This window comes from Chiloscyllium plagiosum, unplaced genomic scaffold, assembly GCF_037043375.1.
Source record: "Chiloscyllium plagiosum isolate Xiang-an unplaced genomic scaffold, Cpla_swu_hap1 HiC_scaffold_42, whole genome shotgun sequence".
NCBI classification, from domain to species: domain Eukaryota; kingdom Metazoa; phylum Chordata; class Chondrichthyes; order Orectolobiformes; family Hemiscylliidae; genus Chiloscyllium; species Chiloscyllium plagiosum.
This window is the reverse complement of record NW_028270180.1, coordinates 92,681,640-92,753,728: the sequence shown is the minus strand read 5'-3', so window position 1 is coordinate 92,753,728 and position 72,089 is coordinate 92,681,640. Positions and strand designations below refer to the sequence as shown.

General features: G+C 43.0%; 3 non-coding genes across 3 annotated transcripts; all 3 read right to left on the bottom strand.

Annotated features, from left to right (window-relative positions):
• Window positions 1-49,084: 49,084 nt before the first annotated feature.
• Window positions 49,085-49,166, bottom strand: trnas-aga (transfer RNA serine (anticodon AGA)). The gene has a single exon. It is a non-coding gene; the product is annotated as a tRNA-Ser (tRNA).
• Window positions 49,167-50,602: 1,436 nt separating this feature from the next.
• trnar-ucg (transfer RNA arginine (anticodon UCG)) lies at window positions 50,603-50,675 on the bottom strand. Its single transcript has one exon. It is a non-coding gene; the product is annotated as a tRNA-Arg (tRNA).
• A 2,129-nt stretch (window positions 50,676-52,804) lies between these two features.
• On the bottom strand, window positions 52,805-52,887 carry trnaq-uug (transfer RNA glutamine (anticodon UUG)). The gene has a single exon. It is a non-coding gene; the product is annotated as a tRNA-Gln (tRNA).
• Window positions 52,888-72,089: the final 19,202 nt, after the last annotated feature.

The window sequence follows — 72,089 nt, the reverse complement described above, 5'->3', positions numbered from 1 at the left end:
AGATTTGAGGTTGGAATCGTTGGGTCTGAAGTGTGGTTCATTGCCCCAGGTCAAAGTTGCGATCTAAATGTGTATCTTTCTTTTGTCTTTATATCTGAGTAAACAATCAGATGGACAGGTCAGTCAGTGTCTGAGTGTTTTTCCAAATCCCTGATCCCAAATCTGCCTCCCCCCACAATCTCAAGTGCCTCACCACTCACTGGGTCACGGAGAAACTCTGCCGTTACAATGAGAGCTTTCTTTGCTGTCACCGCTCCTAGTGCTTCCCCTAATCCCCACTTCCCTTCATTAAATCCCAGCTGCCTCTAGTCCAGCCTCATGGGCATGTTGAAGAGCATGACAGAAGATTGGATTGAAACCGAGAGTTCAATAGCCAGAATGAAAGAGGAAGAAGGAAATAAACGGGGTTTGTGGATCCCAGGGAATACAGACTCCAGGCTGAGTCCTTTGTGGGCATTCCCGCAGTAATACGAGACAGCATTCCATGATGAGAGTTAAACCCGGGTGGCAAGACAGGGAGCCACTGAACATTAGCAGGTTTAGTTCAAACATAGGAGGTTTGTTCAGTCAGTAACAGTGTGTTAGACGTGGATGTGAAGTGCTGAAAATGTGTTGCTGGAAAAGTGCAGCAGGTCAGGCAGCATCCAAGGAACAGGAGAATCGACGCTTTGGGCATGAGTCCTTCTTCAGGAATGAGGAGAGTGTGCCCAGCAGGCTAAGATAAAAGGTAGGGAGGAGGGACTTGGGGGAGGGGCGTTGGAAATGCGATAGGTGGAAGGAGGTTAAAGTGAGGGTGATAAGGTGAGGGTGATAGGCTGGAGTGGGGGTGGGGGCGGAGAGATCAGGAAGAAGATTGCAGGTTAGGAAGGTGGTGCTGATTTCGAGGGTTGGGACTGAGACAATGTGGGGGGAAGGGAAATGAGGAAGCTGGAGAAATCTGAGTTCATCCCTTGTGGTTGGAGGGTTCCTAGGCGGAAGATGAGGCGCTCTTCCTCCAACTGTTGTGTTGTTATGGTCTGGCGATGGAGAAGTCCAAGGACCTGCATGTCCTTGGTGGAGTGGGAGGGGGAGTTGAAGTGTTGAGCCACGGGGTGGTTGGGTGGGATGGTCCGGGCGTCCCAGAGGTGTTCTCTGAAACGTCACCTCTCCTAGTGCTTCTGTGTAATCCCCACTTCCTTTCATTAAATCCCAGCTGCCTCTATTCCACGTACATGGGCATGTTGAAGAGCATGACAGGAGAATGGATTGAAACAGAGAGTTCAATAGCCAGAATGAGAGAGGAAGGAGGAAATAAACGGTGTTTGTGGATCCCAGGGGATACAGACTCCAGGCTGAGTCCTTTGTGGGCATTTCCGCAGTAGTGCAAGACAACATTCCATGATGAGTGTAAAACCCGGGTGGCAGGTGAGGGAGCCACTGAATATTAGCAGGTTTGGTGTAAACACCGGAGGTTTGTTCAGTCAGTAACAGTGTGTTAGACATGGAGGTGAAGTGAAAGTGAGGGGAAAAGTTGCCAGAAGCTGCAGATAGACAGCTTTCATTGGAACAGGAGGAGACCATTCAGCCCCTCAACCCTGCTCTGCCATTCAATGGATCATGGCTGATTTGTGGCTTAACTTGCAATTTTCAAAACCTGCTAAATTAATCAATAAACTCCTCTGCAACAGACAAGATGAATATTGAAAAACTAACCATCTGCAAATGCTGGGAAATCAGAAACAAAAACAGACATTGCTGGAAAAATTCAACAGATCTGGCAGCATCTGTGGAGAGTGAACCTTGCGGAACCAGTGACCGGTCAGGTGACCAGCTGCAGCTGAACATTCTGCCTTTTCTGTAACACTCTCTGGAACAGGATCTGATGCGAGGGGGATGAGACTGTCAATAACAACTGAGAAAACAGGAGGACGTGCTCAATCAGAATAAAACCCATTTTGGTCTTGCACTTTTAATTCAACTACAAACATTATTCATTATTATTTCTGAAATATGATAATAGACCAGAAATCAACTCTTCATGTTATTGGGCCTGTGAAACTGTTAATTCTGACCTTGACCAGCCGACATGTGAATCCAGACCCTGAATAACGTGGTTGACTCTGAACGATCTCTTGGGCAGTCAGAATAGATGATAAATGCTGACCCAGCAAGTGATGCCGTGATCCCATGAACAAACAAAACAAATCCAATCGCTGTGGTTACTTGTAAACTCGCTGGTGTTTCATCAAGCTGGATATCTGAGTGAATTTCTTCCCACACTCAGAGCAGGTGAATGGCCTCTTCCCAGTGTGTATTTGCTGGATGGTGTACTGAACCCAGTCCTACAGTGAGAGCACCTAAATGGTCTCGCACTGGTCTCCTGTGACAGGAAGAGGTGATATTTACCATCCTGGGGTGGTGAGTGGCACGGTGGCACAGTGGTTAGCGCTGCTGTCTCACAGTGCCAGAGACCCTGGTTCAATTCCCGTCTGAGGCGACTGACTGCGTGAAGTTTGCACATTCTCCCTGTGTCTGCGTGGGTTTCCTCCGGCTGCTCCTGTTTCCTCCACAGTCCAGGTTAGGTGAATTGGCCACGCTATATTGCCCGTAGTTGTAGATGTAGGGGCATGGGTGAGTGCGCTTCGGCGTGTCGCTGTTGACTTGTTGGGCCGAAGGGCCTGTTTCTACACTGGAAGTAATCTAATCTAATCATACTGTGTAAAGATACCTCCAAGAGGGATCCAGTGCGAGTTGATTGGGACAAACTGTTCGCATGCATGAAAGAATCAATAATGAGGAGGCACCGATGTCAAGGGATTGACAAAAGAAGCGCATGTGACATGAGACAAAACATTTGCATGCAGAGAAAGTTTTATGGTCAGAAATGCACTGCCAAAGAGTGTGGTGGAACCAGGTACAATGAAGAGAATCGAAGTGAACAGTTATTGGAAGAGGACGAATGGGAAGGTTTATGGGGTTAAGGTAAAGAATGGCATTCAGTGAGGTGATGAGCCAATCAGCCTCCTTTTGTCCTTCTGTGAACATTTAATTCTGAGCCCTCGAAGGAAATATCAGAGCAGGGATTGTGAAGGGGTCAGATTGAATGACGGTCTCTGTGAACAAAAGTGAGACACAGACACAGAGGGGTTTTGGGATGGATTGAATCAAATGTTATCAATTTGAATGGACCCCAACACTACAGCAGTTACAAACGGGAGTGATCAAGACAGTGGAATTAGAGCAGCAAATACATCTTAAACATTTATACAGCTAAAGGGGATGCTGGGTAAAGATACCATAGTTACTGCTGATTTCATTCCAGATACACCAGCCAGGGAGCACATCTTCCTGTATCTGTCCTATCGAGCTCTTGAAGAATTTTGTTCATTTCAAGTGTTTCATTTTGGATACTCCAGAGAAGACAGTTTCATGCTCTTCAATCTCTCCAGCCAGGGCAATGCTGTCGTCAGAATTCAAGTCACTGGTGCATGTAACTGGCTGCTTCATGGACTGGAACTGGCAATTGAGACTGTAAGGTTACTATATAAAATATCTTCAACTGTATTGCCAGATTGCCAGACACATGAGGGGCTTTAAGTAAAAAACACAACTTACGGGCATTGAGTGTTAGAGCACTTCCTGTTGTGGGACATCCTGTTCAGGTACAATTTATTGATAACTGTTAGAATTAACCTGCACTGGCTCCGTAGAAGTGGTCAGAGCATTATAACTGTCATTGGAGTAGGTAATAAATTTCTCATGGGTTAAAACATTTAAATGATAGAATAGGTGTGGGTTCTTCGGGTAAAGTGTGCAAAGTTTTTCAAAATGTTCCTAATTTACTTTCAGAAGCAAGTGAGAGAAAGGCACATTACTGACGTCATTGAATTAGTCCAAATTTAGAAGTTCAGGACAACTGATGGGAAAGCTGGTTTTGGGAGTTGTAATAATGACAGGGAAAAATTGTTTTACAGAGAGAGAGAGTTGACAGATGGGAAACTCAGCTTTAACATCACATCAACTGCAGAGTCATCCAATTCTGCAGGTCCTGATCCTTATCGTTAATAAGGAAGGGGAAAGCGGCATTCTCAGCCCAGAGAAATCATTCCCATGTTTCGCATGTGGTCGAATATTTAACCGGTCATGTGAACTGGGAAGACACCATTATGATGAGAGAATACCTGAGCATAGACTGAACTGCTTTTCAAAACAACATGAAATATACTTTAATCTGCTGTGCATTTCAGTCATCACCATATCTATTACTTATTTTCTTCAGGTCACTAATAAAACGATGCATCTAATTCTGCTGGTTCGACATTCCTTGAAAAAGTAATTGAGAATGTTGCAATCTTAAAGTTAGAAGAGTCGAAGAAATGATACTCACTGATTTCTTTTTCTGTTTGAAAGAACCTAGTTCAGACATTTCAAGCACATAAATCCTTATTCTCCAGTATTATAAAGATGAAAAAAAAAGCAGTCGAAATTCCTCTTCAGCAAAATAACCAAATGCAACTTCATATTATTCATTGGTCAGTTAATCACCTACAATTGTAACTAAATATTGCAATTCATCTAAATATTGTGATGTGCTTTGAACAAATTAAATTTCTTATTACTATTCATTCTTGAATTGTCAGGAATTTGTTTTTATTTTACATCCACCTATTCATAATTCATAAGATTGATATACTTTCAAAATATCGACGTGTTCATTTGAACATTTAATTTGTCTCTCTCTCTCACTTATCTCACTTCATGCATGATAGCTTCAATACATTTTGCTAATTAACTCTACGAAACTTAAAAATGTTGTTGACTTTACTTCTTTTGTATGCAAGAAAACAATGTAGGTACACCCATTTGTTCTTTAGCTCAAATAACATTAAATTTTAAATTATTGAAAAGACTACGCTGGGGGAAAAAGAACGATTCTTCATCTCAAATATCACATTAAATGACACTTTTTCAAATCATGTGACCTCTAAAATGATTTGTATTTTAATTTCATTATAAGAAAAAAAACCTGCTTTGGAAATGTTAGAATCTGTTCCTTTTACTTCCAGCATTAGTTGTCAACAAACAATAATCACGTAACTATCAGTCATTTTGTGCAAAAACGTTTTCTGTACCAAATGTCATTTAGTCGACCTTTTGTTCACAATAGTCCTCACTTTCCCGGTCTAATTATTTTCTTCCTTATTCTGACATAGATGTCTAAACATTTATCACGATAAAAATTTAAAAAATCATGACTCAACAAAAAAAACCAATTTTGAACTGTGTCAATTGTTGCTGAGTATTTTTTTAGAATTATTAAAGCGACTTTTTATATATTAATTTTCTGTTTATCAATCTTAATTATTACACAATCGACATCAGAGCAAAGTGCTTTCAAAATATTACGTTAATTTATCTATCAATATTCTAGAAACAATTAACAATTACAATAATTAAACAGCACTTTGTGCTTGTTATGAAGTCTAAGTTAATGTGTTTTAATATTTTCCATATTTCCTATTGTGAATGCTACAATATAAAAACCTGTTTGGTCGGGCCAATACAGCCAGAAAAGACCAATAACTGCCCTTGCGACATCCTTTGTAAATATCTGACTTTTGTTCATTTGAAAGATCACAGTCATCTCAGCCATTGATATTCAGAGAAGACCAGTTACTTTACACTACAATATTTCTCTTCATTTCTGCACATTACTCAGTGGATTAGTAAGATGAGACACCTCATTATTCTTAAATTCATTAATAGTAGTTTTAAAATCAATTTGTTGCTAATATTGAATAATTGTTCAATTTGGCAAAGGATGTAAATGTGGAATTATGGTTCCATATAATAACTATTGCAAGGACTTAGCAATGTACAATCTCTCAATCATTGTGAATATTGCTTTTCATTTTAAACTTGGAAACACTTTTGAAATTATTTGATTGTAATTCACTTCAATATTAACATTTATTGTGCTTCTAATCACAATAATAGTTGAATATTTTTCTTGTGCAAAATTATTTAAATTCCGATGAAAATTTTTGATTTACACAAAAAAAAGGATTGACATCTTTCTTGTTTCATTAAACAATCACAAGAAATGGTGGCTTCTTAAAATCAGACATTTTCAGAAAGAATGAAAGTTGTCTTCAGCTGAATAGTCACATTGACTGACCAATTCATCATTTTGGTCCAATTTACGTGTAGAACAAAAAAAAAATTACATTACATTTCATAAAATGAGAAAATATTATGAACATATAGAATGATTGTATTCATTTTTATTTATCAATTTACAGTAATCACACAAATCTGTCAAGTTGTCATTCCACAAATTATCATAAAAATCATATTTAATTAAGACATCTGTTAACTCCCATCATTATTGTAAATTACTATTTAATTTTCAGTAGGTTACACACAGGATCCATCCATTTAATTCCAATCCAATTATCACAATAAACATCTGATTAATTTTCACTTGAGTAACCGCAGTGAGCATGTGATTGTAGACCTGCCCAGCCTGGTTGGGAACAGTATGAAGGAATGTTGTGCAGCTCTGGTAGTATCTCTGTTACCAGACCAGGAGGTACAGCTTCAATTCCCACCTTGCACAGAGTTGTTCCAGAGCAACTCTGAATGTTGATTAGAAAATATCTAAGCATCAATTGAATTGCCTTTCAATTCAACATTAGATATGCTTCCACCTGTTGTCCATTCCAATAATCACAGTATTTGCTATTTATTTTCTTTAGGTCACTAAGAAAAGAATGTATGTAATCAATATTCGTTAGAAAATATTTGAGAATGTTGCAGTCATACAGATGAAATATACAAAGTAATGATATTAATTGATTTTCTTTTGTTCTGAAGAGCTGAGTTCAAACAGCACATAGAACTTGATGCTCCAGTGCTATAAAAACGAGGAGAAAAAATAAATTTATTGTTCAGTCAAATAAACAAATGCCAATTCCTTTTATTTATCAATTTTTAATTATTGATCTGTTTATGAATTTTGTGAAATTTGTTTTTCGTTTTCCACTCACCTATTTGTATTGAATGTGAGATTAAACTGCTGTAGAACATAGAACATAGAACAATACAGCACAGAACAGTCAACGATGTTGTGCCGAACATTTGTCCTAGCTTAAGCACCCATCCATGTACCTATCAAATTGCCGCTTAAAGTTCGCCAATGATTCTGACTCTGTCACTCGCACGGGCAGCGCATTCCATGCCCCCACCACTCTCTGGATAAAGAACCCACCCCTGACATCTCCCTTATACCTTCCACCCTTCACCTTAAATTTATGTCCCCTTGTAACACTCTGTTGTACCCGGGGAAAAATCTCTGACTGTCTACTCTATCTATTCCTCTGATCATCTTATAAACCTCTATCAAGTCACCCCTAATCCTTCGCCGTTCCAATGAGAAGAGGCCTAGCACTCTCAACCTATCCTCGTACGACCTATTCTCCATTCCAGGCAACATCCTGGTAAATCTTCTCTGCACCCTCTCCAAAGCTTCCACATCTTTCCTCAAGTGAGGCGACCAGAACTGCACACAGTACTCCAAATGTGGCCCAGCCAAAGTCCTGTACATCTGTAACATCACTTCACGACTCTTGAATTCAATCTCTCTGCTAATGAACGCTAATACACCATAGGCCTTCTTACAAGCTCTATCCACCTGAATGGCAACTTTCAAAGATCTATAAACATAGACCCCAAGATCCCTCTGCTCCTCCACCTTACTAAGAACCCTACCGTAACCCTGTATTCTGCATTCTTATTTGTCCTTCCAAAATGGACAACCTTACACTTGGCAGGATTGAACTCCATCTGCCACTCCTCAGCCCAGCTCTGCATCATATCTAAGTGCCTTTGCAGCCGATAACAGCCCTCCTCACTATCCACAAATCCATCAATCTTCGTATCATCTGCAAATTTACTGATCCACCCTTCGACTCCCTCTTCCAAATTATTAATAACAATTACAAACAACAGAGGACCCAGAACTGATCCCTGCGGAATTCCACTTGTAACTGGGCTCCAGGCTGAATATTTACCATCTACCACCACTCTCTGACTTCGACCGGTTAGCCAGTTTTCTGTCCAACTGGCCAAATTTGCCTCTATCCCATGCCTCCTGACTTTCCGCATCAGCCTACCATGGGGAACCTTATCAAATGCCTTACGGAAATCCATGCATACTACATCCACTGCTCTACCCTCATCCACATGCTTGGTCACCTCCTCAAATAATTCAATAAGACTTGTAAGGCAAGACCTACCCTTCACAAATCCGTGCTGGCTGTCCCTAATCAAGCAGTGTCTTTCCAGATACTCATAAATCCTATCCCTCAGTACCCTTTCGATTACAGAAGTAAGACTAACTGGCCTGTAATTCCCGGGGTTATCCCTATTCCCTTTTTTGAACCGGGGCACAACATTCGCCACTCTCCAGTCCCCTGGTACCACCCCTGTTGACAGTGAAGACGAAAAGATCATTGCCAACGTCTATGCAATTGACTCTCTTGCTTCTCACATAATCCTAGGATATATCCCATCAGGCCCGGGGGACTTGTCTATCCTCAAGTTATTCAAAATGTCCAACACATCTTCCTTCCTAACAAGTATCTCCTCTAGTAGACCAGTCCGTTTCACACTCTCCTCTTCAACAATACGGTCCCTCTCGTTCGTAAATACTGAAGAAAAGTACTCATTCAAGACCTCTCCTATCTCTTCCGACTCAATACACAGTCTCCCACTACTGTCCTTGATCGGACCTACCCTCGTTCTCGTCATTCTCATGTTTCTCACATACGCATAAAATGCCTTGGGGTTATCCAAAATCCTATCCGGCAAATATTTTTCATGCCCTCTCTTAGCTCTCCTAATCCCTTCTTCAGCTCCCTTTTGGCAATCCTGTATCCCTCCAATGCTCTGTCTGAACCTTGTTTCATCAACCTTATATAAGCCTCCTTCTTCCTCTTTACAAGACATTCAACCTCCCTCATCAACCAAGGTTCCCTCACATGACCATCTCTTTCCTGCCTGACAGATGCATTCATATCAAGGACACGTCGTATCTGTTCCTTGAAAAAGTTCCACATTTCCACGACATCCTTCCCTGACAGCCTATGCTCCCAACTTATGCTCCTCAGATCCTGTCTTATAGCATCGTATTTACCCTTCCCCCAATTGTAAAACCAACCCTGTTGCATGCACCTATCTCTCTCCATAACCAGTGTGAAAGTCACAGAATTGTGGTCACCATCACCAAAATGCTCACCCACGAACAAGCCCATCACTTGTCCCGGTTCGTTACCGAGTACCAAATCTAATATGGCCTCCCCTCTGGTCCGACAATGTACATACTGAGTTAGAAAAGCTTCCTGGACACACTGCACAAACACCGCCCCATCCAATCTACTTGATCTAAAGAGCTTCTAATCAATATTTGGGAAGTTGAAATCGTCCATGACTACTACCCTGTGGCTTCTGTACTTTTCTAAAATATGTTTCCCAATCTGTTTCTCCACATCTCTGCTGCTATTGGCGGGCCTATAGAAAACACCCAACAAGGTCACTGTTCCTTTCCTATTTCTGACTTCAGCCCATACTACCTCCAAAGTCAGATCCCCCTCGAACTGCCTTTCTGCAGCCATTATACCATTTCTAATTAGCAATGCCACACCCCCTCCTTTTTTATCACCCTCCCTAATCTCAGTGTAATATTGGATACACTGAGCTGCCAATTTCTAGAGCGGCCTGCAGTAAATAATTTCAAATATTCAGTCGGCTCGAAGAGAAAGAAATTCCTCCATATCTTTCTTAAATAGGTTACTACATCCTCTGAGACTATGTTCTCTGGTCTTTGATTCTCAGACAAGGCGAATCATTCTCTCCTAAATTATCCTATCATGTCCCTCATAATCTAATGTATCTCAGTAAAGTCTTGTTACATTATTCTACACTCCAATGAGTACAGGGGCATTATTCTCAGTTTCATCTCCCGAGAATATCCTCCAATATCCAGGATGATTTGTGTTAAATCTCCCTGAACTGCTATTCCTAAAATAGGGGGACTAAATTTGTTCACATTAATCCAGGTCTGATCTGACTAATGCAATGTGTATTTTGAAAAAAAAACATATGTCCCCATTCCGTTTAAATAAAGTGAAACAAAATTATTTGACTTCCCGATTACCTGCTGAAACTGGATGCTAACTTTTCATATTTCATGTACAAGGAAGCGAAGTGCTCTGTATGCTGATGCTTTGTGCTATGTATTTCCCTACTTAATACTTATATCTGCCAAAACGCATAAACATCTTTTTTTGCATGTTATATGCTGCTACGTTTTTGTCCACTTGTTTATCCTGATTCTGTCGTCCACAATGTTGCTGTGCCGCCCTCATTACTTGCATCCATGTCTATTTTGTGTCATCTCCAAACTGAGCAACAGTACATTTATTTATGTTGTACAGGTGATTAGTACATGTTGTCAACAGCTGTGGCACCAATATTGTTGGCTCCGGGAATCTGCAAGTTACAGTTTACTATCATGAAAATGCCCTCATTACCTCGCCTCTCCATTCATTCCCCAATCCTAGACTAATACATACCCCCAACTGTGTTGGTTCATGCTTCTTTGCTTGTGAAGTGCTATCGTATAAAACACCGTTCTGATTAATTTTAGAAATTCAGATATATTCCATTTACTGCATTCCCCTTTATGTATTGTGCTTGTTACGATCTGAAAATACTTGTAAACGTGTTAGGTCTGATTTCGTCTGCACAAAGCCATGCGGAATCCATTTTATTCTGTAATGCATTGCTAATACACTGTTATTCCAAATTTAATAACAGACTAACATTTTCCCAGTGGCAGATATGCTGTCCACCTGAGCTGAATTTCTCAGGCTGGACACTCACAAGACGTGACCATTGTTGAAAAAAGGTGTTGAGGAACAAATCAAAACGAAAGTGTATCCTATATCAGACAGACAACAGGGTTCAAGTGAATTTCTTGTAGGGACTTCAATAAAGTGCAGACCAGGAAGGAAAGAGGGGATATGAAATAATTTAATCTGCCAGGGCTGAAGATAATCCAAAGAGGGTCTACAAGTACATATCTGTCAATGAGAACAACGCGAGAAATATTACTTGAAAGATCAAGAAGGTTGACATTGCTTTTGAGCTCATCAGATGGAAGAGGCAATAAACGAATTTTTCACGTCATTTTTTATTGTGGAGACAGTGAGACCAAATGTTCACTCTCCATATGTGAAGAGGACGATACCTTTTCCGAAACTATTTGACCAAGCATCAAGAATTTGAGAGTCGGTGATGTTTCTGGCGGCTGGATTACATTCGACTCTGTCTGGCCTCATGCAACAAAGAGTCTACATGTTCTCAGGACTGGATTTTTAATATAACGAGCAGAGACTGTGTCGGCTTTGCCTTGTCGTACTGCAGCATCGGAGGTCGAAGATGACTTTATAGAGATTCATAAAATCAAGAGTGCTCTCGATAAGGCGAACAGCAAAGTTCGTTTTCCCTTGGATATGGGAGTCCAGACCTCGTAAGATTTACACCGAATGACAAGACATCCTTTTCACAAAGTGGATGGCTTGCACATGGAATCAACTGCTAGAGCAACTGGTGCGTAGAGGTACTGTTATATTATTTTATAAGACATTTGGACGTTTAGACGAAGAGAAAGTGTGTAGAGGGATTCAAGCAAGGTGGGACAGCTCAGTTTGGGAAGTCTGTTCGCCAAGGATATGTTAGACTTAAGGAGACTACAGAAATCATGGAAATACATACTGACAAACATTTCATATTACAGGAAAATAATTGCTGGATATCTCAGAAAATGTAAAAGGCGTATAAAACTCCAGACACTGAACTAGTGTACGTGGTGTGAAAAAAAAGAGTTGAAAAGCTTGCAAGGACACAGAACAATCTGTTCTGACCAAGGGGACAATGTGACATTTGTTCGAAACAGCCAGCAGAGCTGGATTGCCATCAGCTCAAATTATGAATCAAGATCCGAAATCAAAATTAGGTGTGAACTTCACGTTTTGATAGTATGAAAGCCAATGAAATAATCCGATGTTTTGGGGTATTAATCAGGACATTTGCAACAGCTCGGACTGCGTCAGGGACGTCCAGCTCAAGAGATACTACAAATGTACCTTCCTGGAAATGTGTTTGCATGGCAGAACATCGAGGAAAACCTGGAGAGAATCTTCCCAGAAAAATCCACAAAATGACACTTGAAAAAGCTGAGTGGTTTTGAACCATGATTACTTTTTAAGTCATTATTGAATCGGAATATAGTTGCGGAGTGGAAGATAAAAGATGGGTTTAAGAGAAACTAGTCGTAAATAGTTGTTAGTTTTCATACTCTGTTAGACATAAAGAAAAAAGTTGATATCTTCCCTTTAAATCGTGACCTTTGTAAACGTTTTGACTATCGAATTTTCACAGATTAGAGCACGTGGTAATTTTTTTTTTCTGTGTTGCTGGTGTCAATTAGCATCGGTGTTTACCCTGTGTTTGTACTGAATCCCAGAGCATTATGGGAGATAAGCGCGGAAATTGCAAGACTCCTTGCTGAAATAATTGTGTCATCTCTAAATATGGGTGTGATTTAAAAAGACTGGACATTGACGAACCTTGTTGAAGAATGGATACAGGGAAAAGACTGGAATCTCCAGGCTTGTGAGTTTGAAATTGGTGGTTCGCAAGTTTTTTGAAGTGGTTTTGGAAGATAGCATTTTCAGAGTCCAGGAAATATAGGGGATCATTAGCATGGTTTAGTGAGGTGGAAACTGGGTCTCACAAAATTGTGAGGTTTTGATCAAGTAGACAAGAGGATTGATGAGGCAAGAACAAATATCTTTGCTTACTTAGGCTTTAGGAAAGCGTTTAACTAGATTCAACATGGAAGACGAACAAGTAAAGTTAGATCAGATGTGGTTCACAGTGAGTTTGCAAATTGGATACAAAATTCAATTAACAACAAGAGAAAGGGTGAGGTTTTGGTGTGTTATTTATCAGACTGGAGGCTAGTGACCGGCAGTGTTCTACAGGGATCAGTGATGGCTCCTTTGTTTGTGACTGATGTAAATGTTTTAGATAACAATATGGAAGGCAGAGATCATCAGTTTGTGGTTGACACCAACATGAGCGACATGCATTTCATGAGGTGACAGCATAAGTCTTTGCGTGTACGCGAAGAACATTTAAAAAGGCTTTTGGACAAATACATGGATAGCAAAGGATTAGAATGATATGGTCCAAGTGCAGAGAAATGCGGTTAATGTGGACCGGCATTATGATCAGTATGTACCAGTTTGCACCAAACGACCTGTTTCTGTGCTGAGGGACGCTACAACTCTCCATGGTGATACAGTCCACAGAGAAGAAGGTTATCTGAGGTTATAGAAGATTAAAAGAGACATTGATCATTCGGGTATATGATTAAATGAATGGTAAAGAGAAATTATCTTGAATAAATGTAACGTACTGCAGTTTGAGTCATAAATGGATGTAGCCCTTGCACAATTACAAGTGCTGCTTTGAATAGTCCTGCGCAATAGACACGTGAATAGGTCACGGAATGGTCTTTGGAAGTCGTGTCACATATCGTCAGCTTCGTTAAAATGCTGTTAGAACGCTTTCATGCGTTGCTCAGTTTTTAGTGTTGAAGTTGGGACGTTATCCTGAGGTAGTACAGGATGTTGGCGAGGCATCTTCTGTAGTATTGTTTCTATGTTCTGGTTTCCAAGTCAGATAAAGACCAATATTAAGCTGGACAGAGTTAAGAAGAGATTTACCAATATGTTGCTAGGAATGAAGGGATTGAGCTGTAAGGGGAGTCTGGATAGGCTGGGACTTCTTTCAAACGAGCATAGGAGGTTGACATTTACCGTATAAATGTTTTTAAAATCCTGAGGGGTACAGCTTAGCTCAACTGCAACGGTGCTTTCCTTCTTTGGGGATTTCAGGACTAGTGGGCGTATTTTAAGGTGTGAGGACAAAGGTCATAAAAAGACATGAGGTTCACTTTGTTTTACTTCATACGGTATGTTTCCTGTGCAAGTTCTAGAGGAAGTAGGAATGTGGATAAAGTTACAACATTTAAAAGACACTTAGATAAGTGCATGAATAGGACATGTTAAGAGAGATATGGGCCCAGTACACGTAGTTGGTACTACGTTAGTTTCGGTAAATGGTAGCATGGACGGTTTGGAACAGCGGTCTGTTTCAATGATGTCTGAGTCAATGACTCAGTTTATTTGAAATTTACAGAGTGCTGAGAGGCCTGTGCAGAGCCAATGTGGCAAAGATGTTTCACCCACTATGACACACTAGAACCCGAGGGCACAGAGACAAAGTGAAGCGATAACAATTTGGAAATGAGACGTGGAGGAATATCTTCCGTTAGAGAGTGGTGATTCTTTGGAGATAGTTGCTGTAGAGGGCTGCGGGCGCCAATTCAGTGAGCAAATGTGTGGCACGTTAGCTCATTGGTTCACACGGCTGCCTCATAGCGCCCGGGTCCCAGGTCCGATTCCAGCCTCGGGCGACTGTCTGTGTGGAGATTACACGTTCTCCCTGTATGTGTTTCGTCCGTGTACTCCGGTACTCCTCACAATCTAAAAGATATGCACATCACGTGAATTGGCCATGCTAAATTGTCCATAATGTTAGGTGCATTAGGCAGGGGTAAACGTACAGTTGGGATGGGTTGATCTTCCGAGGGTTGTAGTGAACATGTTGGTCCGAAGGGCCTGTTTTCATCCTGCAGGGAATATAATCAAATCATTTCAATTCAGATTAAAATAGCTCAGGATCTTTTCCCACGACCCAATGCCCTCTGCGCCATGTCAACAGAAGTTTCACCGAGCGAGTTTGGAGCTCCCAGCCTCGGCGTTTCACGCACCTCTCTACCTTCACAGTAGGATTGCATGCTCATGGAGTTTGTCACTGGCAGGCAAAGTAGATATCCACTCGTTCATCCCACTCTCAATTTCCAATCGGATCTTCGCCACTGCGTACACAGTTTCACTGAGTCCAGGCCTGGGAACCGGTGCGATGTGAGTGTGCAATAATAGTTTCTTCCTTGTCTCATGGCACGGGTAAAGTTACGATGTGAAACTTCATGTTTATTGAAATCGATATTTCAACAATATTTGTGAACTCTCGACTGTACATTTCATCTTTTATTGAAATCTATCGAATTCAGTCTTCAACATTCTCAATTATGGAATCTCCACAGCCATTGGGGACATTGAAGGTGACGATTCAAGCCAATCTCAGTGGGCTTTCCTGTTGTGCCTGTGATGCGGTTCCTCGACTATCTCTGCCATTGCATTAAAGGCTTTTTGTATTGTGCTTTTTCATGTAATCGAATAATGGTTCGTCCTCTGCGTTGTGGTCAAGCAACCTCCATTCAAATCCGAGTATCTGTAATGAGCATTTGTTCCATGTTACTCCACATAACCTGTGCAAAACAAACGCAGAAAGGACACAATCAATTTTAAGATGAAAATACTCACTCAGGTGTTGATTTTAATGCTTCAAGCTGCCACTCTCAGCACCCAATCTCGGAGATTTTTCTCCCTTCAACAATCACTATTCCCCCTTTCCATTCCTCCTCCTATGTCACTGGGGCATTGGAAAAATTAACATTCACTTTCAAATTGACACCATTAAGTCTGTGTTGCAGCTGTCAATCTTGTTAGGTGAACGTGACCCAATATCACCATCAGGGCCATTAAGCCACTCAATGCTATCAGACAATGTGGTTGGGTTTTGAATCCTCACGTATAGTGTTTTATTTGCATAGATCAGAGATCATTGGAGCATTGGGTTCATGAAAAGGGCACAGAACATTATCGAGGGAATGACTTTATTGGAAAAGACCAATATCTCTGCTCTCCCCACATTTATTTCAAGTCATTATTTGTCTCTCGCTAGAGTATTGTGTATAATTTTGAAATTCACATTATAGCAGTGATATGACAACTGTGGAAACGATGCAGGAGTGATTTGCCAATATATTATCTGGATTGAAGAACTTCAACTATTAAAGTGTTTGGACAGACTGGCGTTATTTTTCTGAAAGCAGGGGAAATTGAGATGAAACAGTATTGAGATGTACGAACTGATGAGCGGTAAGGAATATGTACACTTAACGAAACATTTGTTGAAGGGATCAATCATCAAGGAGCCATAGATTTAAGATAAGAGTAAAAAGGTTTGGGTAGCTGCACATAAAAAAACGTTATCAGACAACGAGTGGTTGGAATCTGGAACTCACTATCTCTAAGTGTTGGAACGGCAGAAATTCTCAGAAAATTCAGTGATATTCAGATGTAAATTTGTAATGCAAAAAGCACACAACGTCAAACGATGAAAAATTGGATGAGGATAACCAAGCAGTGATTTTGACAAGAGCACGCACAAGTAGCTTGCAAGAGCAGTTCGCTCTGACGTCCACTGGAGTATGGCGTTTCGTATCCTCAGCTGTCATGTGGGATGCAAGGGTTCATTTTCCCGCTGGGGCGGCCCTGACTGTTTCAGGGTTTCAAGGTTTGTGTAAAGAGTTGTAGTTCAAGTGAAGTTTGCAGATGGTGTGTGGATGTTCGTTAGTGTTGGGAAGTTGGTTTGCAGCAGTTTCCTGCCCTTTCTCGGTGACATCCGCAAGCTCTGCTGTTCTGTAGCGTTTTGAATTGGTGTGATTTCCTTCCCACTGCTTTCAGTTGCTGCTTCTTGTCGTTTATTGCAGGTCCCGGTATGTTACGTCCAGGTCAACATGTTCTTTGATGGAGTCATTGGATGAGTCTCGTCATTCCAGAAAACCTCTGGCTGCCCACTATTGTCCAATTATTGTTGTGTTGTTCTGGTCGAATTTGTTGACCTCGTCATGTCTGTGCATTGCCACTCTGTACAACTGATTGTGGTGTTTTCTGGATCCTCCAGAAATGCTTTGCAACAATAGATATTCCCGAAAATTCCTTGCAGACAAACAACGTTAGGAGGGCATGCCAAGACCCAACACATCAAGCAAAAATGTCTCGGAACGGACAGCCTTTGACTACTCGGATCTATGAGAGAATATAAACCGAAAGCCACATTTAGACAACAACTCACCAGAACAATGGACCCAAACCACATCATGTACAATACAAATATGGTCAAACAATGTTGCACGTAGTGAGAGCAGGGAACATTATACAGGACAGACAATTCACGACACGCATTCATGAAGATCTACTTGACACTAAGCACCACTGCCGGTGTCTTCAATAGGTTGACTCATTACACTGAATGTTGCTAATTCTGCGGCTGGAAGCTTGGATTGTATGACAGTCTGCAGCAATGGAGACGGTGTTGCTGGAAAAGTACAGCAGGTTAGGCAGCATCCAAGAAGCAGGAGAATGGACGTTTCTGGCATGAGCAAGTCATCAGGAACATGCCCAAAACATCGATTCTCCTGCTCCTCAGATGCTGTCTGACCAGCTGTGTTTTCCAGCACCGCACTCTAGACTCTGATGTTCAGTATGTAAAGTCCTCATTTTCTCCTCCGTTTGCAACAGTTGTTGGTTCCTTGAGTGAGGGATCAGTTGATATAACCAATGTAAACTTCGATTGCTGATTGAGAACTATAACCAGGTCCGTAGCTCAAAAGAGTGTTTCTGTTGTTTCTCAGGTGCCGTTCCTGGCACGGCCGCTGGCACTGTAATTATTTTGGGTTTCCTGGCTGTACAATGTGTGCTTCTGTGATCACACAGTTGCCAGTACTCTGGGGAGCGGCTGCAGTTATCTGCGCTCGCAGCCTCGGTGCAATTGATGCGGTTTGGGTCGTTCTTGATATGTGCAGCAGGAGCACAGTGATGGATCAATTGATATTGCAAGAAGGCAGACAGGCGTGGAAAATGTCGAGGTTCTGGTGATATTTGCACAGTGTTTAGAGATTACCTAGATTCAGGAGAAAAGAATGTTAATTCTTACGAGTCGTGTTGAAGAACTGTCTGGAAAACAAGTCACCAGCGGTGTGGTTTACAAGCACACTCACAGTAACCACAATACGAAATAAAACAGACAATAAAATGAGGAAAACACACGAAGGATGACAGTAATCATGGGTGACCTGACTTTCACTCCCTAGCTCCCCCAATTCCCACTTCCAGCTTCATTATAAACAAATTTTAGAGAGCCATAAGCATCAAAGTTGTCCATTGGAACGACTCAATTCTTTCCTTTGTTTTCGATTAGGCTATTTGTTTCAGGGTCTTTTACTTTCCTTGGAAACCATCTCTTTCATTGTGAGCATTCGGAAAGGAAGCCATCCTTTTTGTTAGGGAAAGAATATGATACTGAACATGTTTGTGTCAGGCATGAGATTCCTCTGTCTCACACGTTTCTTCTACTTTCTCTCGGTTTTAATCGTGTTCTTTGTTTTGACTTCTCCGACCCAAGTGCATGACCTCATAATGCCGACATGAAACTGCATCTGACAAGTTATTCCCCATTCATTCAACCTATCTATATGTCTATGCGAAATGCCACGTTCTCAACGTAATGTGTGCTCCCACGAGTGTGAATTGTCAGCACATTTGTGTACATTTCACTCTGCCACTTGCTCTATGCCATTAATAGAGAGATAATTGAAGGCTTAAATATACTGAGTCTTGCCAGACTTCTGCTGTAAATACCTCTACATACTTGCTACCCTCTGAACGTGAGAACATTCAGCTCATCTGTGTCTTAGTGTGTAACACCTTCCCCTGAGATTAGAACCACCGGTCCTGCACTATTCTGGATATAGACCAGAGAGGAACAAACGCTTAAGGTAAAGCATAATCTCACTGGCCTTTCCAGGGCCAGTTCTCAGTGCTCTTTTTTGACCTCTGGTTGAACAAACTGCCCTGATTAGCACTTTAGTTTTGACAATGATACATCTGCTTCAAAGTTACTTCAGTACCTGTGACTGAAGTGGTGCTGAAAGGCGTTGTAAAAATACAAGAACATCTTTATTACTCGACCATTGCCGTATTGTTAATCTCTCTGCTCATGGAAATGGATACTTCCCATCCACTCTATCTCTCATCAATACAGAACATGTTCCCCTCACTGTTGATTTTAAATGATTTCCTGTTGGATGAGTTATCCCTGCAACTCCAGAAAACCCGTCTCAACAAGTCGATATTTTCTCAGGTCTGCTCAATTGTTGACACGCAGGAAACTTGTGTTCTGAACGAGAAACGGATCTGACTCAAAACGTTAGCTCTGTTCCTCTATTCACAGATAATAACAAACACATGGTGTATATGTAGGTTTAACTGAGTTTATTTGATACAAGTTGTGTTTTCAATTGCCCTGGTTCGGGGCAGCAATTCCTCCTGACCATCAACGCGCCCATCCACACCGCTTTCGCCTACATCATTGTAAACATTCCCAAGAAATCTCCCATTAAACTTCTTTGCTCCAAACAAAACATTCCCAGAGTCAGGAATCTCTCCACAAAGTGAGATTTATTTATCTCTGGACATAGTGCAAAGCAGAGGGTTGTGAAGAGATTCTTGGAAATATTTGCCAATTGGCAGGTGGGGAAACTGTCAAGAAGCAAAGCAGAAATCCCAGTCTCGAGTTTTTTGAATCTTTATATATTCCTTGGGAAGCGGATCCAGAGGCGAATGAACGATGAACTGTTCGACTGAGCAGAGACAGGTTAGAAATCTTTCCGTGCTTGTGGAGGCCAGTGCTTTGACTCTCATGCTCTCCGGACATGAACTTATCTGTGACATTGAAAAGATTCTCGTTCCAGCACGTCAGGACGTCAAATCTCATTTCAGCTCCGGGACAAGGAGAAAACACGGTCACAGACAAGACACTGAAAGGCTGGAAGAAACACTGTCCCGGTTGGAGGAGAACTGTCCTGGTGTCATGGTTGTGTCTTTAGAGGGTGGGAGCAGAGTATTCCCATGTCTTCAGAATGAATTTCCAAGAATTTATTTATTTTCGAAAGGTATATTCGACTGGGACAACACTACTATCATAGGGCAAGCCAGACAGAGAACAGCCAGGGAATTCCGAGAGGCATGGCATTCATCCACAAACTCCATCAACAAACAAATCTGCCTGGACCCAATATACCAACCACTACAGCGGACAGCTGAAACTGACAACCGGAAGCGGCAGGGACAGACCACTATAAACACCGGAGGAAACATCAAAGAAGCGCTTCGCAGGAGGCTCTCAAGCACTGATGATGTCGCCTAGCCAGGGGACGAAACGTTTGCAACAAAAACTTCCAGCTCGGCGAACAGAGCCACAACAACGAGCACCCGAGCTACAAATCTTCGCACAAACTTTGAATAGGTAGACTGCATCAGGACTGCATCAGGAGCAACGGATACATTCAATGACATGTGTGGAAGTGCAGGTAAAACTCTAATGGATGTGGAAAGCTCCTTTGGGGCCTGCGACAGAGTGGAGGTGTGGGTGGAGGTTTTGCAAATCCCGTGTTGGAATGAGAATGGGGCGGGAGGGGAGGGTGGTTTGGTGAGGGGGGTTCACTTGACAAGGGAGTCGCAGAGGGAATGATCTTTATAGAAAGCGGATAGGGGTGGGGGGGGGGGGAACACATCTTAGGTGGTGGAAATGTCGGAGAATGACATGATGTCTGCGGAGGTTGCTGGAATTTAAAGTGATGAATAAGGGAGCTCTGTCCTTGTCTGAGGGATGGGTTTTGAGAGTGGAGTTGGGGCAAATGGATGAGATGAGCTGGAAAGCATCATTGACCATGTGCGAGGAGAAAATGCCTCGCCACTGACTCAACCTTCTCCCTCGCAACTGTCTGAGTCTGAACGAGTCACGTCGTAACCATAGTGACATCCTTCACCGCGTTTTGTGCTTTCAACCACATATCGCCATCGTCACCATGTCAGCCTACTTGCACCTCATTAACATCATAAACTCTTCCACGTCTCCGCTCTTCTGCAGCTCAAACTCTCATCCATTCGTTTGGATTAAACGGTGGAAACACACTTCCATCCGTCCTCTCAAATTCCCCCTCTGCTCTGGCCTAACTCCCTCTGCCACTATTCAAGGGTGCACTTGCGTTCTGTTCAGTGTTCCATTGTTCCTGACCTGAATGATATTTTTCCCACTGCACATTTTCCCAAACGTGCACTGCGGCCTTCGCAGCTTTATCTTTCCACACGGGCTCCCACATGCTGGAAGGGCAGCGATTGCGGGTTATTCACCCAAAGATGTAGTCCTGAGATCTTTCAACAACTCTGCTGCACGTGGGAGTATTAACAAGGGTTGTTCACCCATTACCAGGCAGCTAAATTCAACCTTTTTTTAACATTTCTGCAAATCTCTTGACTGTCTTCGCTCTGTCTATCACTGTCATGTCCTCCAGCCCACGCAAGAGCAATTAGTGCTGTTCAATAAATGCCAACCCAGCCAGTGAACACGACACCCAAGATTTTGTTTTAAAACGCACTCTCAGATATCTGCATAGCCTGCAATTCAAATCTCCGGAGTATGTTCGATTTGAACTGTTCCACGTTTGGTGCCTAAACTTCATCTACCAAGGTCATAAATTGTGAAATCTCTTCACTACGTAAATTGCACAATGCTATAGGAAACGAATTAGTCAACAACGGAAGAAGAAAAGCTGTAATCTTTGTTGAAATTAAGGGCAATTAATTGATATCAATACTACATCGTGCTTTTCACATAATGTAAACTTCAAAGCTGTTCCTCTGGAGGGAGTTTAAACAAATTTTGATCCCAGTCACATTATGAGATATTGGGAAGCTGACAAAGTGTTATGTCAAACAAGTGATCAAAGAAATGGGTTTCAAGTCGTATTTTAAAACAGAAAACGAAGCTTGCATCACTAACCTCGGACGACGGAATTTGCTGTGCTAGAGTTCATCATTTTCTGTTAGTCGGAAAAAACGCTTTCTTTGCCGGTGGCTCCATAGCTCAGAGGCTAGTCCATTGGCCTTATCAACCTTTGGTCGTGTATTCGAATCTTACTTGCGTCTTGCTAAATGTGTTTACAACTGTTACAACAAACATTCACAGAAGCATTTTCCGTGTTGCTTGGAATTATTTCTGAGGGAACATCGTGAAGTGATTTTCCCCACGGACCTAGCCTCATCTGCTTGACTTTCGAAATCCCCATCTGTGTTTCTACTTCGAGGAACATAAGGACGACAAGCATCTGATGCCAAGAATGCCCTAGTTTAGCCGGAAGAACAACGTGATACAGTCGAAGCAGTAAAGTAAAGGTGAAATAGTGGGGGAGGAAAACGTACAGCGAAGCGGCTGAATGCTTCCATTCCTTATGTCGAGGCAGGAATCTGCTGGAATCCAAATGAAACAGGTAGGAGGCTGGAAGAGCACAGCTAGCCAGGCTACCTAAACAGGTGGAGAATTCAACGATTAGCATGTACCAATTATTCCCGACTGTGCCAGTCCTCGAAGGACAGTCGCCTGCCGGTTTACCCCTTTGCTTATGCAAACAGAATCGGGTTTTAAAGCCCGAAGTGAAGAAAGAAGAGGCAAACAGTTCAATTCCCCATTTTCTGAATGTTGGCCTCTCCTAAGACCTTTGTCATTCTCACAAGATGTGTCTGTATATGTCCCTCTTTGGTTGAAAATGCGGTTCAGTTCTCCTGCAGCTCATGATCAAATTTAATAGTATCTGACTTGAGTCTCATTCGCTTCTTCATTTAAGATTAAACCTTTGCAGAGAACGTCTCTTTGAGATGAACACTTCAGAAGTCAGGCTGCGGGCTACTGGAAGCTAAAAATGAGAATGGATGGATGTTTGATGGACTGGCATTGACATAATGCATTATTCTGTGCTGTAAAAGCTCGGTGACACGAATAGTATTTTGGAAGAAACGTCTCATCGCTGGAAAAAATACTATGCTGTTAAGAGAAGGTGCAATTGCACCTGCCGTCCTAAATGTCAGCTAGTGGTTACAATTCAGCACTATCACCGCTGTGGTTTGGTTTCACTGCCTGGTCAGGGAAGCAGGATTATTGTTCCTAATAAGGACAACAACAAAATCGGAGCATCTTTGGCAGGAAACGCATTTTACACGCATTCGCATGTGCCTTGAAATATTGCTGCAGGGCCGCAAGGTGGCTCACTGGTTAGCACTGCTGCCTCACAGAGCCTGAGACATGGCATGAATCCAAATGGGTCGACTGTCAGTAAGGTGCCTTATTCAGGAACAAATGAAGAGTAATAGGGTAAGGAATTGTTCTGTGAGGGTTAATCCCTGGAGGATCGGTGTGAATTTGTTGGATCAAATGGCCAGTTTCTTAACTGTCGGCATTCTATGATACCTTACCGTGTTGTTTTGGTACATGTTCAGAGGGGGGAGAAAAGTGAAGAAAAACAGTCATTTCCCAGTCAGTGGTTGATCCATTGTGTGACAACCAACGGATTCACCTGTGACTGAACTAGCTCCCATCTTCCCTATCCTGGTAATGACAGTATACACCATTCGAGCGGGTTTTCATGTGTTGCATTGGAACAGCATTCTTTCTCAAGATGGACTTTCCTGGGATATAAAAGAGATGATAAAAGACATGGATGCCGATGACTGGAATCAAAAGACGTCAGGAAGAATGGAAAGCGTCTACTGGGACACAAAAAAGAATGGAAAGGAAGCCAACGAAGTACTGGGCATAACGCCATTAGAAAAGACAAGGCGGGGTTTCATGGGATGGTGGAACAGATGAATAGATCATGTGGCGTGAAACCAGGTAAAACTGAGTTGCGTCCATATGGAAGTTTCCCTGATGATGTGAATTTGCTGAGAGTAAACAGGAGGGAAACTCTTTCATTCAGATGGATCTATAACAAGACTTTCGAACTTCAAAACCAGCGATGAATGATAAGGAAAAGTTTGGAGCACTTTTTTTTCATTCTACAGTAATTGAAATCGAAAATGATTATTTTTCAGGAAAAATGTGACAGAAGCCGATTTTAAAGTATTTGTAAAAATGCGTGCAGAAACATAATGAGTGAATTTCACCAAGACAGGGAGTCTGGTCGGCCGCGCCGGGTAAGCGTTAGGTGCACAATTTCTAATTGGTTAACGTTAATTGGAAATAGACCACATATCACCTCCAACTGAGTACGGCTAAGTGTAGAAAGTGCTGGTTGTGAAGAAATGTTTAGCAGCTTGTTCTACGTGAACTTCCATAAATTGTAAAAGAACTGAGCTGTTTCTGTTAGCTCAGCAGTAAAGGGAAGTCGGTAAGCTCAGTCCGCTGCATAATTGGTTTATGATATAAAGTGATGCCAACAGTGTGGGATTAATTATCGCAATGTCTCAGTTTACCACCAGAATCCCGATCTCCCCACTCACCTAACCCTTTATACGATGGCGACAATCAAAGCGAAATTATACTATAGTGAGTGGGAACTGACCTGTCGATGGAATGCACCATTTTCTTTTCATCCATTGCATTGGTAATTTGGCTGCAATCACAGAGAAGGGAGTGAGACCATTTGCTGCTCACCCTCTCCCCCCAAAATATCCAGTGACAAGCCTCGAAAAATGTTCCTGTTTGAATCCTATAATCTTTAAAGCAGTACTTGAAACATCTTTATCATTTCGGTTCCAGTTTTGCCGACAACATTGTCCAATGAGATAAATCTAAGAATTTTTGGATTGTTTTAATGGCCTGTGCGAGGTTGCGACAAAATAAGTAACATGAAGCGAACTAAACATCCTTTCCAGAATTTAACACAGCACAGGATCAGCGATATGAGAAACGTCAACATCTTCAAACGTCACCTCTGTATCTCTAGTGAGAGATGGATATTTCCTCAGGGAGTATTTCTGCTGGTTGTAAGTAACTGAGGTATTTCCCAACGACAGAATATTCCACAAAATCATTTTTTTAAAAAAATAAAAACCGTTTCAATCAACTTTCTTTTGCAACTTTTAAATATATATACGCACACGCATACATGCAAGTGCACACACATTTTTTTATATACATGTATATATGTTCGCATATATATGATTGTGTGTATGTGGACAATATTAGGAATGGATTGCCGGACATTTGAAATTTCTTTCTGTAGAATGTGAGAGGTAAGGGTCTTCAATAATGTCCCAGATATCCACATCTGCGGGAAGTGCACACAACTCCAGCTCCTCGGCAACTGCTTTCGGGAACTGTAGCTTGATGTCAGATCATTTGGAGTCTGAGTGGAATTGAGCGAAGTTATAGTGAGGCAGTAACACTTCAGGTACAAGAAATAGATAGATGGGATACAGTCGGGAGCCGAAACGCTAACAGGCAGACAGTGCAGGCATCTGCTGTGGCCGTGCCCCTCAGTAACATGCATGCCATATTTGTTATTTTGGGGCGGGATAACTTACGAGGGGAAAGCCATTGGGTATAGGTCTTTGGCACAGTGTTTGCCCCTTTTTCTCAGAAGGGTGGGGGAGAGAGGAGGAGAGCATTTGTTATTGGGGACTCCATATCGATGGGAACAGATTGAGATTCTGTGGATATAGGGCAGACTCATGATTGCTGTGTTGTCTCTCAGCTACCAGGGTTTATGATGTCTCCCATCGTGTTTTCAGGATCCTTAAGGGAGAGGGTGGGCAACCCCAAGTCATTGTCCACGTATGCACCAACAACATCGGTAATAAAAGTGATGTGGATGTATGGCAGAATTTGAGGGATCGAGGGCGACATGTTAAATCTAGAACAAACAGAGTTCTCTATGATTTGTTGCCCATTCTACGTCGTAGTGAGGTGAAGTGTAGGGAGAGAGCATTTGAAAATGTTGTTGCATGAATGGTGCAGGAGGGAGAGATTCCGATACCTGGATGGTTGAGGCTCATACTGGTGTCGATGAACCTTTACAAACAGGATGGACTTCACCTGAACTAGAAGAGTACCAATACCCTGAGGGGATAATTTGCCAAAGCTCTTCATGAGGGTTTGAACGAATTCAGCCGCGGATTGGGAAGCTGAATTGTAGCTCCAGTTTTCAGGTAGTTGTGAGTGGTTTTGTCATAAATAGCGTTTCCGGTTTAAAAGAGTGTACTGGCAAGGATGAAGGTGGCTTGAAGTGTGTTTGCTTCAACGCCGGAAGCATCTGGGATAGGGTGGGTGCCATGTGTTGTTACCTGGGACTTCGATGTTGTGGCCATTTCAGAGACATGAACGGAGGACTGAAGAGAATGGTTGTTTCTTGTACTTCAGTTTCGATTTTCCAGTCAGAACAGGAGGGTCGTTTCAGAGGCGGAGATGTGGCATTATTCGTCAAGGACAGTATTTTGGTAGCAAAAAGGGTATTGGTGAGGACGCGACTGAATCTGCTGAGGTAGAATGGACTGAGATTAGAATCAGGAATGGAGAGGTCACCACAAAAATGTTCTAGATATATGGAGGAAAAGATTGCAAAGATGATTCTGGATAGGAACAAAAGTGACAGGGTAGTTGTTATGGGGAGCTTTAACTTTCCAAATATTGATTGGAAATGTTATCGGTTCAGCACCTCGGATCGGTCAGTTTTTGTCCAATGTCTGCAGGAGGGTTTCCTGACGCAGCATGTAGACAGGCCAACAAGACGCAAAGCCACATTGGATTTGCTTATGGGTAATGAACTCAGCCAGCTGTTCTCTTTGGAGGTAAGTGAGCACTTTGTTGATAGTGACCACAATTCGGTTATGTTTATTTAGTGATGGATAGGAATAGGTATTTATTGCAGTGCATGAGGTATCGCGGGGAGAAAGGCCATTATGATGCGATTAGGCAAGAGTTAAGATGCACCGCATGTGGAAAGTAACTTAGAGGGTTGTGCACACCTGAAATATGGAGCTTGTTCAGGGAAAAGCTACTGCATGTCCTTGGTAAGTATGTATGCGTCATGCAGGGAAGATGAGGTCGACACAAGGAGCTGGGTTTACTGAAAAAGTTGAATCTCTTGAGAAGAAGGAGAAGGAGGCGTATGTAAACATGAGCTATGAAGGCTGAGGTAGGACGCTTGGGAATTAAAAGCTAACCAGGAAGGGTCTAAAGAGAGAGCTACTTCGAGCGAAGAGGAGGCATGAGAAGTCTTTGTCTGGCAGGAACAATCGTGAAGCTTTCAATTGATAGTTCAAGAATAAAAGAGTGTCTAGCATATGATTATGGCCTGTCAAGAACAGAGGTACGAAGTTGTCAGCGGAGTCCAAGGATAGCAGAGACGCTGAATGTATTTTTTTTATCATATCAAAAATGAAAAAGACAATGTTGTCGAAAAGAGTATTGAGATGCAACCTATTAGAATAAACGAAATTGACATTCATAAAGAGGAGTTGTTAGCAATTCATGAAAGTCTAAAAATAGATTTGTCCCCTGGACTTGATGGGATCTATCCGAGGATTCTCTGCGAATCGTGGGAGGAGATTGCAGAACTTTTGACTATAAGCTTTATTTCGTCAGTGTTTATGTCATTAGTGCTAGAAGACCCGAGTTTAGCAAATATTGTCCCCTTCTTCACGAAGGGGAGTAGAGACAATGCTGGTAATTATAGAACAGTGATCCTTAGCTTTCTTGCAGCTAACCTTTTGGAACAGATTTTGAGAGATAGGATTTATGATCATCGAAAAAGGAAGAAGTTGATTCGGGATAGTGAGTACGATTTTATGAATAGCAGGTTGTGCCTCACAAACCTTATTGAGGTCTTTGAGAAGGTGAGCCAACAGGTGGATGAGAGTATTGTGGTTGATGTGGTGGATATGGTTTTCAGTAAGGCACTGTCGGCTGTTGCATGAAATACAGAGTCATGGGATTGAGGATGGTTTAGCGGTTTGGATCAGAAATTGGCTCGCTGAAAGAAGACAGAGTGTGGCAGTTCATGGGAAATGATAATCCTGGAGTTCAGTAACTGATGGTGTACTATGAGGTTCCTTTTTGTGTCCGCTGTTGTTTGTCATTTTTATAAATGACCTGGATTTGGGCATGGAATGATGGATTCGTAAGTTTGCAGATGACATTGATGTTGTCAATAGTGCCAATATCTGCTGATGGTTACAGAGGGGCATGGATAATCTGCAGAGCTGACCACAGAAGTGGCAAATGGATTTTAATGTGGAAAAGTGTGAGATAATTTACTTTGGAAGGAGCAACAAGAATAAAGAGTTCTTGGCAAATTGTAATATTCTTGGAAGTGTAGATGTGCAGAGCGATCTTGGTGCCCATGTATATAAAACTCGGAAAGTTACCACCCACGTTGACACGTTTTTTTGCAAGGAGCACGGTGTGTTAGTTTTTCTTGGGAGAGTGAATCAGTGTCAGAGCGAAATTATCACTTTGCAGCTCCAGAAATTAACTGGTGTGGCCGCACTCGTAGAGCTGCGTGCATTTCTGGTCGCCACATTATACGATGGATATGAAAGCATTGGAAAGGGTGCAGAGGACATTTTCTAGGATGTTGCCTTCTATGGAAAGATGGTCTTAAGAGGAAAGGTTGAGGGAGTTGAGGCGTTTTTTGATAGTGACAAGAAGTTTGAGGGGTGAATTTAGAGAGACATAGAAGATGATCAGAGGTTGCCATAAGGTGGACAGTGAAGGCATTTTTCTTCAAATGGTAATTGTGGCACAAGGGCACATCGATGTAACTTGAGGGTGATAGATCCGAGGTAGGTTCCTTTATCAGTGAGTAGTAATGGTGCTGAACGCCTTGCCTTCAACACTCGTAGACTCAACAACTTTCAGGGCAATGAAATGGTCATTGTTTAAACTTGCGAATTATGATGTTAAAATACTAGTCAGTGTGGTATCACGGGTCGGTGCAACGTTAGGGCCAAAATGAACTTTATTGCGGTGTAATATTCGGTATTTGAACTGTTCTTTAGCTTGAAGTTGCAATCATCTCTGGTCACTATCAGTAAAACCAACACCTGGCGAGAACCGAATGTGCAACTTCGGCACCTTACACACTTCCAGTCTGTCGTGCAATTGCATCAAACTGACGAATTGCACCACTGGAGCTGCCGTGTACTGATGACCAATGGCTACTGATCTTACCACTGGGCCACTCAAACCAATTACTCCTTTTTTGCTGAAGATCTGAAATGAGACACAGCGCAGAGGAGGTTATACTGATGATGGATCATCGATTATGGAGCATCAGGTTCAGGAAAATGACATAGTAAAATGTGGTGAAAATAGACATAATTGAATTCTGTGTTCGTTTCCCGTGGCTTCTTGCGTTGATCACAGGCAATGTTATGTCGCCACTGTACTGGGATTTTCCTTCTATCGGTATCAATTCGTCAGGGAATTCGATTCACTGGTACTTCACCAGCATCTTTTGGAATGTTCATACGGCACAATGACCCACACTGTACACAACGTCAACAATCTTCTGCATTACTACATCCAAGGGCACGTGGCATGGTTTTTTTTATAAATAGTGAAAATTGAATCATGTTGTGCAAGGGCAAATTGAATTTTAGTTTAATTAGTAAAGTCGCAAGAATCCCGAGTAAGTTTCAAAATGTCAGAAATTCATGTTCATTACCTTGGCCAGAAGTCTAGCCCAGCAAAAGGGAAATCTGTCCCTGAATCCCCAGCATTCATGTAATCGCTTGCTCCATCTGTCCGCTTGGAAACCTATGTGAAAGGATGTTCAGCCTGACAGAGAACTTGTGAGAATCCTCCACTGTCTGACCTAAAGCTGAAACAGGAGCTATCTATTCCAGCTGGGAGGGTAACGAAGTGGAGGTGAGACAGAAAATATTAATTGGTGTAGATTCACATTGTTCTAATTGTGTTTGTTTAAAAACCTGGGCCAGAAAAGACGCAAACAGAAAGGAGCAGAAGTAGGCCATTCTTAACACCGCTCCTGCCCCGCCACGCCATTCTGTACCATCATAGCTCACACAACACTTATATGTCTTTTTCCAGCGTATCCATATCATCGTGTTGCCAAGTGGCTAACACATATTTATCGATCTCTACCATAAATAGACATCGAAGTTATTCATCGCTGAGAGGAAAATGTTGCATTTCGAGACAGTTGGGTTTCTGCATGAATGTTTTAGGTTTTGCAGATGAGCAGCCGAGTCTGGTCTGAACACCTTTCAAAACATAAACTAAAACTCGACTCTGCTGAGATTTGCATTCACAACTTTTGAATGGCAGTCTTAAGAAAGGCGTAGAAATTCAACGCGCTTTCCATTGCACCACAGAGTCGCGGCCTCACCCAGGTTTCAGCACAAAAGTTTACCTTAGAGCGATTTCGTTCGGGACACCCATCTCACGTCTGTCTGACCTCGTCACACTTTCCAGAATCTGGTCCTTATCCACGTGTGCACTGGATCTTCAAGTGTACGGCTATATACTGCTGAAATGTCCTCATAACACTTAGCATTACCACACGTTCAGTTAAGAAATTCCAGATTAACAACCCTCTATGGTGAAAGCGTTCTTCCTAAATCTCCTCTAAACCGCTTTTCTCCTGCTTTTCATCGATGTCACTGGTTATTATTCCTTCCCAAACAGCCTTATTCCTGTCATACATATCTATCCTCTTCATAATATGTGCATGTTAATCAGTTTCTCACTCAGCCTTCTCTGTGCTTAGTTACACAGCCCCAGCTTAGCTCATCTACCTTCACAATGGGAATGGCCCAGCCCTTGGCATTATTTTCATCTCCTGTAAACTTCTCCTCCTGCAATCAGACGGTTCCTGCAGTCTTGCGATTACAACGGAAGAAGAAATGTTCTTTGAAGAAATGCCAAAATGTCTGAACAAAATCAGCAGCTCTTGTCCATCTATGATGAGAAAGGACAGTTAACGCTTCGAGTCCAATGATTCGTGTTCGGAACTGATGGGATGTGTAGGTGGGTGAAAAATGTGGAAGAGGGCGGACAGGATCCAAAATGATTGAACTCGATGTTGGGTCCTGAAATCTGCATGTTCTTTCAGTAGAAAATGAGTTGCCGATCTTCCAGCTTGCGCTGTGCCTTGAAGGAGAACTGCAGGAGACCAGAGACTGGTATGATGGCTTGGGTACACAATGCAATGTTAAAGTGACAGGACACTGGAAGACCGGGGTAATTTTTGCTGATTCTGGACAGAACGTAAGTGATCTCATCTTTGTCACCGACTCTGTTTTCCTCTCTCCATTGTAGAGAGATCACATTCTCAGCAGGAACTACAGTTTTCTGGATTGAATGAAGTGCAGACAAATCACTGGAAGATGTGTCCAGAAGTTTCCACAGTAAGGAGAGACATCGGAAACCAGCAGGAAATGTATCTTACAACATAGAACGTTACAGTGCAGTACAGGCACTTCGGCTCTCGATGTTGCACCGACCTCGAGATCGTTAAAATAATGTGATGTCCATTGCAATGGAAAATTAACATTTCTTTTGAAACCAATAAAAGCACAGGGAAACAAAAAAGGAAGGGCCCGACTTTGCAGAGGGCAAGTGTTGGAGACAGAAAGAAAAACTATGTATATTTAAACCGAACTAATAGCAGACGTACAAGGCCAGCAAACTACCATATCAACAGCCAAGGAATTAGAAGAAAAAAAACAACTCCATATCTGGAAAGGAACTCGAATGTTTCAGGCCACTGACCTTGAAGTGTTGCTAAGAAGAAGCGAATTGTACCTTAAAGGGAATATGTGAAAGCTATCAGGCGCCCATTACATGAGGCGTCTTGCCAATGTATTACCTGGGACACAGGAAACCTGAATTTGATGGAACTCCACGCGCTTCATGCTGAAAACTTTCTTGCCCAAGAGAAGGAAAAACGGAAATTAAAGATGGAACAGCAAACACATAAGGCTCAGCTGACTATGATGCAAATGGTCTCCCAGCCTTTGGAAGGAGGTGCTGCGTGAAAAGAAGGGCTGGCAGAGGTAAATCTGGCGGGTGCTTTGTTTGCAGAGCAATGGACCACTGAGTGAGGCAGTGCACGCCCAGACAGCCTCAATTGGCTCTGGAGGCTGGGCAGCAGGGTGACTAATGGAGGAAGGCTGAGTTGGAGGTGGGCAGCCCCAAAGTTATAGGTAAACCTCTTTGCTTTATGCTTGGCAACGAATACTCGCTTATGCTCATCTCTACTACTAACGTTATGGGCACTGAAACATGTCCCACCTCTCTACTGAGCACTGAGTTACCGAAGCGTGAACTACATTTTCAGTACAACGATGATGCATATAAGTCAATGCTTACATCTATGTTATATGTGGAAGGTGCACCTCTTACTTTTTTGGAAGATACAAGGGCAACATATTCAGTTCATAAATCAAGGCAGTTCAGAGAGTCGACGCAAATAAAGATGAACGGAAGCTTCCTCAACTTAATGGGTGCGTCAGGATTCGTGACAGGCGAGAGATTTACCGCACCCCTATTGTGCGAAACCAGTAATGCGGAGAAATTCCAATTCTCATTTCTGTTATCAGAATCTTGTTCTGTATGTCTGATGTCTCGGGATCTCATAGTGAGACTGGGGTCGGATTTGCACAGTATCCCGACGGGCTTGCAGGTAATACAAAAAGAAGATTTAACAGTGCAGGCTGGAAAATACGAATCATGACCCGTGATGCATGTCAGAGAGCGATAGGTTCCTTCAGCGATTCACTCACCCAGGAAGCAAGTAGCCATGTTAATCCCATTAACACCGATTTTCTTGCTGGAGATATGCTGCACTGCACAGCACACATACACCGCGATGGTCCTGACTAATCATAAGAGAAGGATTGGTTCAGGAGATTGGTTAAACCTGATCAGTTGTTATTGTGTGAATTTTATTGGAATGGTCACAGACGTGCTGTCACTTTAAACTTTTTTAAGTATCTGTGACGCTAAGTAGACCCTGTTTATTTTTGATGTGGAAGGCTCTTTTCCTCACGGATCATTGGCGAAGGCATCCAGCGACAGGTGTCAGAATTTGGGACCATGGGTACGACAGCCACAAAAAAACGAAAGATTGTATCTTCAGGGTCGGTGTGGTTATCTGCTTCAATGCAGTTATAAGGACGTACAGGAAGATATTAAATCGGCTAACTCAGGCAGACAGGGCAGTCCAGGTAATACCCACCAGTGGTGTCGTCTGGCGTTTACCTATGGTAGATATCTCGGACCCAAGATTAAGAAGGGTCCCAACTGATTTCAGGGGAAAAGGCTAACACGATGTGGGGTTCATACGAACCCTTAAGAATAACTCCGAAGTCTGAGTATCGTCCTTGCAAAGCAAAAGAACCGATAAAACCCGAGGCTGTGCAAGGAATTACCCCAGTCTTTGAATCTCTCTTATAGGCTGGAGTGATAATCCCCCGTGAATAATCACTGGTGAGCAAACCCATTTTTTTCGTTCAAAAAGGCAAACATTCCAGGTGAATCGGGGGAATGGAGGTTTGTTCATGACCTGCAGGTTATCAATAACGCTGTTATTCCGCACACCCCAAATGTCCCCAACTCCTATATTATATTGGCTCAAATTCCACCGGATGTAACTGGCTCTGAATTGTGGATTTAGCAAATGCCTTGTTTTGTGTACCGTTACACACCAACATTCAATTCTGGTTCACATTTCCATTCAAAGGCCAATAGTATACTTTCACGTGACATTTTCAAGAATACTGTGAGTCCGCACCATAATTAACGAGGCTCGACACAGGAGTCTGGAGACTCTTGTTTTAACCGGGTGGGGGGGGGTCAGTGCTTCTGCAGTATGTAAGCGAATGCTTAATCGCAGCATCAACAGAGAAACAATGTGAGAAAGGTAGGCTTGCGATGCTCTGCCATCTTGTCTCGCAAAACTACAACTTGTGGAACAACAGTTGAAGTTCTTAGGTTTGAAGCCCGAGACCAGACGTGTAGGATTCACCAATTTAGAATCTGGATACGGCGTTTTATTGTGGATAGGTCAGCATTCAGAAGCAAAGAGATAGGCCAGTGTCTGATATGATGTAGCAACTACCCACGAGGTAGTCAAAGCGGGATCATTTCCTTCTCATCCGTCAGCGCAAGCAGCAGAGCTGATTGCCTTCAATGAGGCATGTAAATTGACCGAAGGCAGAATTTTTACATCGACAGCAGATATGCATTCGGGGTTGTACATAATTTTGGATCCTTGTGGAAATACAAGGGCTTTCTGACCTCCACTGGAAAGCCAATCACATAACATGGCCTGATCTCTGACCTCCTGAAAGCAGTCCGATTGCCTAAATCAATCACTGTGTGTCCATGTAAAGCCCACAGGAAAAATTATGATTCAATTTCTCAAGGCAATGAAAATGTAGACTCAGCGGCAAGGACGGCAGTCAATCAGCCGCCAAATGATCAGTTTGACATGTGTATGTCAAATATTTGTATTCCAAAGCAGACTTATGGGACTTACAGTCACAGGCCACAACGAAGGAGAAGCGTGAATGGACAAGGGCAGGGTGCAGAATGAGGGAATGGGTGCAGTGTGGCCCCAATGGTAAACCCTGTCTACCACGATCTTTATTCCCTTTCTATGCCAAAGTAACACACGGTAAGGACCATGTGTCAAAAGTGGGGATGGACGACAATATTTCAACACGCTGGTACAGAAAGGGATTTACTCATTACTCATAAAAAATGTGAATAATGTGTTATCTATGCCACTAATAATGTGGGGAGGGGAATACAAAAGAATCAGGCAGAACACCCCCAATCCCAAAGACCCTTTGAACATTTACAGATGGATTTTATTGAACTAACACCCAGCGAAGGGAAAAGGCATTGTCTGGTAATAGTTGATGTTTTCCCAAGGTGGTGGAAGTGCTCCAACGTCTAAACAGGATGCCAGTGCGGTAGCCAAGGCTTTGCTAATTGAAATAATTCCGAGATGGGTCATCCCTGAAAGGCTAAGCAGGGACAATGGAAAGCCATTTATAAATATTGCCGTACAGCAGATCAGTAATTACTTGGGAATAAAGGTGAGGCAACATTGTGCCTATCACCCAGCGAGCGGTGGGGCAGTTGAAAGAGAGAAAACTACCCTTAAAAATAAATTGGCAAAATGTTGTGAGGAATTAGAAGTGCCATGGACAAAGACATTTCCAATTGTGCTAATGTATATGAAGGAGAGGAAGAGTAAATCTTAGAACGTTTGAGATTTTGTTTGGAAGGTGGCCCAATACAGGAATTGGCCCAAGACCGATTGTAAGACAGATAATAGACCACTGTGAGGACGAGATGTTATGTTACGGTATAAAACTCTCCACACTTCTGTCTCAAATACAGAATCAAAAGAAGGGCAGCACTACCCCAACCAGCAGAAGGGAAGATGCACAATCTAGAAACTGAAGACTGGATAGTGGTGAAAGACTTCAGGAGCAAAAGCCTGAAGGCCAACAGCTGGCTGGGACCGTTCCAAGGGCTCCCTACAACACAGACAGCTGTTAAGATCGCCGAAAGAGCCACGTTGATACACGCCAGCCATTGCAAACGTGTAGCTGACCTTGTGGAGACATCGGACAACACCGGATCCAAGTAAGTGCAAGTAGTGATTAGAAGGCTCATAAAAATATGGGGCTGCATGGCAGGACGACTCGTGAAGGCAGGGGTGTCTGAGATACAACCGCAGACGGTAATCTTAACCAAGGATGCTAAGTTGACCTTTACATGCCCGTTTGGTAACCAGGATGACTATAAATAATTCAATAAATATTTACGCAGAGATCCTTGTGTACCCAGTTACTGGCACTTAGTAGTATCCACCACGGCTACAGGTACACCTGACACGGGATATCGGTTTCCTGTTATCAAAGAAGGAGGTGCCATGGCAAGGGTAATAATAACCAAGATTCAGAAGAGCGATGAGGAAGCCTGGTGGTGTGGAATAGATAGACCCTTCTCCGATATCTATAGACAGGTGAATATAGTGGTACAGCCTCGCACCCACCCCACCCGAGATGCAGTGCAGAAGGTCCTCCAAGAAATAGTAGCTCCTGGACTCGAAAAGATGAATGTCCAATAACCCTCACTGCAGATGGGCGGAAAGGCCTTTTCCAAGCTGACAGAAATGGAAGAAAGAAAGAAACTGATGTGCAGCTAAAATGATCCCAAATGAAAAAAGTAAAAGTGGATTCATTGAGAAAACTTATAGCGCCATATTTCACTTTCCGTGGAAGTCTACTGTTAAGGACTCAGTGCTCTCACTGCTGTAGCAATGGGGGATTTCCTCTGACCGTTTATGTTGTTGACAACCTTCCCAAAGCAGGGAATGTTGTATGGAACTGGCAATTAATCGAGTATTGTCACAAACAGGATTCAGACTAGCATAAAACAAAGAAGTGCAAATCCTGGAAATCTGAATCAACAACAGGAATTGACAGAGAAACTCTGCAGGCATGACAGCATCTGTGGAGACAAAGAGATTTAATGTTTCATATCACAGATTCAGGCTACTTATGCTTTTTATTGTTTTATTGCCTGGGTAATTGTCAATTTCACTTCACGAAACAGCATGTCTACCAGAATCTCTCATTAGCTGACAGACGACATCTGTAAAAATGCAAAATTCCTTTATAAGCTGTAATGTTGTTGCTGTTGCTCTGAGTTGGTGAAAGGCTGGCCTTCATTACCTTTTTCTTCGCCTTTATGTCGATGAGCAGCCATGGTGAATGGAGAATTTCTGTTTGCCTCCCTTTGTCTCTCTGTGCCATCTCACTCTCTTCTACATTCCCCCACTCTCTGTCTGTCAATATCCCTCATTTTTCATTTCTACTCTTGGAAAAGTGTTAAAATCGGAGTCTGGTCCGTGGCTTTCTCATCCCTCCCGGCCAGAGTGTGTAGAACTGGGCTCACAGTCTCCAAGTAATGTCTGTGTTACTTAGGTCTGAGATCAGGTGACATTTGTTCACACAAAACGTTATGAGCATTTACAATTCTAAATAGCATTCATAATAGACCAGAAAAAAAGCAGTTTCTCTCCAATAAAAGGATTTCTATGGTGCCTTTGCCGTTTGCCTAAAATCAATGAATGGTGACAGCAGACAATGAGAGCCATTATCTCATTGGATGCGTTATTACTACAACATTGTCCTGCAAGTCTGCAGTGTCTCCTGCATCTCTTCATTATTCCCAACAAACTTGAAAAGACGGACGGAGAATAATAGTAGAAGAGATAGACAAATCCTTGTCGAACAGAGTAAAAAGAACTCTGCGTTGAATTAGCAGGATAGAACATCGATTAATGGGTCCACATCAGGCGGTAGGGCTTGGTAGCACGAAATAACAACGGTCTGAGCTCAAACACAAGAAGCATGCTGATCCGTCACTTTCGCGATGTTGGATAAACAATACGGCTTTTACAAGAAGTTTAAACAATGAACTTTCAATGTACAGAACATTTGACAGCATTTGACACCATTAACGCCTGGTTATTACCATATGCTTTAACTGACGAAACCACAGACACTGTTCTTCAAATCAATAAGAGCATTTAATGAAGTATTTGATCACAGTTAATCGGACCACCTTTCTGTAATAAAGCTGCTCGATGAGAATTTATATCAACATCCGCTCGTGCAGAAAAGAAGTTCACAGCTGGTGACTGTCCACTGAAAATGTACAGGAAGAGGCAATCTCTTCTTGCTTTGATTTCAAACTGATGCCTTCACCTCTTTAACCTGACGGGATAAACAGTATGCGTTCATCCTCTCGGGGCCGATTTACCGCCTGAATATGCACAGAGGGAAACTCATACCAAGAGATCAGGGTAATGGTGGTGAATCTACCAGGAATGGTGTGTGAGTCGATGTTAACAGTGGGCAGTAAGGGCTAAACCATTAGCACTGACATTGATCCTTGTACCAACAGCCCCTCACTCACTTTCTGCCTCATTCATCCCAGTCATCATTGACTTTCAGTTTATCCTACTTTCCCTTCGAAACTTTACACTTGTTCCGGACCAGTTTCGGGTGTCCACTTGGAAACTGCAGCTTTTTCAAACGAAATTCAGGAGAATACACGTCACTCTTTGGGATAGGCTTCACTGCCCAAGCATAATTACTCAAAAGATTGAGATGGTAAGTTACTTTACTTCGTCCTCGAAGTGCTCAACACAGTGATACAGCCATGATGTCGAAAGGGAGGAAGTTCCAAGAATTAAACCCAGCGACATTGAATGAACAGCGAGATAGTTTCAGCTCAGAAAGGCGAGATCCTTAGAGGGGATTTGCAGTGACAATTTATTCGTGTATGTGCTGCCATGGCTGCCAGAGGATGTGGTGGTGGCTCGTACAATTGCAACATTCAAGAGGCATTTGAAATGGTATATGGGTAGGAAGGGTCTTGAGGGATATGGGCCGTGTGCTGGCAAGAGGGACCAAATTGGGTTGGGATTTCCGGTCAGCACGGAGAGGTTTGAACGAAGGGTCTGTTTCCCTGCAGTACATCTCTATGACTCTAAGATTCCAGCAATCAATCACTGGATTCCTTCTGGCAGAACCGGGTCTGTGCTCTCTGTGGAAGCAGAAAATAGTTTTCTTTCAGATTAGCCACAAGAAGAGAAATAAATCTTCATTTCCTGAATTGGAATTTTATCCAGGCCTAGGCGATTCAAACCCAGACTCTGAAGCAGGGACTCCACTGAAGTTCACAATAACCCTTTCGACCTAACCTGTACAAACTCTTGTGCCTATCGTTCTTTGTCCCCACATTTTGAAGCAACGGTACTTTCCGTGGGTGGTGAAGCAGCTAACTACTGACTCGCAGAAAAACCATGTGGTCAGAGACCCGATCGATCTGTCATGTAGCGGGAAGTGCATTGTTCAGAACAGACGTGTTTGCTGTGTGGGCCTGAAACCGAGCTCGATCACACACAGATACGGTGTAACAGCCGCCAGCAGATGTGGAGACGGTTGGGATGGTTTCATTCGCACTCTGGGAAAAAGACAGGATCCTAAATTCAGGGGAGCTAAGTGTCACAGATAGAAGGCTGAGAATTGGTTTGGGAACGATATGAGTCATGACCGAATGGCGGGCAGACCAGATGGGCTGAAAGCTCTAACTGTACTCTGATGCCTTCTGGTCTCTGGCCATCCAGTATCTAAGGAAATAGAAACAGAGTTAATCGTGCATTTCGAAATCCTCCTCTCATAACTCGGCGAGGTGAGAGATGAAACAGATCTGCGATTAAATTTTGAGACTGGGAGAATGTTTGGAGAAGGAGTAATAAAAGAGAAACTGAGTATAAAGTTGAGAGTCAGGAGATATTCAATAAAAAGGTAGACGGAGATGGACATGGAGAAATAAGTGTCACTGGTCTTGAAGACTTAACTCGGTTTTCCATTCCAAGATTCTACCAGTCCTGTTGAGATTTTCCCGCAATTTCTTTTGTTGGTACTGAAACAGAAGGGAGAAGTGTGATCCTGGACCAATCAGCTATGTCTGCTCTGTGGACGTTTGAATTCCCTGTTCGAACAAATCACTTCTGACCCACACAGAAATCTCACTATCCTGCATCACCCCCACCTCTGTTACTGACAATAAGCTGTTCATTCCGTAAACCCATATGGGTACAAACAGCATCATTTACCGAGTGAATTGGGAAAATTTCAGGGAGAGTTCCATTCGGTTTCCATCAGAGCATTCTCATTCAGTTAATTCAATACAGCACCATTTGACATGCAGCTGTCACTGTCATGTGGCCATTCGCATTCGACGTCTCTGGACATTTTGGTTGGGGCATGTTTGGAATGGTACCTCACGTTTTGGAAGGGACATCGTTTATAGCATATTCGGCCGTACTGATAACTTTGTCTCTTGCACCTGCAGTACATTGGAGACAGTTTTCACTCAGAAACTAAGAGATGATCAAAAACGGAGGAAAAAATGTGTCAACAAAACCTGCCTCAGCCAGCGAATTCGCTCCTGCGACATTAATGGAGAGCGGCAAACCTATTAGCAAACAACAGCGCCCTGCGTGGGTCTCGACCCCACATCATTGAGATCAAAGGTCTCAAACTCTACCGACTGAGCGAACCAGGACAGGATTGGTGTTGGTTAATTTATGATTTCATACTGAGTTTAATTCAGCTGACACGGCAATTTTCAAAAATCTCGTTCATTCCTCCCCATTGAAAATAACATTATTCAAGTCTTTCAATTCTCAGATTTATTCTTCAGACCATTACAATCCATTTAGGCCTTGCCCCGGGATTTACGATTCTCTGTTAATATGTTCATATTTTGACCCTGATCCTTAGGTCGCCGAACTGATTCCTAGACACTCTGGCAGACTGCAAATCAATCGGGAAAATACCTCAGGAAACCAAATAATTTCTGATTAGAGTGTAGGGAATCCCGTCTGCTGAAGAGACAGAGTCGTCAGAATCAACACTTGCTTTGTTCTACCTGCCTACAAAGTTTACCACTTCTAATATTCGAGACAGGAATTCTGATTATAAAATGTTTTAAAAACAGGAACAATCTTCTGAAGCCATTTGCAATTTGAATTAGAATTATTTACCCTTTCACACGGCAACAGCCATTCCTGAGGAAGGAGTTTCCATGAGCTGTGTCCCATGGCTGGGCAGGAAGCCGCTGATTGAAACTGCAGTGGCCCCTTTCTGGTGGCAGCAGGGGCTTGTAGAGAGTGGGGTCACATTCTGCTGCACGTGACCATCTTACTCACTGTGGACTCAGGGTCAATCATGGGTGGATTCTCGTGGTTGTATTGTCAGTATATGGTCGGTCTCAATACTTGATGTGAAATATTTGAGGCTCTGTGCTCTTATTGGGCTCGGACAACCAACATTTCAGCCAAATGCTCTGACCATTTGAGACACTGCAACCTGCTGCAAAATTGTGCGTGTGCACATCCAAACGCACAGTTCTCGAGAGGATGTGGACAGCAGTAGTTCTCATTATTTTAAGATTCAGTTGCTCATGTTCCCGTGTTTATCGCAGAGAGGGTGAGAGACCCGAGGAGTAACAAACACACCCATAAAGCAACATCAGGACCTGTGTAGTTCTGTCATAAAAAGCTGCCTGCAGTTGTTCTATTGCAAAGTTGGGTTTCAAACCCACGACGCAATAGAGACTGGACCCTAACCTAGCACATTAAACCTCTCTGGAAGAGCACAGCAGTTCAGGCAGCATCCGAGGAGCAGTAAAATCGACGTTTCAGGCAAAAGCCCTTCATCAGGAATATAGGGTATCGCCCGAAACGTCGATTTTACTCCTCCTCTGATGCTGCCTGAACTGCTGCGCTCTTCAGCACCACTGATCCTGAATCTGGTCTCCAGCATCTGTATTCATTGTTTTTGCCTACATTAAACCACTCGGCGACGCTCCCTGACGATAACTAAGTGCCAAACCTGTCAAGACTAATGTTTCAGCATCGCTTCACTTCAGGCAATTTCCCCTGGCACTTTCTATGAATACCTTCGCATAATTTAAAAAAAATATTTACAACAATTTGAAAGGTTTGTACGGTGTGGACATTAGTGAGAAGCTGAATATTCTTCGATAGTTTTCCCCGGAGCTTCAGGCCTGAGGGATGTCCTTGGAAAAGTTTACAAAATAATGAGGTAGACGAGCAGAGAACATAGTCAATCTACAATTTTTCAGAGGTCACGTGAGTTTAAAGCGAGATAGCATAGGTTTTATGTGAGAGCAGTACAATTTGAAAGGGAGACATTTTTGTGCGTGTGGAATAAATTGCCACATTTAGTGGCATCTAAATGGGTATACAGACAGGAAGTGTTCGGAGAGATAAGGGACAAATATTGGCAAATATGTTCAGATTAGTTACGGTCATCTGTTCAGCAGGTGCAAGTTGGAGAAGAAGGCAATTCTGTGACACTCCAGTACCTGACAACAGTTTCAATAGACCACTTGCAAAAACGCATGCTGTTTGTTACTAAGTCAGCCTGTTTGAATTTTATTTTTTCTTGAGGCGTAATGTTTTGAAATGACACAGAGAGGAATGTTTTCCAGACATTTACAGACAATGACCATTCTCCTTGATACATTCCCAAGTTCTCCATCAAATAATCTCGTTGACTAAAAAAAACCTCACAAATCGTGTTATCCCCTCAACTCTCCAGAGAATCCAAAAACTGACAGCTCTTAACGTGGACCAGGTGCAAAACACAAAAGGCAGAGTCATTATCAGACACACAAACTCATTACTTCTGTCTGTGAGGCAGTGCGAGACGTGTATGTCAAGAACTGCTCACACAAATAGCACCGAAACAATTCCAAACGGAGCTTGCCGACATTCTGGAGATTGAGTGCATTGCCAAGTAACAGAAAGAGCTCAAGTAACATAAAACAAAACAGAAAAATGTACCATGCAAAGTGAATATTACCAATTATATTCTCGATTAAATTAGGTCAACAATGCGCTGGTGCCTCCATCTGATCGAGCGAGCCAATCTCCAGCCTCCCTGACCAGAACAGTAATGAAGGAAATGAGAGAAATATAACAAAGTTTTACGTTGCGATTGCCCAACTTTTAGCCACAACAACAAAAAACGAGGGAGCAGATTTAGTGCAGGATCTGGCTTCACAACAACGGTGAAATAACGACGTCTACTCATTTTCAGGGAAAACTGTGAACAACTCACATTGTCCAGAATATGAATACACAGCGCGGGCTGTTTAGTTCCCATATTCTACTGCTGCCCCGATATTCATACGAAAATGTACCTTTCAAAGAGAGCGTTTGTAGCTGTGGAATGACAGTGGCAGCCGTTTCCCCTCGCTCTTACTGCCGCCCTTGGTAGTGTAGGGGCCGATATTCTCATCTTACACGCGGTAGTTGAGTGTGCAATTCTCTGTTGTGGAAAAGCGGAGTGTTTTGGAGCAGAAAGATGTGAAGTTCGGATGCTTCTGGAGTTCTTGTTGAAAAGTTCGGTGACGCGAGGAAGATGGTTTGCAGACTTTTCCTCGCCTGTCTGGGTGACATTCTCAGCGCTACAGAGGTTCATGTGAAGCGCTGCTCTCATGTTTTGGTACGAATTCATTTGGTTTCATTCCTGCTGCTTCCGTTTGTTGGGGTTGCAGATTGGGTCCAACGGATGGAATCCGTGGATGAGTGCCCTGCTTCCAGGAATTGTCTGGCTGTCTTCTGCTTGCCCTGTCCGATTATTGTTGTACTATTCTAGTCGAATGTGTGGCCCTTGCCGTTTGTACGTATTGCTACTAGGGACTGCTGGACTGACGCCCACACAAATTCTTTGCCAAGAACCAATATCCACACACTTTCATTCGCAAATGCATGGCACACAAAGTTCGCAACGAGGATATGCTTTGAGGTAATTTTTAAATCATACTTCCCTGTATTAAAAACAAATTCTGGAAAATGATATCCAGACTCCTCCGAACACTCGGACTTATGACAGCACAGAAACCGAGAGCCTCACTCAGACAACAACTCACGAGAAAACAAGGCCCAATCCGCATCATGTGCAGGTCAAACGTGGTTGACGACATTCCCCGCAGGGACTGCACGAAACACGACATAGGAGAAAGAGGCTGACAACTAGAGAGCTGCATTCATAATTTCTCCTGGACTGTAAACACCTCGGACAGCTGTTCCTTGCAGTTATGCACAGAATATTGAATGTCTCTGATTCCAAGGCTTGGAACTCGGATGATATGACCGTCTGAAGCACTGGTTACTTCCTTGTGTGAGGTAACTCCTGATGGAACACATGTAACACTCTATTGCTCATTGAGAAATATATCCAAAATAGGAGCTCAGAGCAGCATTTCTGTTGTCTTTCTGGTGCTGTCCCTGACATGCCCTGTGGCACTACACTTATTCTGTGATTCCTGAGGGTTTGGCACATGATTCCACGATCGCATTATGGGCAGTAATCTGCATTTTCGCTTCAATAACGGGTGTGTGAAGCGGAGGTCCACCATTCTCTCTTCAATTTTTCTCTTCTTTTGCGCAACTGCAATACAGTAAAGGATCAATTAATATTGTAAGATGATATACAGAGGCCTGTGAAATATCGAAGTTTTAATGACATTTATGCAATGGTTAGAGATTACCTCGATTCAGTAAATAAGGACGTAAAGTCTGTTTGGCTGGAGTTGAGGAACAGTGAGGAATGAACTCACAAGCATGTGTAGTTTACAAGCCCACTCGCAGTAACCACAAAGCGAAATAAATCGTACAAGGAAAAAATATTGTGTGTGAGTGACGAAAATGGCAATAGTCATGCGTGATCTTAACTTCCCATCTAAAACTCTCGGTTCCATTGTAAAAACGTTTGGAGAACAATAATCAAAAAAATCCCACATGTCCCATAAAACATCACGAGGGATATCTTGGTAATTGATTACTCTACTGGTGACTTAATTTCCCTATTTTCTTGAAAACCATCTCTTTAATTGTGAGCATCAGAAAAGGCTTTCTTTTGGCAGCAAGAAATAAATATGTGATTAACCTTTGTTCGTTTCATGTATAAGAACACTGAGACTCCTCTGCACTGCACATCTTTTGCGTTTCTATCGATTTTAATAGTAGCGTGTCTTTTGATTCTTCCCAACAAAGTATATGAACTCGCATTCCCGACATGAAACTGCATCTGCCAAGAATGCTCTAATTGTTGGACGGAATCCTGAGGAACAGAATGTACATGTATTTGGAAAGACAAGGATTGATTCGGGACAGTTAACATGGCTTTGTGCGTGGGAAGTCATGTCTCACAAACTTGAATGAATTTTTTGAAGTAACAAAGAAGATTGATGAGGACGAAGCAGTAAATGTGATCTATATGGACTTCAGTAAGGCGTTCAACAATGTTCCCCATGGGAGACTGATTGGCAAGGTTAGACCTCATGTAACAGCAGTGGTCCTAACACCGACCCTTGTGGTACGTCGCCAGTACCTGGACACCAAGAAGAACATGTTCCATCAACTATAACAATGTTTTCTATTGGCAAGCCAATTAATGATCAAAGCTGCCATCTCTCCCACAATTCCATTCCATCGCATTTTATATAATAGCCTATTGTGGGGAACCTTATCGAACAACTTGCTGAAACCCATATCCACCACATCAACCGGTTTACTGTCATCTCCCTGTTTGGTCACTTTGTCAAAAAAGTCAATAAGATTCGTTAGGCAAGGCCTACCCATCACAAAACCGTGCTGACTGTCCCTGATCAGATTTTTCTTTTCTAGATGGTCATAAATCCTATCTATAATAACCTTTTCCAACACGTTACTAACAACTGCAGTGAGACTCACTGGTCTGTAATTAGCAGGGTTGTCTCTACGACACTTTTTGAACACGGGAACAACGTATGCTATGCTCCATTGCACAGGCACTATTCCTGTAGATAACGATGATTTGACGATCGATGCCAAATGCTCATCAATCTCTTCCCTTGCTTCCCAGAGGATACGAGGACAGATCCCATCCCCAGGGGACTTGTCTGTTATCACATTCTGCAGTATTTCTATCACCTAATCCTTGTGAACCTCAATCTCTAGTACTCTGGACGCAAGTATCTCAGTATCTTCCTCTCCTTTCATACCTTTGCTGTCATTTGTAAGGTGCGAGAAAAGCACAAAGGTAGGAAAAGATATTTGCAGGCAAACTGAGTCAAAATTATTTATTGAAAGGAAAATCACACTTGGCAATTTGCCATATCTCTTTGCGAACATGACCAGCAGAAGTAAGCAAGGGAGCTATTGATCTGAGTATTCTCGGACCTGAAGCAAACAAAGGTTAGTGACACATTCATTTCTTTTTCTGGCGAACGAAATGATCTTTCCTGATGGTTACAATGAAAGAGATGGTTCCCAATAAAAGACAGAGATTAATTCGCATGTAGATATATTTCAATGTGACACGATTCATTTTCAGTCCCTAATTACCCCAGAGATGGAGGAGGTGAGTTACTTTTCTTCACTCTTCAACTCCTCAGCACGGAGGTACAAACATGAAACCGCTAGAGATGGAATTCTTGAATTGGGAACCAGAGACACTGAAGAAACTAGGCAAAAGTGAGGACTGCAGATGCTGGAAACCTGACTTTAGATCAGAGTGATGCTGGAAAAGCACAGCAGGTCAGGCTGCATCCGAGGAGCAGGAGAGTCGACGTTTCTGTTGCCAGTCATGCTCCGCTGCACAAACAATTTTCGTTTTTGGCTCAGATTTCCAGCACCTGCAGCTATTTGTTTTATGTTAACCTTCATAATGTTTTGGACAAAACCAATGACCTGCCAGCATCGGAAAATCGGCAGAAGTACTGGTACACCGATATGTTTGCTGAACAATACAACCATTCCATGAGCGGGAATACGATCCGGGCCACGGTGCTGAGAGTACCGAATCCTCACAAGTAAATAACAAGACAAGGCGATAGATACTATCGTATTTGGTGTAAATAAAACACCCTGTCTGAACATTTTCGTTGCAGATTTTTTTTCAAATTGTCTTCGAAGATTTACAAAGTGGGAAAAGGCCATTCCGCCCGTGTGCATTGCGGCTAATCAGAGAGCCATGTATTCCAGTCGCAGTTTCGAACTTTGGCCCAAAGCCTCGTGTGTTCTAATGTTTCCAGGTCAAATGTCAATGAGGTTATCCTATGTTCTTACATTGCACAATAATGGGACAGAAGTATAACGAATTGTAACTCTTTTGAGGAACTCATGCTCATTTTCACCACAGAGGGAGACACACCAGAAGATACCGCCAAACTGACGGAGGTGTCCGTTGTGGAGAGCTGGAATTTGAAATGGACAATAGGACAAATGCAAGCTTTACATGCGGAAGCACAGAGGAGATGTCCCGAGAGAACTTTACAAGGGGAGCGTCAACGTATACCACGGTTAAAGCGAAATATCCCCCCTCGAGCCAGGTAGGACACGAACGTACAATCTTCTGATCCGAAGTCAGACGCGTTATCCATTACGCCACTGGCCCAAGAGAAAAACCTGCACTTGGCAGAATGTCGATATGTAATGCCATGGACTTTCACGGAATCAGAATTAAAAAGGTGAACAAGCACCGAAGATAATCACCAACATTGCTTCACTTTGAAGTTTCCAATTTGTGAAGCAGTGCCTTTCACTGGCAAAGGAGAGACATTTGTCCTCAGCTGCCTGCTTCAGGGTCGCCTCCTTCTCTGCTGGAAGTTTCCATCGTTTTATTCACAGTCACGACGCGATTTCATGATCCACTCCAGTGAAAAAGTGTCATGGTGTCGTCCAAACAAGACCCTGCAGAAACTCGGCGAGAAACCTCTGGTCATTTCGAGCTCAGGATGTGGAATTAGACGAGATGCGTGACACCTTTTATTGGCGCTGCCATTTCACTGAAATTAGCGGCTCAAAACGAGCCGTTGTAAGCATCAGCTTGATTTGTACCTTCCTGCATTGCATTTACTCAACAAAATCAGATCGCTCCCATCCGGCCCAGCTGACTTATCTATTTTCACACTCTGCAGTATTTCTAATATCTCTTTCTTGTGAACCTCAATCTCTTCTCGTCTAGACGCAAGTAGCTCTGTATCTTCCTCGCCAACATTTTCATTTTCTATAGCGAACACTGTCGAAAAATATTTATTTAGTGCTTCCCCTATCTCCTCTGACTCCACACACAACTTCCCACTATTATCCTTGATTGTCACAAATTTAACTCTCGTCATTCTTTTATTCCTGACATACTTATGGAAAGCCTTAGGGTTAACTTTGGTCCTATCTGCCAACAACTTCTCATGACTCCTCCTGGCTCTTCTCAGCTCTCTTTTTAGGTCTCTCCTGATATCGTCGGAACCCTCGAGCGCTCTAACTGAGTTTTCACATTTTGTCCTAACATAAGACTTCTTGTTCTTCTTGACCAGGGATTCCACTTCATTAGTAAACCACGGCTCACGCGTTCTATATCTTCCTCCCTGCCTGACAGGTACATACTTATCTAGGACACACAGGAGCTTTTCCTTGAATAAGCTCCACATTTTAATGTGCTCACCCCCTGCAGTTTCCTACCCCATTCTACGCTTCCTAAATCTTACCTCATTGCATCGTAATTTCCCTTCCACCAGCTGAAACTCTTGCTCCGTGGAGTACACCTATCCCTTTCAATCACGAAAGTAAACCTGAGAGAATTGGGATCGCTGTCTCCAAAGTGCTCACCTACTTCCGAATCTAAAACCTGGCCAGGCTCGTTACCCAGTACTAAATCGAAAGTGGCTTCGTCCCTTGAAGGCATGTGTACGTACTGTGTCAGGAAGCCCTCCTGCACACACTGGGCAAAAAATGACTCATCTATAGTACTCGTACTGTAGTCATCCCAGTAAATATTTGGATATTGTCTTGAGTGTTCCAGAGTTTTTCATTGTCCCAGAGTCCAGATGAAGTTTGCATTCCTCACGTACGTGAGCGAGAATGATTTCAATGTCTCAGATCAGTTCCTGTCCCGAGAACATCAGAGTCAATGTCCCGTCCTCTACTCGGTCGGAAAGTTCACACTTCTTCATTCTCCTCTGATTCCATTTCCCAAAGAGTTTCTCAAGATTTACAAAGCTGGAGCCTAAATTATATGGTTTGCTTCCTAAACATTTTTTCAACTGCCAACTGACAATATTTTCACAGTATCTCTTCACAATCCTCTGGCTTGCACCAGGTCCAGGGATGAGAAGTCCCGTTTGGTGGAGAGATTCCCGAGGCTGATGAGTTTCACTTTGGAACAAAGATGGTTAAGTGGCGATTTCCTGCGGTTGTTTCTAATGATGGGAGAGGGAGCGGTGGGGAATGAGCACTTTGACGAGCAGGAGGAAGTGTTGCCACTGACCCGAGTCAGAGAACAGTGGACAGGGATGAAAGGAATCTAATGAAAAGCAGCACTTCTGCTCAGGATGTTCAATAACAGCTGCAAAACCCGATGTGTCGAGCAGTGTATCTGGAACGAGAAACAGAGATAATGTTTTAAATATGGAACATTTCTGATGTAGAACTCGAGTTTCCCAAGTCTAATCAAATTACCGGCCTGGTTCACAAAATAGTTTTTCTGAACTTTGAGCGAAAATTGTACCAGCAGGAAAGCATTCATAACGTAGTCAGCAGGACTCGAACCTACGTGGGGAAACCCCAATGGATTTCTAATCCATCGCCTTAACCACTCGGCCATGACTACAGACGGCTCAGGTGCGTTGAGCATTGACCTAATCAGCCGTGATCTCATTGAAAGCTACCGTTGACTTGATGAGCGAAATGCTCCCATCTCCTTTCATACCTTTGCTGTCATTTGTAAGCTGCGAGACACCAATGTAAAAGAAGAAAAGCACAAAGGTAGGAAAAGATATTTGCAGGCAAACTGAGTCAAAATTATTTATTGAAAGGAAAATCACACTTGGCAATTTGCCATATCTCTTTGCGAACATGACCAGCAGAAGTAAGCAAGGGAGCTATTGATCTGAGTATTCTCGGACCTGAAGCAAACAAAGGTTAGTGACATATTCATTTCTTTTTCTGGCGAACGAAATGATCTTTCCTGATGGTTACAATGAAAGAGATGGTTCCAATAAAAGACAGAGATTAATTCGCATGTAGATATATTTCAATGTGACACGATTCATTTTCAGTCCCTAATTACCCCAGAGATGGAGGAGGTGAGTTACTTTTCTTCACTCTTCAACTCCTCAGCACGGAGGTACAAACATGAAACCGCTAGAGATGGACTTCTTGAATTGGGAACCAGAGACACTGAAGAAACTAGGCAAAAGTGAGGACTGCAGATGCTGGAAACCTGACTTTAGATCAGAGTTTTGCTGGAAAAGCACAGCAGGTCAGGCTGCATCCGAGGAGCAGGAGAGTCGACGTTTCTGTTGCCAGTCATGCTCCGCTGCACAAACAATTTTAGTTTTTGGCTCAGATTTCCAGCACCTGCAGCTATTTGTTTTATGTTAACCTTCATAATGTTTTGGACAAAACCAATGACCTGCCAACATCGGAAAATCGGCAGAAGTACTGGTACACCGATAAGTTTGCTGAACAATACAACCATTCCATGAGCGGGAATACGATCCAGGCCACGGTGCTGAGAGTACCGAATCCTCACAAGTAAATAACAAGACAAGGCGATAGATACTATCGTATTAGGTGTAAATAAAACACCCTGTCTGAACATTTTCGTTGCAGATTTTTTTCAAATTGTCTTCGAAGATTTACAAAGTGGGAAAAGGCCATTCCGCCCGTGTGCATTGCGGCTAATCAGAGAGCCATGTATTCCAGTCGCAGTTTCGAACTTTGGCCCAAAGGCTCGTGTGTTCTAATGTTTCCAGGTCAAATGTCAATGAGGTTATCCTATGTTCTTACATTGCACAATAATGGGACAGAAGTATAACGAATTGTAACTCTTTTGAGGAACTCATGCTCATTTTCACCCACAGAGGGAGACACATTAGAAGATACCGCCAAAGTGACGGAGGTGTCCTTTGTGGAGAGCTGAAATTTGAAATGGACAATAGGACAAATGCAAGCTTTACATGCGGAAGCACAGAGGAGATGTCCCGAGAGAACTTTACAGGGGTGCGTCAACGTATACCACGGTTAAAGCGAAACATTCCCCCTCGAGCCAGGTAGGACTCGAACCTGCAATCTTCTGATCCGAAGTCAGACGCGTTATCCATTACGCCACTGGCCCAAGAGAAAAACCTGCACTTGGCAGAATGTCGATATGTAATGCCATGGACTTTCACGGAATCAGAATTAAAAAGGTGAACAAGCACCGAAGATAATCACCAACATTGCTTCACTTCGAAGTTTCCAATTTGTGAAGCAGTGCCTTTCACTGGCAAAGGAGAGACATTTGTCCTCAGCTGCCTGCTTCAGGGTCGCCTCCTTCTCTGCTGGAAGTTTCCATCGTTTTATTCACAGTCACGACGCGATTTCATGATCCACTCCAGTGAAAAAGTGTCATGGTGTCGTCCAAACAAGACCCTGCAGAAACTCGGCGAGAAACCTCTGGTCATTTCGAGCTCAGGATGTGGAATTAGACGAGATGCGTGACACCTTTTATTGGCGCTGCCACTTCACTGAAATTAGCGGCTCAAAACGAGCCGTTGTAAGCATCAGCTTGATTTGTACCTTCCTGCAGTGCATTTGCTAAACAAAATCAGATCGCTCCCATCCGGCCCAGCTGACTTATCTATTTTCACACTCTGCAGTATTTCTAATATCTCTTTCTTGTGAACCTCAATCTCTTCTCGTCTAGACGCAAGTAGCTCTGTATCTTCCTCGCCAACATTTTCATTTTCTATAGCGAACACTGTCGAAAAATATTTATTTCGTGCTTCCCCTATCTCCTCTGACTCCACACACAACTTCCCACTATTATCCTTGATTGTCACAAATTTAACTCTCGTCATTCTTTTATTCCTGACATACCTATGGAAAGCCTTAGGGTTAACTTTGATCCTATCTGCCAACAACTTCTCATGACTCCTCCTGGCTCTTCTCAGCTCTCTTTTTAGGTCTCTCCTGATATCGTCGGAACCCTCGAGCGCTCTAACTGAGTTTTCACATTTTGTCCTAACATAAGACTTCTTGTTCTTCTTGACCAGGGATTCCACTTCCTTAGTAAACCACGGCTCACGCGTTCTATATCTTCCTCCCTGCCTGACAGGTACATACTTATCTAGGACACACAGGAGCTTTTCCTTGAATAAGCTCCACATTTTAATGTGCTCACCCCCTGCAGTTTCCTACCCCATTCTACGCTTCCTAAATCTTACCTCATTGCATCGTAATTTCCCTTCCACCAGCTGAAACTCTTGCTCCGTGGAGTACACCTATCCCTTTCAATCACGAAAGTAAACCTGAGAGAATTGGGATCGCTGTCTCCAAAGTGCTCACCTACTTCCGAATCTAAAACCTGGCCAGGCTCGTTACCCAGTACTAAATCGAAAGTGGCTTCGTCCCTTGAAGGCATGTGTACGTACTGTGTCAGGAAGCCCTCCTGCACACACTGGGCAAAAAATGACTCATCTATAGTACTCGTACTGTAGTCATCCCAGTAAATATTTGGATATTGTCTTGAGTGTTCCAGAGTTTTTCATTGTCAAAGAGTCCAGATGAAGTTTGCATTCCTCACGTACGTGAGCGAGAATGATTTCAATGTCTCAGATCAGTTCCTGTCCCGAGAACATCAGAGTCAATGTCCCGTCCTCTACTCGGTCCGACAGTTCACACTTCTTCATTCTCCTCTGATTCCATTTCCCAAAGAGTTTCTCAAGATTTACAAAGCTGGAGCCTAAATTATATGGTTTGCTTCCTAAACATTTTTTCAACTGCCAACTGACAATATTTTCACAGTATCTCTTCACAATCCTCTGGCTTACACCATGTCCAGGGATGAGAAGTCCCGTTTGGTGGAGAGATTCAGGAGGCTGATAAGTTTCACTTTGGAACAAAGATGGTTAAGTGGCGATTTCCTGCGGTTGTTTCAAATGACGGAGAGGGAGCCGTGGGGAATGAGCACTTTGACGAGCAGGAGGAAGTGTTGCCACTGACCCGAGTCAGAGAACAGTGGACAGGGATTAAAGGAATCTAATGAAAAGCAGCACTTCTGCTCAGGACGTTCAATAACAACTACAGAAACCCGATGTGTCGAGCAGTGTATCTGGAAAGAGAAACAGAGATAATGTTTTAAATATGGAACATTTCTGATGAAGAACTCGAGTTTCCCAAGTCTCCTCAGATTACCGGCCTGGTTCACAAAATAGTTTTTCTGAACTTTGAGCGAAAATTGCACCAGCAGGAAAGCATTCATAACGTAGTCAGCAGGATTCGAACCTACGGGGGGATACTCCAATCGATTTCAAAATCCATTGCCTTAACCACTCGGCCATGACTACAGACAGCTCAGGTCGGTTGAGCATTGACCAAATCAGCGTGGGGAAACTCCAATGGATTTCTAATCCATCGCCTTCACCCCTCGGCCATGACAACAGACAGCTCAGAGCGGTTGAGCATTGACCAAATCAGCCGTGATCTCATTGAAAGCTACCGTTGACTTGATGAGCGAAATGCTTCCATCTCTTTTCATACCTTTGCAGTCATTTGTAAGTTGCGAGGCACCAATGTAAAAGAAGAAAAACACAAAGGTAGGAAAAGATATTTGCAGGCAAACTGAGTCAAAATATTTATTGAAAGGCAAATCACACTTGGCAATTTGCTAGACCTCTTTGCTAACATGACCAGCAGAGGTAAGCAATGATCTGAGTATTCTTGGACCTGAAGTGATGCTGGAAAAGCACAGCAGGTCAGGCAGCATCCGAGGAGCAGGAAAGTCGACGTTTCTGTTGCCAGTCTTGCTGCGTTCCGCAAACAATTTTCGTTTTTGTCTCAGATTTCCAGCACCTGCAGCTATTTCTTTTATGTTAACCTTCATAATGTTTTGGACAAAACCAATGACCTGCCAGCATCGGAAAATCGGCAGAAGTACTGGTACACCGATATGTTTGCTGAACAATACAACCATTCCATGAGCGGTAATACGATCCGGGCCACGGTGCTGAGAGTACCGAATCCTCACAAGAACATTTTCGTTGCAGATTATTTTCAACTTGTCTTCGAAGGTTCACAAAGTGGGAAAAGGCCATTCCGCCCTTTGTGCATTGCGGCTAATCAGAGAGCCATTTTTCTAGTCGCAGTTTCCAACTTTGGCCCAAAGTTTGATCATGGTGTCATGCAGAAACTCAGCGAGTTCACTCAGACATTTTTGTGTGTGCAGAATGATTTGCCACATTTAAGGCAAATTCAATGGCATCCGAATGGGTATATAGACAGGAAGCGTTCGGAGAGATAAGGAACACATTTTGGCAAATATGGTTCAATTAATTTCGGTTATCGTTTCAGCAGGGACAGGTTCGATAGTAGGGTCTTTTTCCGTGCTCGGCATCTTTGTTCTGCTCCCGCAGCTGACACCAGTTTTAATGCACCATTTGGAAAAAAAAACATGCACTCTGTTTGTTACGCAGTCAGCGCGTTTGCCTATATTTCTGAAAGGTGGATGGGACAAGTTGACCCAGCAATGAGGGTCTTTCCGGACTTTTGCTGCCAATGACCGTTCGTTTGGCACCTTCCCAATTTTGCCATCAAAGAGTTTGGCTGAAGAATAATACCGCACGGATAATGTTAGCCCCGTCAGCTCTCCAACGAATCCAGAAACTGACAACTCTTCATGTGGAACAGAAGCAAAACAGAAAGTGTGGACAATTGCCAGGCACATGTCATGAACTGCTCAGAGAAACGGCAGCGAGGCAATTCCGGACATACTGGAGATTTAGTGCATTGCCAAGTCACAGGAAGTGCTCAACAAACATAAAACAAAACAGAACAGCAATTACCCATGAAAAATGAAGTTTACCAATTGCACTCGTGATGAAATTAGGTCAACAATGCGCTGATGACTCCATCTGATCGAGAGGACCAATCACCAGCCCCCTTCACCAGGACAGTAATGAAGGAAATGCGAGAAATACAAAAAACATTGCTCATCGCGATTGCCAACCTTTTTGCCACTGCAACAACAAAAACGGCGAGCAGATACAATGCAGAATCTGGTTTCATATCAGCAATGAAGTAGTAATATCCATTCACTTTCAGTGAAAACGGTGAACAATGGAAATTGTCTGAAATATGAATACCCAGCGCAGGCTACTTGGTTCCCCGATTATACTGCTGCACAGACTTTCATATTTAAAGGTACCTTTCAAAGAGAGTGTTTGTGGCTGTCCATATGACAATGGAAATTGTTGCCCTCGCTCTCACTGCCATTATTGATTATGTTGGGTTTGGCATCCTCACCTTGCACGCGGGAGTTCAATGTGAACTCTGCTGTGAAAAATCGGAGTGCTTTGGAGCAGAAAGATGTGAAGCTCGTTGGCTTCATGGAGATGTTGTTGGAATGTTTTGCGGTGCTGGGAAGCGGGATCCTCACAGTTCTGGGTAACATCCTCAGGGTTGCAGAGCCTGTTGTGAAGCCTACTATCCTGTGGCGGTTGGAATTGATTTAGTTTCATTGCCGCTGGGTCCGGTTGTTGGTGTTGCAGATTGGATCCTGATCAATGTGTTTATTGATGGAATCCATGGATGGGTGCCCTGCTTCTAGAAAATCTCTGGCTGCTTTCTGATTGCCATTTTCTAGTACTATTGTGCTGCTCTCGAGGATGCATGCTGTCTGTACGTATAGCTACTTGGGACAGCTGGCCGTGGCAATTAGTGACGGCCACATAAATTCTTTGCCAAGAATATGTATCCCACAAGTGCATTCCCAGATGTCTGGCACACTAAATTGTCAACTAGGATATGCCATAAAGCAATTGAAACACCCATGCTTCCCTTTTTTAAAATAAATTTCTGAAAACTGATAGCCAGACATCTCTGAACACACGGATTTAGGACAGCACATAAACCAACAGCCTCGCTGAGGGAAAGCTCACCAGAAAACAATATCCAATGCCCATCTTGTGCAGGACAAATGTGGTTGTCAAGATTCCACGCAGGGACTGCAAAAAACACTATATCGGAGAAACAGTCAGACAAATAGCGAGCTGCAATAATGAACTTCAGCCAGCCCGTATACGCCACGGGCAGATGTTCTTGTAGTTGTATGTAGGGCATTGATTGTTTCTGATTCAGGGGCTTGGACCGTCTGCACCACTGGTTAATTCCTTGTGTTGTAATTACTGTTGGAACATATGTAAAACTCGATTGCTCATTGAGATGTACATCCAAAATATTAGCCGAGAGAAGTATTTTGGTGGTTTTTCTGGTGCTGTTCCTGTCATGCCCTCTGGAACTGGACTTATTGTGTGCTTCCTGACGATTCGGTGCATGCTTCCGTGGATCGTATTTTGGGCAGAAACCTGCGTTTTAGCTTCAATAACGTGCGTTTGCAAACCTGGTACACCTCCCTGTATTTTGTTATCTCTTATTGTGTGAAATTGCAACACGGCAAATTATTAATTTACATTGGAAGGTGACAAAGAGAGGCGTGTGAAATGCCAAGGTATTAGTGACATTTATCAATTGGTTGCATATTACTTTTATTCAGGAGATAAGGATGTAAAACGTGTTTGTGTAGAAATGAGGACCAGTGAGGAAAGAAGTCATCCACAGGTGTAGTTTCCAAGTGCACTCGCAGTAACCACTACGTACAAGAAAAAAAACTACATGTGAGTGATAAAAGATGGCCATAGTTACGGGTGATCTTAGTTACCCATCTCCCACTCACGGTTCAATGGTAAGAAAAAAGGTTGGATGACAATAATCAATAAATCATATCTGTCCCAGAGAACAACACGAGCCATATTTTGGTCATCGATTAGTTTACAGCTGACTTAGTATCTGTCTTTTCTTGGAAACCATCTCCTTTGTTGTGACCATCAGGAAAAATATTACTTTGACATAAATAAAATGAAGATTATGTCACTACTCTTTGTTTGTTTCATGCCCAAGTACAATGAGACGACCTTGATCAACTCTGCTAGTCATGCTAGCAAAGAAATCTGGAAACATGCCAAGTGTGATTTTTCGCTCAATAAATAATTTTGATTCAGTTTGACTGAAACCACCTCACCCTAAAGTTGTGCTTTTCTTCTTTTAAAATGGTGTCCGGTATATTCCAAATGACGGCAAAGATACGAGAGCAGATGGAAGCAATTTAGCCTATCAAGTCTGCGACAAAATTCAATGAGATCATGGCTGGTTTGGTTAATTCTCAACCCCCGTTTTTATCCTCATCTCCGTGATGCTCCATGTCTGTCTATCACAGCCTTGAATACACCTCGCCTTCACAGCCCTCTTTTGTTAGGAAACCTACAGATTTGCTACCATCTGAAAGAGTGAATATCCTCCTTATCATTTTCTTAAATGTTCGATCCCTTCAGCTGTGAGAACGCACTCTCGTCCCAATTTCTCGGGGTGTACATCAGAGCAGAATAAGTCCCTGAAGGTAGGTCTGCACTCTCCAGTGCCGCTCCGTGTATTTGAAACATTTTCATATTTTGACCTCTGATTAAAAATAGTAGACCTCATTTGCACATCAGATTGGCCAGTGGTGAATTTTTTCAAGAAGACTTCAATGAGCGTAATTCTACTGGCAGTGAATTGGGCTAGACAAATTAGATTACTTACAGTGGGGAAACAGGCCCTTCGGACCAACAAGTCCACACCGCCGCGCCGAAGGACAACCCACCCATACCCCTACATTTACCCCTTACTTAACACTACGGGCAATTTAGCATGGCCAATTCGCCTGACCTGACCTGCACATCGTTGGACTGTGGGAGGAAACCGGAACACCCGGAGGAAACACACACAGACACGGTGAGTGCGTGCAAACTCCACACAGTCAGTCGCCTGAGGCGGCAATTCAACGCGGGTCTCTGGCGCTGTCAGCCAGCAGTATTAACCACTGTGCCACCATGCCGCACTAATGCGAGGACATTTTTCTTTCGCGATCCAGTGCTGTGTTTATTCACCGCTCTGCGCATGAAAATGGTTCTTACCCATCCACTTTATCTCTCATCAATATGTGTGCAATTCAAATTGATGAGGCCATGACTACACGCGCGCAATGCTGTCTTAGTGTGTCTTATGTAATGGAAAGTTCCAACCTGAAACACCAGAATTTGGCTTTTCTTGGCACCCCAGCATCCTCCTCCTTTCGAAATAAAGAGAGTCTGACAGTGAATACTGGGGTTCCAGGAAAAGCCAAATCCTGGTGTTTCAGGTTGGAACTTTCCATTACATAAGACATACTAAGACAGCATTGCACGCGTGTCGTCATGGCCGCGTGATACAGGTGATTGATTAGAAATCCATTGGGGCTTCCCTCCGCAGGTTCGAATTCTGCTGGCTCCGTTTTCAGTGATGTCATGCAGGACGAGTTTTCACTCACAGTTCAGAAATCTCGTCTCAACACACAAGACCAGTCAGTTGATTAGACTTAGCAAACTCAAGTTATTAATCAAAAATGCAACACACTTAAAACATTATCTCCGTTTCTCTTTTCACACTTACTGCCAGACCCATTGAGGTTTTGCAGTATTCTTTGAATGTACTGTGCAGAAGTGCTGCTTTTGAATAGATTCCTTTTACCCCCGTCCTCCGTTCACTAACTCTGGTCAGTGGCAACACTTCTCCCCGCTCGTCGAAGAGTCAATCCCCACCACTAATTTTCCCATCATTATAAATTGCCGCAGGAAATTGCTGACAAACCATCTTTGCTCCAAAGCGAAACTCACCAACCTCGGGAATCCCTCCAAAAAACGTGACTTCTCATCCCTGGACATGGTGAAATACAGACGATTGTGAACAGAATTTGGGAAAATATTGTCACTTGTCAGGTGAAAAAGTGTTAAGAAGGCAAAACACGTCACCCAGTCTCCAGCTTTGTCAATCTTCAGAAACTCTTTGGGAAAAGGACTCAGAGGAGAATGAAGAAGGGTGAATAGTCAGACTGATCGGAATCAGTCAGGACAACTTTCCATTCTTTAAGAGGACGGGACATTGATTCTGATGTTCTCAGGACAAGAACTGATTGGAGACATTGAAGTAATTCTCGGTCCTGTACATGAGGAATACAAACCTTATATGGACACTGGGACAACGAAAATACCCGATACCACACAAGATACTGAGAGGTTCGAAGAGAGATGTTCCCGACTGGAGCAGAGCTGGTTCCCAGTGACATGGGTGTGTCTGTTGTGGATGGGATCAGACTGTTCCCATGTCGCCATTATGAATGTCCCAGTCCTTATTTCGGAAAAGTAAAATTGATAGAGGACAGTTGTCGTTCTAGGAATGGCAGCCTGAAGTGGTAGGTCAATCACAGACTGCTTTCGAGGATCGTCCAAGGTGTTAGGTTGGAAGTATCAGCTCATTCGACTGTTAACTGAAATGTTACTGGTTCAATAGCCCCGGGGCGACAGCGATTGATGTTCATAATACATCTGTTTTCTGTGCAGCACCGTTTCATGTTTCTAATGGGGTCAGGAAAATGTTTTCGAAACAGAACGATAAAAAAAAGTTTCTGCATTGCTTTAATGGTTAATGTAAAGAACTGTGCATTCTGGGAATCTGAAGCAAAAACAGAAACTGCTGTCGAAACTAACCAGTTTGGCAGTGCCTGTGGGAGATTACCGAGTTCTGATGAAGTTTTGAAATATTTGTCTCTGATTCTCTCTGAATAGACGCTGTAAGATCTGCTGCGATTCTCCTGGTATTTCTGTTCGTGGTTTTAACTGAATGCCTATTCCATTTATAAGGATGATACAACCAATCCCATCTCAAACCAAAATTAAGAAATAACACCTCAGCATCTCACTCCACCGCAAGCCCAAGAAGAACGACACGATACTGCACTTCTCCAGCTTCCACCCTAAATATATTAAAGAAGCCATACCGGAAGGACAAGGGCTTCAACTGCACAGGAACCGTTCAGATGAGGAATAATGCGATAGACACCTAAAGGTTTTGAAGTATATCTTCATGATGATGGGGTACCTGTTGAACTGATTGATCGCCAATTCCGGTGTGCCACAGTGAAAATCTGCTGTGAACTCGTCAGAAGACAGACAGAGAATGCAACTAATAGAGTATCTTTCATCGTCAGTACTTTCCTGGAGTTCAGCACGTTCTTCACAGGATTCAGCATGTCACCGATGATGATGAGCATCTCACTAAGAACATCCCCATGGCTTCAATTCTCACCTTCAAACACCCAGCAAAATTATAACATACGACCGTTTACAGTAAACTACTCAACCTTCACATAGCATTAACCACGACACCACAGCACCATGCCTTCGCAACCTTTGCAAGACATGGACACTACCATGACCCGTTGGTACACCACCCACCACGTACACGACAGGTACTCATGTGACTCAGGCAATGTTGTTTGTCACATATGCAGCAGGCAATGATACAACAAGATACCACAAGATACTCAGTAATGGTATATTGGCGAGACCATGCAGATGGTGTGCCAATGGATGAATGGTAACGGCATAACAATTGCCAGACAGGATTATTCACACCCAGTCGGGGAAGAGTTCAGCAATCAAGGACATTTGGTTTTCAACCTTCGACTAAATGTCGGCCAAGGTGGCTTTCGAGATACACAACAACGCAAAATCGCCAAACAGAATCGGGTCGCCAACTGCCTTCGTTTTGGTGATGGCATCAACCATGATATTCGGTTAATGTCACACCACATGTAACCCACCACACTGTTCTGTATCTGTGAAATCTTCCTCAATTGTTCTGTTTTCACACCATCACCGTGACAATTTGTTATTGTCCTTCTACCTTAATCACTTTGTTCAATATTGGCTAACTGATAATTTGGGTCAGTCTCGCGGCATGTCACTCTGCCAAAGAAAAATAAGAAAACTGGGAATTTATTAAACCAGGAGCAAGGGCAAGGGTTACTGGGCGGGGTGCGGGAACGAGACTGGGGCATCGTGGCGAAGGGGGGCAGGTGTTTCGCTGCTCTGGGGACATCTGTGGAGGAACATGAGAGTTAATGTTTCGGAGCTGGTGTCCCTTCCTCTGGTGTTTTTGTTGTGGAGCGGTTTTCCAGTTGCTTCTGTTTCTGTTCCATGTCATTCCAGTGCCTTGATTTGTCTCCAGTACAACTTTATTATAACGGTTTGTAATTATCTCTCTGTCTCACTTTGTTGGATCATCGGTCAACCATTCTATTGGCACTCAGTTATTGACACATTACTCACACTGTCGGACACTCTTGTTCACTTCTAGAGATTACGTCTTTGACACTCCGCTCCCACAATTTGCCTGATATTTTGATCTGTCTGCCCTTGATCTCTTTTCCCTAAATTCAGTGCTCTGTGTTATTCCCTCCCATTTCACCTAATGAAAGGGCTCTGGTCCGAAATCTTGTTATTTCAAATAAACATGTGCATCTATAACCTGGTGTGATTTCTGAATTGGTCCATCGCAGTCCAAAACCGCAACCTCCACAGCAGCTACACGGAAATACCACTACACGCACTTTCCCCTCCACACTATGTTCAAGCTCATTTACTCCTGTTGCTGCATGTAATTCTGAAATTGTTGTTGTTTGTGATGAAAACTTAAGGTTCAAGCGGTTCTCTTGGAATGTATGTACTTTGGAATGTGGTTCAATTTCAAAGAAAAACATACTTCAAGGGACGATATATGCTTCAAAGCTTTGCCTGAGTTGTTTAAATGTCTTTTATCTTGAACCCAGTGAGCTGACGGAAGAATAAACGTGCTTTGCACTTCTACCACACGGTGCCAGGGACCCAGTTCAATTCCAGCCTGTGGCGACTGTCTGTATGGTGCTTGTACTCCTCCCATGTGTGCGTGAGTTTTCATCTCACATTATGAAAGCTGTGTAGTTTCGGTGGATTGCCAAATGGAAAATTACCCAACTTGTCCATGTATATGGACTTCAGGTTATTTCGCTGTGAGAAACTTGAAGGGGATCGATTAGGAAGTGGTTTTTGTTGGGATAATCTTCACTGCTTTGGTGTGAGCTTGATAGACCGAACGGCCTACTTCCACACAATTGGGATTTTACGAAAATTATTGCGATCGTGCGATTTTCTAGACAGTCCGAAAGATAAATAATGTTTCTAGGTGTCGTTTTGAATGTCTGCAAACGATATTCCAATTCTCACACAGGAGCTACACCTCGAAGTCTGCACTTATGCAATTTAAAGTTGTGCATTCAGTGTTCACGCTTCGGAAATCACAGCTTTTTACCATTAAGATCAAATCTTGTGTTTTTTAATCTATATCATAAACAGTCGAATTAGTCTCATTTATCTACATTTAATGCATGTACTTCAAACTGATGGGAATGGTAACTTCTCAGATTCAGGTTCATTTTGATGGTGGATAGGTAGATGACGACCACTCTTCCCATCATCCCAAGTGGATTTGCAAGGCATCGATCACCAACGCTGAGCCGTGCTGCTCCCTGGGAGAGAGTGAAGCGCGCGGTGATTGCCTGTTCGGTGACATCATACATGTATTTGTCTCCACTTAGTTTCTATGGAGTAGGACTGACAATGAGGGAAAGTTCGAAGGCAAGAGCTGATTCTGGGAGGGGAAGACTCCTGAAGAGGTTTTGGCAGTATCTGAGAGACTTTCCAAATTTCAAACAGGCAAAGTCATTGAATAAAATCTCTGGGGATGCCTTCTAACAGGATAATGGTGTAACCGAAAATATATAACATAGCCTAAATGAAGATAAATACCGCAGTCTTAGCAGGACGAATGGTAAGAAGAACATATTTGATTGAGGACTTCCTGCTGCAGTCTTTAAGTAGCGCAGCTGAGTCAGCTGCTCATAAATGATGATAAAACATCTATCCTTTAACTGATCACCTTCAGCCACGTGCTGGAGTATGTCTAGTCTACATATGTCTACCTTTTGCTGCAAAATGGCTATGGAGACGTGTATGTCTTTGATATCAGGCTTATTCGGAAGAATGGCTCCACTAAGGTTTGAAGTTAGCTTTCGTGATTCGTTGGTTAGCACTGCTGCCTTACAGCATGAAGGACCTGGATTCGATTCCAGCCTCAGGCGACCATTTAGAGTTCGCATATTCTCCCTGTGCCTGCATGGGTTTCTTCGGGTTGCTCCAGTTTCCTACTACAGTCCAAAGATATGAAGGTTAGATAAATTGGATATGCTAAATTGTACCTCGTTCTCCAGAATGTGTTGGTCAGGAGCTGTGCAAAGTAATAGGGAAGGGAAATTGCTGTGGGTTGAATACTCCTTAGAGGTTGCGTGTGAACTTGTTGGGCCCAATGACCTGTTTCCACACTGTAGGGATGGTATGATTCTATTTCATTACGTCGGTACTTTAACAGCGTAAGGCATGGTACAACTCAGCAGCTTGCTGGTAAAATGGTGAATGCATCACCAAATTCAACATTTCTATTCATGGCAAGTTGCTGACTCAGCCTATCTCAAATGTCTGATAACATGAATCTGCAGCAAGAACACAGGGACACATATTTCCAAACTGCTCCTCTTAACTCTCTAGCTTAAGCGTTACATTTTTTGAAGGTTTTCTCACCTCCCAGTAAGTGTTGGCCTTCTAACAATTGAGTTTGACAAAGTTTATTTGAACAGTTCATTAAACTATTTGGATGTTTTGAAGTGGGGGAGGAGGGCAACCCTCTGATCTACTGGTTCAGTGAAGGACTGACTGAAGGAATACCTATCCAATTGTGATGATTAGTAGCTTGGAAGGGAACATGCAGATTATTATATTCTCATTCGTTTACTTCCTTTGTCTTTAGGACGAAAGTAGTACTAGAGCTGGAGTGTGCTGTCAAATGGAAATTGTTGATGAATCACAAAGCTGCGACAGTGGTGAATGGATTGAAATTATACATATAGTGCCAATCGAACTGGCTCAATGGCCATGGAATGGAACGCTCTGAAGAAACTCAGCCGACCTGGTAGCAACTGTGAAAATTGTCAGAGAAGTAATGTTTCTTGTCCTACATGTCCTCTCTTCAGTCCTGTTCTGAAGAAGAGTCATTTTGGCCTCAAAAGGTTAACTGTATTTCTCTCCAAGTATGCTGTTAGAGTTGCTGAACTTCTCCAGCACTTTCTGCTTTCATTTCAGTTATTAAATGTCCGCAGCATTATCCTTTTGTACGAATGTTTCATAATGGCGCTGTCCAACATCTTGAGGTATGTTGTCGATATATTTGTTCAGTCAATCGGGGAGTATTCCATCACACACTTGACGTGAGCCTTCTCGGTATTAGAGAAGCGATTGGAGTCAGAAAGCCCATGACTGATGGCAGTTTTCTTGCCATCTGGCCTGCTCTTGTAGCCACATTATTTATGTAGGGAGGACAGTTCATTTTAGGGTTAATAGTAACTCCCACATTGTTGATCGTTGAAGACTAGGTAATGGCAACACCATTGAATTTCCAGAGGTGTTGATTAGATTATCTTAATCAGGATGTGTGAAATTCATATCACTTGTCTGCCCAGGCCTTCACATTGCCAGAATTCTGCTGCATTGTGAAATGAAATGCTTCAGGAGTTGAGGTAGTAAGAATGCGGCTGAACTCTGGACATTTATTAACGAACAGAACCTTGAATAATTCCTGAAGTGAGGTCCTGGAGTTTAGATAACTGACCCGCAACAACCAATCCAGTTTCTGTGCGTCTGGAGTCACATGTATCTTGGAGCAAATAAGAATAGCAGCTTTACTTCCCTAAGGGGTAGAGGCGAATCGGAAGGGATTTTCCATGGTCAGTTGTAATGGGTTAAAGGCATTAGACATAGAATTTCAACTTAGAATTCATAACATCTATCGTTGCAGGGTTTGAATTAGGTCTCTGATATCAATTCTGGAATATCTTCACTTGAGCTGATTATCATGTACTGATGAGCAATGCTTCTCCAAAACTGGGATTAAGCTTGCTATTAAGCTTCTTCATTTCTCAGAAATTTGAATTAAAAAAAATGTGAGCAATGCTACAGTCTCAGTCTCCACAAGCTGCTTACACACAGTACCATGCAACACTTTTGGTGATACATCAACTCAGATTTTCAAACAAGGAGCTTGTCAGTTGCCTGAAGGGAGAGATAACGTCGCACAGAAAACTGCATCAAACAATTCAAACATGTGGAGAAGGTGATCCTCACTATCCTGGTCTTCATTGGCGTTCCTTATAAGGCATTATGACAATTTTACTTGTTTTAGTCTACTGTTGATCTGCTCTTTGATTTTAACTTTTGAACAATAAAGTCTCCAATTCACTGACAGGTTTCCTTATTTAGACATAGGAAGTGCGATATCAGTTCACTGAGCAGTAGTCTCCTTACAATTCTCCAGCGATAGAGACTTCCGATGTCACTGCAAATGCAGAACTTCCTAATCTCTGTGTTCTGTCATCCGTTCCGGTTTCCTACCGTTTGTAGGTATGATAAGAAATCAGACAAGTCAGTTGCAAAGAATGGTAAACGGAAGTGAAACATTAACTCTTGCTATCCACAGATGATGTAAGACATGCTGAGCCATTTCTGTTTCTGATATACAAATGAAGCCTGTTTTTGCGACAACTTTGAATGTTAAGTGGTGACCTGAGAAAAGTAATGCAAGACACTAAAATGAAGCGATAAACTGTTTCAGATCGCTATGGATTCTGCAATGAGTCTGAAAATGAGGTTCAGATTATTCAGGACAGATGTTAGTGAGCACATTTACACACAATATTTGGGAGAGGTTTGGAACTCACTTCCACAAGCGACAATAGATGCAGGGTTTTTATTTTGGTTGCCAGAATCAATCCTGTGATTGTTTACATCTATCTCTAAGGACAATAGCAGCAGAAACAAGAGAAAACTGTGACCGCAAATCACCTATCAGGGATCTCGCCTTTCTGAGTTGGAAGTATCTGGATATTCCTAAATCCTGGAACTCCCTCGCTAACAGCATCTTGGCTGTACCTCTATGTTAAGTTCGCTCAAGTTTCTGTACAGTAACTCATCATCTCAATCACTAGAGTAATAAGGGATGGGCAGTGAATCCAATGCCATTGAGTGACGTCTATACGCCACGAATGGGTTTCGAACATCTGCAGGTTCTACGTGGACGCCCGCAAGCGATCGGGAGAAGGGAGTAGTGGAGCAGGGCGTTTGAGTAAAGTGAAAAGGCAATGATGACTGGAGGGTGTGAGGCTGTAAGTGAGAGAGGAAGTGGTGATGCAAGGCTCACTGTTGGTATTAATGGGTCAGCCTATACTGGCCACTGTTTACACTGACTTACACAACACTGCTGATCAATTCACGACAATGATACTGTTCTCTTGGCGTTGTATTCGCTCTGTGCATATTAACGTGGTTAATGGGCCCCGAGAGGATGAACGTATCTTCTTTATCCTGTCGGCTTAAACAGATGAATATATCAGTTTGAAATGAACGCAATACGAGATTGGCTCTTTCTGTGCATTAGCACTGGAGAATGTCCAGGTGTGAACGTTTTTTTTCTGTATCAGCGGAAGTTAGTTTAAATTCTTATGGGGCAACTTTCATAAAGATACAAATGTCCAAATTACTGTGACTGAACAGCTAATCAAATACACATATGGATATGAACAGCATCGTCTGCGCTGACACCGTTGATGAATTAGGTAAAGTACCTGGTAATAACGTGACTAGTATGGTGTCAAATCCTGGCGTTGCATGTCCTGTACATTGAAGGGTCGTTGCTTAAACTTCTTTAAAATGCTGTACTGTTGATCCACCATACCGAAAGAGCATGCTTCTTGTGTTTGAGCTCAGCGCATTTTTATTTCGTGTTACCACGTCCTGCCGCCTGCTGTGGCCCCATCGGTCAATACTAGATCCTGCTAATTCAACGGAAAGATTCTTTACTATGTTCCACAAGGACGTTTCAGTTACTGGTCGAATGCGCTGAAACTTCCAACCTAATAAATTCGACGATCCTCGAAAGCAGTCCGTGACTGAATTCCAAATTCAATGTGCCATGCCCTAAACGACTACTGTCCTCTATCAGTTTTACTTTTCCAAATGAAAGACTGAACCATTCATTATGGAGACATTTTAACAGTCTGATACCCCCACGACAGACACACCCATGTCACTGGCAACCAGCTCACCTCCATCAGGGATAATCTCCCTTTTTGCCTCTCAGTGTCTTGTGTGTTCCAGAGATTTTCATTGTCGCAGAGTCCAGATGAAGTTTCTATTCCCCATGTACAGGGCCGAGAATTCTTTCAATGTCTCAGATCAGTTGCTGTCCCGAGAACATCAGAGTCAATGTTTCGGCCTCCACTTGGTCCGACAGTTCACCCTTCTGCATTCTCCTCTGATTCCACTTCCCAAAGAGTTTGTCAAGATTCCCAAAGATGGTGCCTGGATTGGTTTGGTTCCTTAACATTTTTCCAACTGCCAATTGACAATATTTTCACAGTAAAACTTCAGAAACCTCTGGCCTGCACCATGTCCAGTGATGAGAAGTCCCGTTTGGTGGAGAGATTCCCGAGGCTGGTGAGTTTCACTTTGGAACAAAGACGGTTAAGTGGCGATTTCCTGCGGTTGTTTGTAATGATGGGAGAAGGAGCGGTGGGGAATGAGCACTTTGACGAGCAGGAGGAAGTGTTGCCACTGGCCAGAGTCAGAGAACAGAGGACAGGGATTAAAGGAACCTAATGAAAAGCAGCAATTCTGCTTAGTACGTTCAATAACAACTACAGAAACCCGATGTGTCGAGCAGTGTATCTGGAAAGAGAAACAGAGATAATGTTTTAAGTATGGTACATTTCTGATGAAAAACTCGAGTTCCAAAGTCTAATTAACTTACCGGCCTGGTTTGCAAAATAGGTTTTTTGAACTTTGAGCAGAAATTCACCCAGCAGCAAGGCATTCATAGCATAGTCAGCAGGATTCGGACCTACGCGGGGAAACCCCAATGGATTTTTAACGTATCACCTTAACCACTCGGCCATGAGTACTGACTAAAAAGCAGAGTTGAGCATTAACCAAATCAGCCATGATCTCATTGAAAGCTGTCGCTGACTTGATGGGCTAAATGCTTCCATCTCCTCTCCTAACTCTGCTGTCAATTGTAAGGTGCGAGACACCAATGTAAAAGAAGAAAAGCACAAAGTTAGGAAAAGATATTTGCAGCCAAACCGAGTCAAAATTATTGATTGAAAGGAAAATCACACTTGGCAATTTGCTAGATCTCTTTGCAAACATGACCATCAGAGCTGATCAAGGGAGGTATTGATCTGAGTGTTCTTGGACATGAAACAATCAAAGGTTAGTGACATATTCATTTCTTTTTCTGGCGAACGAACTGGTCTTTCCAGATGCTCACAATGAAAGAGATTTTTCCCAATAAAAGACGGCAAATAACTCCCATCTAACGCTGACACCATCGTGAGCGCTGCTGTTTCACAATGCCACAGAGTCAGAGTCAATTCCCGCCTCAAGCAACTGAATGTGTGGAGTTTGCACATTCTCCCCGTGGCAGCGTGCGCTTCCTCTGGTTTTCTCCCACAGTCCAAAAATGTACCGGTTAGGTGAAATGGCCATGATAAATTGACGGGGTGAATGGAGAGGAATGCATTTGGGCTGGGGCGGGTCGGTGTGGAGTTGCTGGGCCGTAGGGCCTGTTTCCACATTGTAAGTATTCTAATCTACAGTAATCAATGACCAAGGTATGACGCACGTTGTTCGATGTTGCATATATGACTTTTCGATTGCTTTTCTTCAAAGTTTCTTTACAATTCAAATAGGAGTGGAAGAAGGGAAATGAATGTCTCCCATAATCCTTGCCTTCTTTTATCATTCACAGGCGGTATTTTTTCCTGCACGTTTCATTTTACATTGTGGTTACTGTAAGTGATGTTGTCAGCTACACCGGCTGGTTTCCTCTTTCCTCAATGTTCCTCATCTCTATCCAAACACATTTTCATCCTTATCTCCTGAATCAAAGTAATCTCTAACCATTGCATAATTGCCACGGAAACTGGGCTTTTCACACGCCTGTGTATGTCATGTTCCAATATTAATTGATCGTTTACTGTTGCAATTGCGCATGAGAAGAGGAAAATAGAATAGAGGCAGGTGGTCCTGGGTTTCAAACGCACGTAATTGCAGCTAAAACGCAGATTACTGCACACAATGCGATCACGGAAGCATGCACCGAACCGTGAGGAAGCACACAATAAGTACAATGCTGGATGTCATGTCAGGAACAGGACCAGAAACTCAACAGAAATACGTCTCATGGGTACTATTTTGGACGTATTTCTCAATGAGCTATCGTGTTTTACATATATTCCATCGGGAGTTTTGGTACTATTTTGGACGTATTTCTCAATGAGCTCTCGTGTTTTACATATATTCCATCGGGAGTTACCTCACACAAGGAAGAAACCAGTGCTGCAGACGGTCATATAATCCGAGTCCCAAGTCCCGGAGTCAGAGACACTCAGTGCCCTGTGTGTACATACAAGGAACAGCTGTGCACGGGGTTTACAGGGTAACTGAACTGCATGAATGCAGCTCGATGGTCGTCTGTCTGCTTCTCCTCTATAGTTTTCTGTGCAGTCCCTGCGTGCAATCTTGTCAACTACGTTTGTCCGGCACAAGCTGGGCATTGGTCACTTGTCTCTGAGAGAGGCTGTTGGTTTATGTGTTGTAATAATTCCGAGTGCAAGGAGGAATCTGGCTGTCAGTTCCCAGAAACTTACTTTAATAAATGTAAGCGTGCTTTTTAACTTGCCACGTGGCATATCCTCGTTGCGACGTTCGTGTACCGCGAATCACATTGCGGGACTATCCAATTTTGGCAAAGAATTTGTGTGGCAGTCACGAGTTGCCACGACCAGCTATGCCGAGTAGCAATACGGACAAATGGCAATATCGGCAAATTCGATTAGAGCAGCACAAGATTAATGTGTCAGGGCAATCAGAAGGCAGCCAGAACATTTCTGGATGTAGGGCAATCATCCATGGAACCGTTCCATATGAAAGTCTATGCATCAGTAGAATCTGGGACCCAAGTAGTCTATGTTAGTTATTCATATTCTAGACAATTTGCGTTGTTCCTCGTTTACTCTGAAAGTGAATAGATATAGCTATTTCACCGTTATTTCGAAAGAAGATCCTGCATTGAATCTGTTCGCCGTTTTTTGATGCTGTGGCGAAAAGGTGGGCAATCGCGGTGTGCAACGTTTCTATACTTCTTTCATTTCCTTCATTAATGTCCTGGTGAGGGAAAAAGGTGATTGGCTCTCTCAATCAGATGGAGGCACCGGCACATTGATGGCCTCATTTAATCACGGATATAATTGGGAATGTTCACTTTTAATGGTTCGTTGTTGTTCTGTTTTGTTTTATTATACTTGAGCACTTTGTAGGACTTGGCAATACACTAAATCGCCAGTAGGTTTGGAATTGCCTCGCTGTTATTTGTGCGAGCAGCTCATGTTGGAGACGAATCACAGTGCCTCACAGATAGCACTTAAGCTTCGGTTTGTTTGATCATGTTACTGCCTTTTCAGTTTTGATTCTGTTCCACGTTAAGAGCTATTAGTTTTTGGATTCGCTGGAGAGCAAAGTGGGTAATGCGATATTTTTCTTCAGCCAAAATCTTTGACGGTGAACTTGGGAAAGTGTCAAGAAGAATGGTCATTGGCAGCAAATATCCGGAAAACCTTCATCTCTGGATCGGTTGGGCCCATCCACCCTCCAAACAAAATAGCCAAACTCGCTGGTTGGCGAACAAACATCATGCGTTTTTTGCAAATGGTGTATTGAAACCGTTGCCGGTGGCTGGAGCATCTCAGAGTTGTCGAGCATGGAAACAAATCCCGCGATCCAACTTGCCCTTGTTGAACAGATAACCGAAATTAATCCATACATATCTGCCAATATTTGTGCCTTATCTCCCCGAGGTCTTCCTGTCGAGACACCCATTCAGATGCCTTTGAAATGTTGTGAGTGCACCAACCTCTGCCGCTAAATGTGGCAATTCATTCTACACACACAGAAGTTCTGTGTGAAAAACATGTGTCCATCACATCCCTTTTAAATTTTTCCTCTCTCACATTAAACTTATGCTATGTAGATTTGAACTCGCGTGTCTTGTGAAAAGGTGCTCCCTGACTATTTCCTCTGTCTGTCTTCCTTATTATTTTATCAGCTTCTGTGAGGGCATCTCTAAGCCCTGAAGCTCCTGGGAATCTGACGAAGCCTATTCAGTTTCGTTCTCATGTCCAAGCAGTGCAAACCTTGCAAATTCTTGTTAAGGTTTTCTAAACTTGCAAGAAGTGTGTCCAGCTGCAGCACTTGATTGACCGCGTGGCCACTTTGGAGCTGCGGGTGGACTCACTGTGGAGCATCAGCAATTCTGAGGAGTTATGTTGCCTCCCAGGTGCTCAGGTCAGGGATGTCACCCATCGGCTGAAGAACATTCGGAAAGGGGATCGTGTACAGCCAGTTGTCTTGGTGCATACAGGCACCAATGAAAAAAAAACGAGATGAGGACCTGCAGGAAGAATTCAGGGAGCGAGGAGAGAAATTAAAGAGGAGGAACTCAAAGGTAGTAATCTCAGGATTACTGCCGGTGCCACGTGACTGGCAGCGTAGAAACGAATAAAAAAAGGCACGATGAACACGTGACTTGAGGAATGGTGCTGCAGGGCGGGTTTCAGATTTGTTGGACTTTCCGAGCAGTTCTGGCGAAGGTGGGACTATAAGAAAATTGACGATCTACATCTGAACCAGACGGGAACGAATGTCCTTTCGGGAGTTTTTGCTCCTTCTGTTGGAGACGTTTAATACTAATGTGGCAGAGGGCTGGGAACCACAAGAGAAAACAAGTCGGCAGTGAGGTGGAAACTGGAAAATGTAAGAATCAGGAAGATAGCATTAATAATGGAAAGAGTAGGCAGAGAGCAGATGAATGCAAAAGAACTGGTGGCCTGAAATGCATCTACTTTAATGCATGGAGTATAGACAGATGAACTTAGGGCTTAGGTTGGTGCCTGGGAATATGACGTTATTGCGATCACAGAGATTTAGTTGAAGGAAGGGCATGGTTGGCAAACAAATGATCTAGGATATAGATGCTTCAGACGGGACAGGGAGGGAAGAAAAAGGGGAAGGAGTTGCATTGCTGGTCAGGCATGATATCATGGCTGTGCGAAAGGAGGACACCATGTAGGGCTTGAGTCGTGAGACACTATGGATGGAGCAGTGAAATAAGAAGGGTGAGGTTAGACTTTTGGGGCTGTATTATAGTGAGCGTGAGGTGTAACAAAAAAGTTAAACAGATCATGGAAAGACGTAGAGGCAATAATTTAGTGGTGATTGGAGATTTCCGTTTTCCCAACATTGACCGGGATACTCTTAGCATCAGAGGTCTGGATGGGACACCATTTGTAAGAAGCCTCCAGGTGAGTTTTCTGGAGCGGTATATTAATAGTCCGACGAGGGAATAGGCCATATTGGAACTGATATTGGGGAACAAGCCAAGGCGG